Source organism: Cornus florida, unplaced genomic scaffold, assembly GCF_030987335.1.
Source record: "Cornus florida cultivar Cherokee Brave unplaced genomic scaffold, ASM3098733v1 CherokeeBrave_3.0.0_Hap2_Chr10, whole genome shotgun sequence".
Taxonomy (NCBI): domain Eukaryota; kingdom Viridiplantae; phylum Streptophyta; class Magnoliopsida; order Cornales; family Cornaceae; genus Cornus; species Cornus florida.
Window position 1 is genome coordinate 78,178,379 of NW_026775580.1, and position 62,744 is coordinate 78,241,122.

Here is a 62,744-nt window from a genome sequence, read left to right on the forward strand (position 1 = left end):
GAGATATCAGTATAAAGAGAGAATGAAACGATATACTGGAAGAATTTGATTAATTTTATTGTGGGCCTACAATAACATTCTATATCATGCTCTATAGATAGAGAATCATTTAGACAATACTTCACAATTTTTTTTTTTTCTTTTGTTTAAAGCAAAGGGCAACTTCAACGGAAATAAAACAAAAGGCAACTTCAACGGAAAAAAACAAAAGAATGCTCCAATGGTCAATTACATTCAAACGGTAAATTACTTTCAAACGGTAATAAAACAGCTATATTATTAGCCTATAAAAATTAATTTCATCTTCAATAATTATCATATTCAATAATTCTCTTTCTCAATATTTTTTTTAACATTCATCTGAATCTGATGAATTCAATGGAGAAATAAACTCAGAGATGGGTATATCTCGTGACGATGAAGCCATTATTTTTTTGTATAAGAAATATGAAGACTTAAAGAATAGAGAATGAGCTTGAGAATGCAAAGAAAAAGACTTGATAATTGAAAGAAGATAGAATTGAAAAAAGATAAAATGAGTGCTTTATATAGAAATTGAAAGAACAAATAATGGACTTGAGAATACAAATAAGTGGATTTCATAATTGAAAGAAAATAGAATGAGTGGTTTATATAGAAATTGAAATATAGCCGTTGGAATATAGCCGTTGAGAAAAAGACAAAAAAATATTAAATTCAAATTCAAATTTTTATTTTATTTTTAAATTAAATCAATAAAATAATAAATAAAGAATAAGATAATTGGGTTTCACACCATGAAACATATGCATAAAAAAAAGTAGAGTACCACAACATCACCTTTTAGCTTACGTGGCACTCTACTTTTTCAAAAGTAGATAGATAACTTGTGTTGCCCACACCGCTCTCAAATACTCTAAATTTTTAGTCTTAAAAAATATACGTATATTTTAACTTTTTCCTAATGATTAGATGTCATGTATTAGAATTTTTATTATGTAATAAAAATGATGAAATTATAATATTTTTCAATCAAATATATCTTTTTAAATTATTTAAAAAGTTAGGGTTGATTTTATACATTATTTATTATGAATTAAAAAAAAAATAAACAAAACAATTTAAAATAATAGCTAAGATTGAGTGATAGGAGTTGGGAAATAGGTTTTTTAATTTGTTTTAGGCCAAAATTATTATTATTATTATTATTATTATTTTTTTTTGGGACAAGCAAATAAGCAATGCTTAAACAATGTATTTTTATTTGATAAATTTTACTTTATTTAAAAATAAAAAATAAAAACATGCTCAAAATAATCCATTTTGATATTTTTTTCAAAAAGTTATGCCAAACAGTGCCTTAAGGCGCGATTACGGAGTGCTACTGTTAGATTTTAAAAAAAAAAATGGTAACGTATTCAATAAAACCTAAAATTTTATTTTAAAATACTTATACATTGAGTGGCTAAAGTATTTTTTTTAAAATGACACTCAACCTAGTTGGATTGAGGGTTTCCTTGTCTAGTTACAAGGTGACAAAATTAAGAAGAAAATTATTTGGTTTCTAATTCTGAGAATAGTTTTTTATTATTAAAAAAACTAAAAATTGTATAAAAAAATAAAAATAAAAATTCTACTTGATTTAATTTTTAAAAAAAATATATTTTTCGTTTTTTATTATTTTCTAAAAATTATTTAATATTCTCTGGTTCTTAAAAATTATTTTCAAAATTACAAACTAATAAAGTTCATAATTATTTCAATTTCTAAAACATAGAATAAAAATAATTCATTAATACATCGATTCATTTAATCCTAATAAATGATCAAAATCAAAGGCTCAAATTTTAAATTAAAATAATAATAATAAAGGAGTGTGCGCACGCACGTGCGACGTCAGACATCGGAGTTGAGGGCGAAACAGCAGCAGGAACGAAATACGTGAGGGACCCACCTGGGACAGTTTTGTCGTTTAGTCACAGTCTCCTCTTTTTGTATTGACTTCTTATACTGTGTACCACAACCAGATGTATCAACAATGTGTGCACCAATTCTGGAGCCTCATTTAATATCCCCCACTAACCGCCAACCAAGCTACCAGATATTAGGCTTGAAATTTAACGTGATGGTAAAAATTCCCGCTCGGAACCAGCTTTTTTTTTTTTAAACGATTTTGAAGAATCAATTATGTAAATAAGCACTGATTTAAAAAAAATTCAGCAAATGTTGGAGTGATTTTGCAGAAGTTGTCCCGCCCCGCCCGAATATACTATAAATATATTAAATTATTCTTACATATTGTAATACATTACTACTATGTATTGAAAAAGTTAAATTTATATATACACACAATAGAAAATTCTATCTCTTATTTTGTTTCATATCTTAAGTCTTAAAAAAATTTGTACAGAGATGGAATTGCTTTGAAAAATCAGACTTTTGTTTTGTGACTTATAAAAAAATGATACTCCCTAAATAAACACCAAATCACGAGATTAGAGGACCTATCAAAATTTAAAACAAATTGAGTCCAACTTGATTGTGATGGAGGCTTTCATAAATTTGTATGGTTACACTTGCATGCGTTTGGATGGATCCACTCAGCCAGAGGAGAGGCAAACAAAAAAAAAAAGGTAAGTATATTCATCTTGGTACATTGATTTTAAAAACATTTATTGATATACCAAAAGGGTTTTCTCGAATTCACCAAACTTTAATAGATTTCTGAGAATTGTGAATTTTGAGATAGTTATGGATGTGTAACAATTAAATAAAAATGGAGAATGTAATTAACGCCCCAAACCACCTTATTACCATCCCTAATTTTACCATTGATCATATGTCCACCCAATCATTTTCAAAATTAAAATTTTATGCGCTTTACAGATCTTTATAAATTATACAAAACCTTTCCAACTTCTTCCGCACTACCCTATCTCTACACAAATTGGAAAGTTGTATAAGTCTACCCTATTCATATAATCTTCTCCGTACAAATGTGAAAGATTATAGTCTTAGAACTTAACTACACTCACACCCTGCATAGCCTTTCTCGAGGCCACAACTAATTCAAGGATCCAACTTTTAAAGTGCACTAGGATGCAATCTATACGATATAAGATAGCAGAAAGATGGTCTCTCTGTGTCCCTTTAAATTTTAGTCGCGATTTTTGGACCAACAGAATTTCAAACAGATTATTAGTATAACGTACACCCCACTAACAACATTAATTTTCACAGAATTCTGCTACTAAAAGTTGCAACAACTATAGGTTTTTCCGAACCTGGTCGGACACCAAAAATTAACAAAATTTGCACAAGCCCTAGTGGCCCTAACCTGTACAATAAATACAAAAAGAGAAATGGAACTAATGAACTATTCATATCATTTGGGATTGATACAAACATGTGTGTGTGACTGTGTGAGAGAAGGTGTATGTGTTTACGTACGGATCATGGGGGTATCAACTTCAGTGACAGAGGATTGTGAGTGGACGCTGGTAGAACACCTCAAGAAACACAGCTCAGTAGTCTCATCTTCGTTTTCATTCTCCTCCAATGATCTCCCCATTGTTTCACGAGTGAAGAAATAAGTGGTGATCATTCCCGCTACACAAACTCCGCCTAATATCACCAATGAGGCAGTCATTCCAATGGCTTTGGGATAACCGTCCTCTCTCTTATTATGTGAAGCCCACAAAAACCCAACCGACCCGATGATCGCCCCCACCTTCCCGGCAGCCCCGGAAATGCCGTGGCACGTCGATCTGAACCTCGCCGGAAAAAGCTCCGCCGGAACTATGAAGGTGGTTGTGTTAGGTCCAAAATTTGAGAAGAAGAATGTGAGGCCGTAAAGGAACATGAAGCCTATGTTTGTGTGGTTAGCCCAATACGCATAATAAGGTATTCCTATTGCAAACAAGCCAATGGCCATGAAAAAGAAGCCCATGATTTGGATCTTGACCCTCCCAATGCTGTCGATGAAGTAAACGGTGGCGAAGTATCCCGGAATTGTTGAGCAAATGGCGATGATGGCCTGTAGTCTGGCGACATGATATGCTTCCTGGTAGACATTGAGTTTGTCCTGGGGAGGGAGATAGTGGTCGTATATCTGAGACTGAAAAAGGTTGCTGCTGTAGAACACAATGTCGACCTGAAACCATGCGGTGGCACAAGAGAAGAGGTCGCGGCCATGGCGGCGGAAAAATTCATTGGAGAGAAGGGGGTAAGATGGTGGATTTGGGCGGGGTTCTACTTGGTCCTCTGCTATCTGTCTCATTGAAACGTCTAGCACTTTCTCCATGTCCATGGCTGCTTGTAGATAGTTTTGCTCTACCAAGGCTGTGTATCTGTCATATATCCATCAATATGCATCAATATCATCATCAAAATAAGAAACATATTTTGATTAATCAAGCAACTTTCTAAAATCTAGCTTGAATTACACATAAACACGATTTTTTGTACGTCTCATTTCGTGTGAAAAAAAATGTTGTGAGAATGTTTCCTATATGTGTAATAGAGATTTGAAAACAATGAATAGAGACCATGCATGCGCAACGCGAACAATATCTAAATAGTACATGTAAGTCGAATTGTTTGAATTTAATTCATTATTACTTGTCAATCTACTATACAGTTTTGAGTTAAATTTGATAGTGATTGAGTTCAGTTCATCATTTATTAATAGATTGAATCTAGTAGTTTGAGCTAATCAAATTCAAATTTGAGATTTTATTTTAACTTGTTTACTTAACAAAAATGTTATGCAGCTCAAATTATTCATGACATTCTGTATATACATAGCTAGCTGGTGCCTGGATTCGGAAATAAGTTACCCCTGTTGAGAAGATAAAAGAAACTCCAATCCAATTCTATCTTTAAAAAAAAAAAAAAAAGCAAGCATGACTACGTTTTATTGTCAAAATAAAAAATAAAAGGTCAACGAGGCATGAAATACCGACCACGACATTGACGAATGAAGTCAACAAATCATAATACCTGGCAGTTTCAGGCATCATCATACGCCAGTAATAGGTCAAAGCCGCCGGAACAGCACCGATCATCAAGATCAGCCGCCACACGATATCAGCCTCTCCCGGCGTGTGATTCTTCTGTGGGTCCGAAGCACGATTAAAGATGGCGCAAACCAACATCGTCCCCGTCGAACTCATCAGTATCCCAAATCCCTGCATCGAGAAAACAGCGGCTATGAACGCTCCACGTGTCCTCTTGTTGGCAAACTCCGACATGATCGTCGCCGACAGCGGATAATCCCCTCCGATCCCAATCCCCAGCACAAACCGAAAAAACCCTAGACTCAACAGCACACACTTCTTCGTCCTGCCTATAGAGAATCCACATCCGATAGAGCTCACCACCATCAGCATCAAAGCGAGGCCGTACACTCGCCGTCTACCGATCCGATCACCGAGTCGTCCGAACACCAGTTGACCGATCACCGTCCCAAGCAGTGCCACCGCCACCATCGTCGATGTAACGCCGGGCGGAACTTGGTACCGCTTTGACTCGTCGTCGACGTCCTCGTAGTATATTCGTCCGATCAACCTCATAATCGGCGGCAAGCAGAAGAGGTCGTACGAGTCGGTGAACAATCCCATCCCGGCAACTATTATCGCTTTGAAGTGGTAGTACTGCGTTCTCGCACTGTCCAACGCCGAAAGCACTTTCAACGCCATTGCCAATGCTTCAGCCAGGACTGGTACGTTTTTTCTTCTCCAACTTGTGTGTGTGTTAGTGTGTGTATATATAGAGAGAGAAGTAGTAAAATTCAACGGAACTTCGTTGAGTCCGAAAACAGTACACTTTTGACTATGAGGGAATTCATGATTCCGTGAAAGATGCGAATCAAACTGTATCATCTTGGTTAATTTAATGCCAATGTCTCGTTTTCTTGTGACTGAAAATGACTTGCGAAGTTGATGATTGGAGATTGGTGAATTTTTCTTTCGATGAGCTTTAAGAAATAGGTTTTGTTTGTGCATGCTCAACCTTTCTTCTTCGTCCTATTATAGGGTCCTATTCTTATAATTAGCTCACTAGGAAATATCTTAGTATGTCTCTGATCTGGTTCTAGGGTTTTAAAATTCAATATAGTTCAAACCAAAATGAGAATGATATCTCAATTTCTACTCTACATACAATTGGCCTTTCTTCATAATTTGGTCAATTAGTCAAATTGACTGTTGTCATGTTACTCCACAAAAATCATATAACACAATATATATATATATATACACACACAGACATAGCGACACATGCAGATACATATATAATAGTCACTGTTCAAGCCTTCAAGGCCAACTCCAGCCAAAAAAAATTTAAAAATAAAAAATTACAATGGCACTATGTTCGGACACGTGTTTAGATTATTACAAAAAATATATGGAGATTAAAGCAATGAATTATAACAGTTGTTGTTTCAATAAAAGCTGTCAATGGGAATCTCTAATGTGAGTTTGCACTTAAACGGTTGGATAAAAGGTCATGGAGATCATCACAACCAACTGTCTCAGAATGCGACCTATTACGGTAGAAGTGACATGGTAATAAATTTACTTTGTTGACTTTATGTAAACAATTAAATGGTGAGGGTTAAATGGCGTGGGTTCTAATCTCATAAGGTGGGTGTGTGATTTTATTTTTTATTTTTATTTTTTTGTGAACAATTAATAATGCCTTGCTTAGTCTACGAAGGTTGAAACTGTCAAAACCTATTTATTTGTGCAGCTGTATAGACCCTTCAATTGATTCACGATGACCAAGGCCTCTGGTCTAATAAAATTTAGAGGGTTCCAGTCTTCCAAATGCCGCATGTGAGTTAATTATTAGCATACACAAAAATAAATAAATAAATAAAAATTAATTTGTCTTCAGGACTTGGTGACGGTGGTAAGGTAAATTACTGTGTTCTAATATTTTTTTATTCCGCATGTCAACACTTTCTTTATAACTTCTTATTTAACCGGTATTATCGTTATGAGATTGATTGCAGCACCTTCGATTTATAACTTAGGATTAATTCAAAAGTTTCTATCCAAAAGAATTCTAAATTCTAAATTCTAAAAATAAAAATAATAATAAAAAATTTGTTTCACAATGGAAATTATTTGGACTATTGTCCATCACTATCAGTTGTTGATTGCGGCATCAAATTGTGATCCTTCTAATATATTCTTAAGGCTTCGCTGGTTAGCGCGGAATAAAGGAATTTTTTTTTTTTTTTTTTTTTTTTTTTTTTTTAAGAGTTTGGTTAGATAGAGAAGGAAATTTTTATATGTTAGTTTTCTATTCTACCTAATTTAAAGGTACTGTTTAGGCGTTAAGTATCAGATCAAAACTGTATTTCAAATGAATGACACCCACAAAAAATCAAATACTTAATCATTTCTAAGCTTATAAATTAATATTGAGCAAGAGCAATAATCTACATATAACAATCCTCAGTTCATGATCATTGAACTTGAAACCACGACGAAAAACTAAAAATAATTATTAATTACATAATTAATAATTCATATTTTATTATTTATTTGCTAAAATAAACCATTAAATATAAAGAGTATTTATATAGCATAAATTTATTTATTTAGCTTACCTTTTAACCAAAAATAAAACAAAATAAAATAAATTTATTTATTTTATTAGTATTTGAAATCAAAAAGGTATTTTGGTGAGTAGAATTTTTTTTTTTTCTTTTCATTTTATTCAAACTAATAAAATAATATTTTTTCCCAATTTTTTAAAAAAAAATTCTTACTAACCAAACCAAACCCTAATAAAAAAGAGTAATAGTATGAGAATCTCACTAGAATTCTTTTTATTAATAGATATATTAAAATACTAATTTAAATTTTAATATATTCCCTCCGTTTCAATTTAATGTCTTCGTTGAGAATTGTGACTCACATTTTATCTTTTCTCACTACCTAGAATTTACTAGTATTTATTAACGGTTAAATTGAGAGAGATATTAAAATACTAATTTAAATCTTCATATATCTCAAAAACTGCTCTCTTCCTAATACATACAAAAGAGTTCTACGTTTAGCATTGAAATGTTTAAAATAAAAAAAAATAAAAAAATAAAGACAAGACTTTGGAGAAAGAAACCATTTTCTACTGATATTGGGTCCTAGGAATTGAAATCTATTGGCAATTCCAATCAAACTTTGACCAAATTTTCCTCCATATTTCGGTCCTCATGAAATGATTTACACATTCATCATTTTCTCAAACTTGTTTGGACTGTGGAATAATGTCCAAGAATGGATGCAGAAAATTTGGCCTGACTAATTAGAGTTTATTAGACTCAATAATGGCTTATTAGTTCGTATAGGGTATCAGAAATTGGGCTTGGGCCTTTACTATTGGTCGTATGTGTCCAAGCCCAATCATTTTCAAAGGTAATGTAGCAATGTGAAGATGATAAGAGTGAACGACCTTCCAGACCAACTCATCACAAAGTATGGTGTTTTGACATCTTCGTCCCTAAACCCCGAGACTCTCGGTGCAAAGCCAAAAGCGAATCCCAAGTACGAGTCCTAGCAATTATAAAAGTGAATAATGTTTGACTTATTTACTACTACATTTACCTTTAAAAAAAAAATTATATAGTGCTTAATAACTAATGTTAAATATCAATTTAATTCCATTCAACGTATTATTTATGTTGTTATTTAAATTTAAATTTTACTAAAAAAAAACTATATAAAAACTGAAAAGACACTTATTCTAAAATTAAAATCACCTACATTAACTTTAGATAACAAATAAAATACTGGAATATTCCCAAAATAATGAAAAGAGCCACCACAATTTTTTTTTTTCAAGTATTAAAAAAGCATATCTTTAGTTATTATTTAAATGTGAACTATGAAGTTATTTGATAGAGTTTATGTTATTTTCGTACTATTAAGTTATCAAAACGAAACTTGAAAAAAATTTGGTATTAATTGTCTAAACACTCGCTCACTCACCATACTTGCCCTCAAAAGAAGATATTCACCACCGTACCAAATAATAATTCAATTCAACATATTATTTATATTATTATTTGAGGTTGAAGGTAGTGAGTGAACAAATGACAATTACTAATTTTTATCATGATTTTTTCGGTAATACGTTGGTTCAAAAGTAACAGAAACTCTGTAAAAATTATATTGAAGAACTCCATGGTTCATTTTTTGATAATAACTAAATGTCAATGAATTATAAATTTGTTGAAAGGAATTTGATGTAAGAGGTGGCGTTGGTCTTTATGAACCGTGTGCTTGGACCTCTAGAAGTTCAAACAGAGGTAATTTTTGAGCAGTCGCGAGTGGTCCTGTTCCGAAAGCGGAGAACAAATCATCTTGTCTCCGGTTGTGATACAGGTGTTCTTCCATCAAATTTTCACATTTTTTAGTAAATCTAACTATTTGACTGTGTCAAACGAAACATGTTTCTGGATTTGAGAGACCAAAGTGTATGAACTAGTACGCCGTTATTGAGTCTAAACTATAATTTGTCAAAGTAAAATTTCTCTATCCATTCTTGAACATTTTTTCCATGGTCCAAAAAAGTTAAAATGACCAATGTGTAAATCATTGTATGACAAAATATGGTGTAAATTCTGGTCAAAGTTTGACTGGAAAAAAATTGCCAATAGAATTCAATTGCTTGGCACATCTCACTATATGCTACTAGTCCTGCGTAAAAATGGTTTCTTCCAGTCTGTTTTACCATTTCAATGCTAAATTAAAGATGAAAAACATTTCCCCAGAACATACAACTCTTTTATGTGTATTAAGAAGGAGAAAACATCTTTGCACCTTTAATTCTTCGATATCTGTATTATTAATCAATTATATCAGTTCGCATAAATAAAAACATTTTATTTTAATAAATCTTATCAATACGTGATAGTATATCACGTCACTAATACAACGGACGCAATTAAATTTTTTTCATTAAAAAGAGTGATCATACTCTCTCCATTTGAAAATCAAATCAGTATTTTAACCTCTCTCTCAATTCAATGGTATATAAAAAATGCTCATCAAGTCTTGTCGTGATTGATGATACCATTAGACATAGACGCATCAGAAATTGATGAAGCAATAAACAGCTACTAACAGCCAAAAATGTTGATGAAAATCAGTCAAAATAATTTCCATGGGGAATTAATTGAAGGGTCCAATATAGCTTGCTGCACGGATGGATGAATTTGACCATCAAGAACTCCCGTACACTAAGCATAGTTCGCTAGAGTAGGGTTTTTTTTTTTTATTTTTTTCTTAGGAAGGGCACTTTTACTGTGTTAGCTCGTGTTCTATATCTACGATTTTTACATGCATGTGTGAGTCTATATCAATGATTTTTGTGAACTAACCTCACAAACAGTCAATTCAAGATGGGAAACATTCTCCTCACAACATACAAATGCTTAATGTTGTATTAAGTACTCTCCCAAAATTTTATATCAAGAACAGAACTGATGATACGAACTCCAAAGTCGAACAACTCCAAGTGATATAATGTGAATCCTACTTGAAATGATTCCTAAAAATAAATACTCCATGACATAGAATCATCCCAATTTATTGCAGTCAACATTGGTGGTGAACATTAGTCTAAATAATTTCCATCCTGAATTAATTGGAGGGTCCATACAGCTGGACATAGGGATAGATTTGACCGTCAGGACTTGGATCTCCCATGGACTGTGCAGAGAGTAAGTTTAAGTTCACGTTTTCAACTGTTGAATTAATTATAGCTTAGAATAAGTTTATTATGCTTACGTTTTAAACCGTTGGATAAACGATAGCTTTTCTTAAGCCAACAACAACTGATAATTCATTGCTCTAATCTCCATCTATTTCTGTAATATTCCAAACACGTGTCCGAACAGAGTTTCATTGTTTTTCTTTTAGCTAGAGTTTGCAACCTGTATATATGTATGTATATGTGCGTCTATATGTATATATATATATATATATATATATATATATATATTGTATTCTATGATTTTTGCAAAGTAACATCACGACGGTCAATTTCAGAAATTGACCAGATTATGAAGAAAAGCCAAGTGTATGTACAACTTGAGATATGAATCTGATTTTGGGTTATAACTAGATTGAATTAGCACCCAGTCCAAATGCTGACAGACAAATTTTAAAACCCTAGAACCAGGTAAGACACATAAAGACTTTTCTTGGTCATGAACTAATAATAACAGGCTGTTAATTGTGAATTTTAAAATCTTTATTACACAACCAGCCAAACAGAACCCCAATTTTCAAATAATAGGACGAAGAAGATAGGTTGAAGACAATCAATCAACTACCAAGTAAACCTAATTCTATAAAAATAAAATTAAATAAATCAAAGTCTCCATTCATCTCCAACATCTATTCCAAAAGTCATTATCAGTCACAGGAAAACGACACATCTCATTAAATTAACGGAAAATGAAACCGTTCATTCGCATCTTTCACGGAATCATGGACTCCCCTCCCAGTCAAAAGTCTACGCTTTTCCTACTCAACGAAGCTCCTTCGAATTTTCTGCTCTCTCTCTCTATATATACATATATATATTTACACAAACAAACACACACAAAAATTGGGGAAGAAAAAACGTACCGGTCTTAGCTGAAGCATTGGCAATGGCTTTGAAAGTGCTTTCGGCTTTGGACAGTGCGAGAACGCAGTACTACCACTTCAAAGCGATAATAGTCGCCGGGATGGGATTGTTCACCGACGCGTACGACCTGTTCTGTATAATTCCGATCATGAAGCTGATCGGAAGGGTATACTACGAGGACGTCGACGTTGTGTCAAACCGGTACCAAGTTCCGGCCGTCGTTATATCGACGATGCTGGCGGTGGCTCTGCTCGGGACGGTGATCGGTCAACTGGTGTTCGGACGACTCGGTGATCGCATCGGAAGGAAGCGAGTGTACGGACTCGCATTGATGCTGATGGTGATGAGCTCTATTGGATGTGGATTCTCTATAGGCAGGTCGAAGACGTGTGTGCTGTTGAGTCTAGGGTTTTTTCGGTTTGTGCTGGGGATTGGGATCGGAGGGGATTATCCGCTGTCGGCGACGATCATGTCGGAGTTTGCGAACAAGAGGACACGTGGCGCGTTCATAGCTGCTGTTTTCTCGATGCAGGGGTTTGGGATACTGGCGGGTTCGACGGTCACGATGGTGGTTTGCGCCATCTTTGATCGCGCGTCGGACCCACATAAGGATCACACGCCGGGGGAGGCTGATATCGCGTGGCGGCTGATCTTGATGATCGGTGCTGTTCCGGCGGCTTTGACCTATTACTGGCGTATGATGATGCCGGAAACTGCCAGGTATTGTATTTTGTTGACTCCATTCGTCAATTTCTCTACGTCATCATCAGATGTGGTCGAATATTTCATACCTTAGCTGACTTTTCTTTTTTTTTTTTTTTTTTTTTTATGACAAAAAAAGTAGTCAGGCTTTTTGCGCCATTACCTAACAACATTTATTTGACATCATAATTTGATTATAATTTTTTTTTATTATTCTCCTACCTCGTCTCACCACTAATGTGTCGGCGCGTGTGAATTTTATATTTAAAATACCTAGTATATATATATATATATTTGATCATTTTTGTGTCATATCAAAAATAGGAGGAAAGTATTTATCTTTATTTATTATTGTGTATTAAGTTAAAATGTTTTAGATGGATGTTTTTTCCAAGCACAACTATAAAGTGGGATATTTTTTATTGGCACGCATATTTTTTGTCTTCCATCTTAATAAACTGTGAAATCTTATAAGTTAAAAGCATTCATGCGAATGGTTGGCTAGTGATTTTAGACTATTAATTCATGTGCAATTGGTATTAAGCATTTTACCTCCTAGTATTGCTAGTGGCCAAGTGACAAAAACTGTTCAATTCACTTTTAAAAAAATAAAGAAAGAAAAATCAACATAATTAAAACGTATTTCACTGCATCTGTTGAAATCTAGATTCCTAACTTGTGTTATAGTTCTTTCAGAATTTTCATTCTTATTTTGATGATGTTTATTGATGGATATATGACAGATACACAGCCTTGGTAGAGCAAAACCATCTACAAGCAGCCATGGACATGGAGAAAGTGCTAGACGTTTCAATGAGTCAGATAGCAGAGGACCAAGTAGAACCCCGCCCAAATCCACCATCTTACCCCATTCTCTCCAATGAATTCTTCCGCCGCCATGGCCGCGACCTCTTCGCTTGTGCCACCGCATGGTTTCTGGTCGACATTGTGTTCTACAGCAGCAACCTTTTTCAGTCTCAGATATACGACCACTATCTCCCTCCCAAGGACAAACTCAATGTCTACCAGGAAGCATATCATGTCGCCAGGCTTCAGGCCATCATCGCCATTTGCTCAACAATTCCGGGATACTTCGCCACCGTTTACTTCATCGACAGCATTGGGAGGGTCAAGATCCAAATCATGGGCTTCTTTTTCATGGCCATTGGCTTGTTTGCAATAGGAATACCTTATTATGCGTATTGGGCTAACCACACAAACATAGGCTTCATGTTCCTTTACGGCCTCACATTTTTCTTCTCAAATTTTGGACCTAACACAACCACCTTCATAGTTCCGGCGGAGCTTTTTCCGGCGAGGTTCAGAACGACATGCCATGGCATTTCTGGGGCTGCTGGGAAGGTTGGGGCCATCATTGGGTCAGTTGGGTTTTTGTGGGCTTCACATAATACGAGAAAGGATGGTTATCCCAAAGCCATTGGAATGACGGCTTCTTTGGTGATATTGGGTGGAGTTTGTATAGTGGGAATGATCACCACTTATTTTTTCACTCGTGAAACAATGGGGAGATCATTGGAGGAGAATGAGAACGAAGATGAGACCACTGAGCTTTGTTTCTTGAGGTGTTTTACCCATTCTTGCGTTCACCCACAATCTTCTGTTGCTGAAGTTGATGCCCCATGATTTATACTCACCCCGAAAAATGAAAAATGATACGGAGTACAATGATCTGACTGTTTTATGTGAATGAAATTAACATCATGATAGACTTCAATCGGGAGAGTTAATTCCACCAACATAAAATCAACAGTCAATGGACCGAACTCCGCCACGTTCTCTCTCTCACACACGTATATATCAATCCTTGAAGCAGGAATAGTTGATTAGTTCCCCTTCTCTTCTATTAATGTACAGGTTAGTGCCACTAGCTAGGTTTGTGCAAGTTTTGTAAATTTTTGGTGTCGAATCTGTAGTTGTTCGAAAACTTTTACCTTTTTTTCTTTTTCTTTTTTGTAAACTATTTTAGTAAGTAGTTGTTGTTCGAACTACGGAGTTCGATTAGCAAATTTTATGTTACCATTCTGTAAATTAAGGTTGAAAGAGTATCTATGGGTGGTGTATTGTAGCATTTATATATATATATATATATATGTAAGAGTGAAATGGATGAGCCTATTTATTTTCCTTGTCTCAGATTTTCTTTGTAAGTAAATGGATACTGTTACTCGGGTTGGTAAATGAGAACATCAAGTAGAGAATAAACGTCACGTATATTGTTAGTACTGTTTTAGCCTGTTTAGGCATATGTCAAATGATATCAAGAAGTGATACCTAAAATTGAAATATATAATATGATAATCATGTGTATTGACAAATATATAATATGATAATTATGTGGATTGTAGTGCATGATAAGTTATATTCTTTATCCATAAAAATTAAATAAGTGTATCATTATATTCTTTAAGGAAATATATATTTATTACTATTGTAGTTTGGTTTGGTATTTTTGGATCTCAAACAAATAATGGCACCGATGATTTTAAAATTAAATAATGATTTTCCAAAACCGGATACATTTATTGAATTATGTTTGTGAAAAATAATATCATCACAACACCATTAAAAATGATGATATCATCGTAATTTTATTCCTATTCTCCGATTGTCGGACTCTCTATTATTACTTTTTAAATTTTTTGAATTAGAATCAGGAGCAAATCATACAATTTAATATGATTTACCAATTTTAAATTCAGAAAGTATTTTATGCACGGTATTTATACATTTTTTAAAAGCAGCTACCTTATCTTTTTTTTTTTTTCTTTTTCTTTTTCTTTTTTTTTTCCCTGTACCTCACTTTTTACTCCAGTTTCTCTTTCACTAGATTGATCAAGTGAGGGGTAAAAAAGATATATGCATATAACTTACGTATAAATATACCTATTATTTAATGGATTGACTTTGACTTCGTGGGTCTCATTTGGTTGAAATTTGAATGTCCCAAAAGAAAGAACGAAAACTCTAACAAATAACAAGAACCCAGAAAACAACCCAGAATAGAAGAAGAATTACAGAAAAACAATACATATATAAATATATATATATATATATATATATATTATATTTGCTAATTTTGCTTGATTTTCTTGGCACATATTGTGTATATATAAGGAGAGAGAGAGAGAGGTGGAAATAGTTTATAGTGCAAAAATTAAAGTTGAATTGGATCTATTTTTGAGATAGGTGTATATTTAATCATAATAACTCATAATTATATAATTTGTTCTTCTTTATCAATTTGTTTGAGTAGCATGTTCTGTATATATATTTTAATTTTTGTAGAATTGTTTTCAAATTTAAAGTAAGGCTATTTTGCTTTTTAATTTCAGTCAAAAAATAAAGTTAAATGGTATAATAATATACTTTGTATAATATATTGTATAACGTATAGAGTAGTTGTTGTACATATGATAAAATAAAAGTAAATTTCTTTCTTTACTTGCTACTTGGTGCTAACAAAGCTGTGTTGAAGAGTTGACGTAATTAATCATCACCCTTAGATGCTCACCGGACGTCAACGTCAAATAAGAGAGTAACTAGAGATGATTTTTTCCGATTTTATAGAGTGGTGATCACTGATTCGCTATCACTTTATGGGTTTGAGGAAAGTTTGATTTCGAATTTCAAATCATTTTTTTTTATTTCACTTATTAAAAAAATTAGGTGTGAATATCACATGTCCAAATCATTTTTATTTTATTATTATTATTATATAAATGATTCTTAGGTCCATTACTTAAAGTGATTTGTTTGACCTATAAATTTTGATTGATTATGCATGTAAAATATAAGAGCATCTCCGATTCAATGCTAAAAGGGCTGTCATTTCTAAAATATAGCAAGGAGACTTCAAAAGGGGCTCTCCAATGGAATGCTAAAAGGGCTGCCAATTTTAAGTTTGCCAAATATTTTGCCAATTGTAGCACAAGAAATAGCTGCTGCTATTTCACATAGAGAGAGAGAGGCGGGGGTTCTCAGATTTGGCATATATATATATATATATATATATATTTTAAAAAGATCATAAAAAATTTCACCAAATAGGATTTAGTTTGCAAAACAAGAATTACAGACCTTAATTAAAAAAAGTAGACAAAAATCGAACCTCTTTCTCAATGGGTTTGGTGAAGAGTTTCTCGGCCTTTGATGTCAAGAAGGAAGAGAGCAGAGGTTGCCCCTGCCATGGATTAGTTGATTTAGAAAAAAATTACAAAGAATTACCGAGCTTGATTAGTTGATTTAGAAAAAAAATTAAATCAAAATCCATACATACAAGCTAGCAGTTGCAGAGAGAGAGAGGGGGGCAAGCTTGAGAGTTGAGAGCCAACAACTAAAGCTTGCGAACGGCAAACCTGAACTGAAACAGCGAGGGGGCAATTTCAGAGCTGATAACGAGAATAGAGATGGAGGCGATTGGGGAAGTTGAAATGATTTGCCCTATATATATATATATATATATATATATATATATATATAAGAAATAAAAAAAATTATATAATAATATAATCAAATATATAAATTTATATAATAATATAATCAAATATATAAATTTATACATACATATATATATATATATATATATATATATTTGGGTTCTTTTTGACCAGATATTTTAGATTTTTTATTCTTTTTAATTAAGTTTAATTTTAGTTTCTTTTTAATATTTACAACTTGACTTGGAATGTGCCTAATATTAAAATTACTGATGCAATTATGAATGGTGGGAATGGTAGTTGAAAAAGAATAGTGGTTGTGTCAAAAGATAGTTTTTTGCATAAAATGCATCATTGGAACAAAATTGATAAAATGTATCATTTTGACACTGTATCACTGTCAAAATAAAGATTTGCCACCTGAATTTGACATTTTAACATTGGAGATGTTCTAAAGGAGTGAGAGTGAGAGTGAGAGTGTGAGACCCTCCATTTTTTTTATACTCCATGTTTGATAAAGATTACTGATCAACTGTAAGTGGAGCAACACTTTGATACATCAGTCCAAGTAACACTATTATTTCTTTTTATCGTTATAAAATATTTTGCCTCATTTAAAAAGTCAAAGCAAAATAAATACAATTTTTTTTATAATTATTCTTCTCGATTTCAAAAATCTCTAAATTTAATAATATATATAAGTTAAACTTAAATTAAAAACTTAGACAATTTTAATATGAGACAATACATTAATTGAGTATAACCTTAAAAAGTTATAAGAATAATGTTCCTAAGAGGAACATTTCATAAAAAGAATAATGAGTTCTCCTTATTTAATAATTAGATTAAATAATTTTTTTTAAACTCGTAAAAATTTAAATCAATTATTTAATGTATTTAAATTAAAAAATAAGAAAACTCAGGACTCTTCCTATGAAATGGAGAGTATTACTCAATCAAAAAATCTAAAATATTTAATAATATATATTTTAAACTTAAAAGACAATAATACAATAATTGAAGGTCTCCTTAAGAAGTTACTCGGTATAATACTAAAATTTTCAAAATGAGATTACCTTTCTAGAAAAGGAAAAATAAAATAAAAATCGAATACAAATTGGACCACTTTTACGAAGTATAAAATTTGTCTAGTCTCTGTGGGAAGGTACTGAGTTGGTTCCCATAAATTTCGTGGGACGGAGGGAACGATTGTTTGTTTGTGCGGGAAGGAAGGGAAGGGAAGGGAATCGGAGAGAGGGAAGAGGATGCATTTGAGCGAGAACGAGGGAATAGAAGGCAACACCTTCGTGGTCACCGGAGGTCTCGGCTTCGTAGGCTCTGCTCTCTGTTTCGAGCTCGCAAGAAGAGGAGCTCGTCAGGTTCGGGCCTTTGACCTCCGAACTACCTCTCCATGGTCCCACCCTCTCCACACTCATGGCGTAAACTGCATACAAGGTACTAAATCTTCACTCTCCTTTCTCTCTCTAACCATCAGACTTCAGTTAAAACCTAGATATTCGATCTGTTTGTTTTTTCAATCTTTCGAAAATGATTTGTTTTCTTCTTCAAATCAATTAGGGCAAATGAACTGAAATATACTTGAACATTTCTGATCGAATGGCTTCATTCATTAATTAATCAATTTTATGCATTTGGTTGCTTCCGAATATATGATGATCTCATTTTAGTTAAAATGCAATAATAACATTATGTACATTCTATTGAAAGTTGTTTTATTATTGCCTCTGGTAAATTATCTGAATCTGTTACCGCAGGAATTTTGAGCTGTGTATACATTTGTTTGACTGTTGAATTAGGGTAAAGGAACTGAAATATACTTGGAGATTGTTGGTCGAATGACTTCAATTATCAACCAATTTTATGCATATTCTGGAATATCCATCCAATCGGGAAGTCACTAACCTCTTGTAACGCATTTTGTTGGTTCCGAAAATATGATAATCTCATCTTAATCATGGAAATTGTGGTATTAATGGCGCTGGTAAATTATCTGAATCTGTTAATGCAGGAATTTTGAGCTGTATGCCTGTATTTCCGATTCCGATACAATACATTTGTTTCAGTTGTAGCACATCTCATGTTTCTATTTAACTATAATGTATGAACCAATTACATTTGATGACAACAATTTTTTACTTTTTTGTTTTGTTTTTTTCTTTTCTTCTTTTTATTTTTCTTTTTCCAATTATGTGTATTTTTGTGCAAGAACACCTCTAAAGCTAATGGTTAAGTTTCCACTTGCCCATTCTATTGTCTAAACTGAGAATGAAGCTGTAGTTGTGTAGTTTGAATAGTTTCTCAATTATGATTTTTCACGATTCATAATCTGAATATACCTTAATACATTAAATGTATTGCATATATGTGATCGTGCTGTTATTAACTGCCATGGAGACTTATCTTGCTGCGACTCACTTGGCTAAATTCTTATACTTACAGGGGATGTCAACAACAAAAAAAATGTTGAAAGAGCTTTACGTGGTGCAGATTGTGTTTTCCATCTTGCTTCCTATGGCATGTCCGGGAAAGAAATGCTCCAATATGGCCGTGTCGATGAGGTGAACATAAATGGAACCTGCCATGTCTTGGATGCTTGCCTTGAGCATGGGATCAAGAGGCTTGTCTATGTCAGCACATACAATGTTGTCTTTGGGGGAAAGGAGATCATCAATGGCAATGAAACCTTACCTTATTTCCCTTTGGATGACCATGTTGATCCATATGGCCGCAGCAAATCTATAGCTGAACAGCTTGTTCTAAAAAATAATGGCCGTCCTTTCAAGTAAGTTTATAGGTCTGTCTTTTTGGATGTCTTGTGTTATGGGTGTAATTCTTAGTTCTATACTTTGGTTATTGATATAACTCCGCTCTTACAAATCGTAAACGGTCCAAACCTTTTGTTCACAAGAGAAGAAAAGGGGAAAAAAGGAGAGAAGAGAAGGAGGGGTGTAACAAGAGACTTCCATGCCTCTCATATACAATAGGAGATATAGATGGACAGATAAGAGAAGGGAAGAGAACAGTGTGCTGATTACCAGCCCCACAAGATCCCCCACCCGAAAAAAATAAAAAAAACACCAAAGATGGGAGGGGAGGGAGTTACCTTCTAAAATTGACCCTTCTCAACATAGTAATAATCTAAGACCTAAGTATTATTTTTAAATCCCCAAAAATAAAAATAAAAAGAAAATGCCACAAATATTATCAGAAAAAGACTCCTAACCCTAACATATATGATATATATACAGCAATTTTATTTTCTCTGGTCCTATGTCACTATTCGCTTCAAGGATTATATCTATATGGTAGAGTCCAATGTAATCAAAAGGCATACCGTGGTGCATCGGTTCTGAATAGTTTGGTGTTCCAACTTTAAAACTGATATGTATACAGCATATGGGTTTATACACATGAGGGCGGGGTCCTATCACAATGGTAAGGTTGCTCCATTGTGACCGAGTGGTTCCAGATTCAAAACAAGAAACTACCTTTCTACATATAGAATTAAGGTTGTGTACATAAAAGCCTTCCCAGACCCCGTGGTAGGAACCTCGTGCACTGGTCTGTCCTTTTATATTAGTTGATATGGATCAACTAATATGAATGTAAAATATTTTGTATAATATATTCTCCTACTAGCATGACTGCAAGTAACATAAGACAAAATTTTAATACTTCAAACAGCTTCAAATTATATACATAATAAGTTGTGATGAATCTTAAAAAACCTTAAATGAAAATGTGAAAACAATACTTCAAAAGTGGCGTAGTGATTCAGCTTTGGTGATGAGTAGTGTCGCAATACCTCTGCTGGACCTTGGAGGCGCTCTTGTTGGTTTAAAAAAGTCATTAACCTTTCTCATGAGTTATTGGGTTCTCTTCTCCCCATCAGCTGATGCAAATGTTGACAATTTGAGTAGAGAGTAGGCATGGGTCACTATAAGTATAATGGCATGGTTTTTTGTGGCATATATTTGACAATTGAGTGTTGAGAACTTACCTTGGTTGGTACATTGCTTTATTCTTATTTGTTATTGAGTAGCTCGTCTTTTTTTTGTGCATTCTCACTTTTCATAAATGTGTCTCTTATGCAAGAATAATTAGAGAAATTCAATATGCAGCCATAAAAAGATTTTCTGCTTAAAGGTCGCATTGAATATCATGACTCATGAGCCGCGTTCTGTATAAAATTATACAATAGGTTTCGGATCTGCAGTGATGGCAGTTCTGATTCTCTGAAGCCTTGTTCAGAATTTGTAGACTTCTCTCATTTCCTTTTTTCGGTTTGGAAGAGGTTGTACCCTTGTGTATAATGAATGGTTATGTTTCTCTCTGACCAAGTAAATTAGTAATTGTTTTCTGCTGGCTGGTAATACATATGCCAAGTGCACTCTCTCTCTGTCTCTCTGTCCGAGACAAGCACACAGGTCTTAGAACTATCTGTCTGCTCTTTCCTTTCTATATTGCTAATGGTGCTCACCTTCTGCTTTGTATTTTTACTAATCAAATAGTGTTTTACATACATATATGTAGATGGAGAGAAAGCCTATCTACAGAACAACTTTTCTTTTTTATCTTTTTTTCTTTCTTTTTTTTTGTGACTTTAGGAACTCGTCTAGTTTATAAGACCATGATTTGTATAGGATGTTTCTGTGTTATGTAGAAAGAAGAATGGGAAATGTCTCTATACCTGTGCAGTCCGTCCAGCAGCGATCTATGGACCTGGTGAAGAGAGGCACCTCCCTAGGATCATATATCTTGCGAAGTTAGGTCTGATGCCATTCAAAATTGGTGAAGCAAATGTGAGGAATGACTGGGTTTACGTGGATAACCTTGTTCTGGCCCTAATATTGGCTAGCATGGGACTTTTGGATGACATTCCTGGGAACAAAGGACATCCGATTGCTGCTGGTCAACCATACTTCATCTCAGATGGTAACATTCATCCATTGCTTAGAAATTTTTATATTTCTTCTTGTGGGATCTAGAAGTGTAAAGAAATAAATATCGAATCTTTGATTCTCTGGGACTACTTAAAAGCAAATGAAATTCCGACTGGAGGGATAATCTATACCTCTTTTTAAGATCTAATTGTTTGCCAAAAGCAATACATTATCGTCTGACTTAATGATTACTCTCCCATTTACAGGGTCTCCAGTCAACAGTTTTGAATTCATCCGCCCACTGCTCAGAAGCCTGGAATATGACCTGCCAAAGGCGTCCTTAGCTGTGCCTCATGCTCTTTTTCTGGGTAGAATTTTCTGGGCTGTTTACACCGTCTTATATCCATGGTTGAGTCGATGGTGGCTTCCTCAACCACTGATCCTTCCTGCAGAAGTATACAAGGTGTATTTTCATATTTCCTTGGTCTACTAGTTAAATATAATACATTGGTTTCTTAGTGCACCTTAAAATTTATCTGGAAAGAAACCAAAAGGGAAAGGGTTTAATAATATAAGAAAAATCTTGGTCAGCTAAAAAAAAAACACAATCAGACTTATAGTTTGCGTAAATGTGGTCCCATATAATTCTATCCCTCCTTTTTGTTCCCTTGTGAGGAAGATCATGCCTGAGACCAGAAGGCTTCAGAATCATTTCCTACTTAGATCTTAGGTTGGATTATCTTCTTTTAATTCTTTTATCTTGACAGGTTGGTGTTACACATTACTTCTCTTTCCTAAAAGCAAAGGAGGAGCTTGGCTACGTCCCAATGGTGAGTCCTCGAGAGGGCATGGCTTCAACTATATCATACTGGCAGGAGAAGAAAAGGAGAAGTCTTGATGGTCCTACAATATATGCGTGGCTGTTTTGTGTAATTGGAATGACTTTACTATTCGGTGCTGCATACTTGCCAGATTTCAGACCCATGCCGCTGGTGAGAGCAATCGCTCTTTTCTTCTTCCGGTCAGTGGGGGCAATAAAGCTAGTCTTCTGTTTGGCTGTTGCAGCTCATATTGGGGAAGCCATATATGCATGGAACCTGGCAAAAAAGGTGGATCTTGCAAATTCAAGAGGCTGGTTTTGGCAGACTCTTATTCTAGGCATGTTTTCATTGCGCTGTCTGTTGAAGAGAGCCAGGAAGTAAGTTGGAAATCTTTTTGTGTGATTTACTCTATAGTGTATGTACAACTGTATCATAGCAGTTCTCTTGCGGGGAATAAAATAGAATTTGGATAAAAGTATTGTCCAAAAATGTCATGAGAAAGTAATTGTATTTTGTGAAGAATCAGTTTATGGCATGGCCATATAAGAGGCTGAGATAATGTGAAATCACCTGTTTTGGAAAGCATTGTTAGATTTCTCTGCTACAAATTGAAAGCCAAGGATTTCAATTTGGTCTCTAGATGGCTTTAGTTCAAAGATTGGGTCCCCAAGAAATAATTGAATGGTGTCTGCATTGTTTATCGATCCAACTGCCAACGTTCTCACATAAAAAACGGAGTTTTGAGTTTAGTGTTCTTGACAGATGAACTAGTGTGTTTTTTAGTATAGATTTATGTTCTAAATCAACGCTGGCGTGTGTAGCGGGGTGAGCCACACCCAGAAAAGAAAGACGAGAATCCGTTTCTGGAAAATAAGCTTTGATCTCTTTTAATAGAATGCCCTAGTGTAAATACAAGCTGCATATTTGATTTCTGGGAATGGTTCTGAGGAGCATTTTGGCCAGCCCTGTGACTCGTAATTCAATGGTTGCAAGCTAAACCGAAGCCATTTCCAGGAGCCTGGAATCAAAAGCTTGAGCTGGTAGGGTGCGTCATCAAAGGAAGTCGACTCCCCTTGATCTGGACAGATTACTTATCTAATCGCAAGCCAATTGACGTCACCATTCAACGTAAAAACAAGCACATGCAACTTATAAAACTAGCAGAATGAATTTCAAAATGAGAACTGTGCAGAATGAAGCAAGGGGTTGATGTTCCATTGTTAACTCAGTTTAACATGAAAATTGAAACATTTATACTTGCCAAATCATCATCCTCGCATTACTTGATTTATGGTGTCCACTGCATTATACATGGAAGACTACAGTGGTAGGTAAAAGTGCAAGTGTCACTGAACTTCTGCCCAACAACTCTATTAAATTGGACCACTTTGATGCAATTTCTGCAATTGTCTTTATTTATTTATGCTCCTTTCAATACTTTCAGTTCAATATTTCTATTAAGATTAATTAATTCAAGTTATCAATTAAGTCCTGGACTTTTCCATTCTTTTACTTTCATCACTTGCCTTTCAATACTTTCATTTTGGTCCACCAAGTCCAATGGGTCTCGCAGAACCCATTTACTGCAAGTTCCAAGGTGAATTCAGTGACCCAATCAGGTCCAATGGGGGTTGCCAAAATTTGGGTTGCGGAATGGGTCGCCAAATCCAGCGACCCAGCTGGCGATTACGGGTCTGTATATGCAGGCCGGCAAGCTAATTTTTATTTTTTTTTTTTAAAAAAAGGCCCAAAACACTGTTGCTGATGTAAGCCCCAAAAAAAAATACTGTAGTTTTTTCCTTAAAATTGTTTTTTTTTTTTTTTTTACTGTTCTTTTCACTTCTAAAAGTACATCAACCCATAATGGATACTCTATTATATTGTTTAATTTTTTAAAAAAAATTTAATTTATCAATTTGAATGTTTTGAAAATATATCCGTTTGGTTGAAGAATTAAGGTGATTTACCCTTAGCGCTCAAGCGGATTCATTGGTAGAACGGCAGGCACAGTAAATTTATTTACAAACGGATAGATTTGCAAATTTTTTATTTACCAAACTGATATTTTTGCCAAAAAAAAAAAAAAAGTACCAATTTGAATGTAGACCGGCACACAGTAATAAATACTAAATCGACCTCTTTTTTATAAATCAAGTTAATGACTTTCAAATAATTCCCGAGATTCGGAACTACCTGTTTTTAGAGATCAAGTTATTGAATAATTCCCGAAATTCGAAACTACCTGTTTTCAGAGATCACGTTGGCAATGTTGTTTAACTCAGAAACCATGTCGCTTGTTATTTATTTTGGAACTTTTCTCACTTCTTTTGTAGGTTGGAAACCATTGTTTGATTCGTCTGCTAGAAATAGTAAAAGCCAAAAATTTCAATTTGATCTCTAGATGGATTTAGGTCAAGAAATAATTGAATTGTGTCTGCATTGGTATAGTCCAGGCGGCTTTTTTTTTCCCGACCGAAATATGTATTCTTAATGGATTTTGACTTGTAGTGTGCTTGATGGATGAACAAGTTTTTTTAGTATAGTTGATATCAGCCTCGCATTTTGCTCTTGGATTCATCAGTTTGTATCTTCCCAAGCTCACTGTAGATTTTCAACTCATATTTCCAAGTAGGGATCATTGCTTGATGAAAATAGATGAGTAGGTTAAGGCCTTTATGATGTTCTGATTCCACAGATTTTTTTTGTAGGTAAGCCACATCCAGAAAACAAGTATGAGAATTCTTCTGGAAAATAAAGCTTTGATTTCTTGAATACAATTTCAAGGTAAACACAAGCTGCATATTTGATTTCTTGGAATGGGTTTGAGGAGCATTTTAGCCAGCTGGTTGGCCCCGTTCAGCACCTTGCCTTCTAGCTCATTTGCGCGGGCTTTCACGGCCAGTTTAGTTCAAGGAGCCTGGAATCAAGCTTGAGCAGTAGCATTGCATCACTGAAGATTGTGCAAAACCTTGCCAACAAACCGTCCAAGGAACGTGTCTCCCCTTCAATCTGACCATATTGCTCATCTAATCTCGCAAGCATATTGACATCACCATTTAACAAAAATTTGTACAAAACCACCGGAATGAATTGCAAAATGAGAACCATGCATAATGAAGCAGAGGTTATCGCTTGGATTCTCCACTCCCTACCCTCCACTGGGCCAAACCCATGGGATCTTTTTAGACCAACTCATTACACGTTTGCTGACGTGCAAACCCGGAGAACTATCTCATAGGGTGAAGGCTGATAATAACATCCTTGTTACAGAATGGAAAACTTAAAACCTACCAGAATACGGGGGTTAAAATCAAATTGGAGGTCATAATACAATGATCACGGAGAATCGTAGAGAATAATTCAATACTGAGATACGAGCAACAACAGACGTTACAGACTACAACAGCCACAAGAAGGGCAAACTAGATAACAACTGTGTTACAAGACATCCTACAAGTACAATGCTAATTTTTAATGTTCGACACACAAGGGGTGATGGGCACCTGTCACTACTGCAAGGTTGGCTATTTCCAGCAACACTAAGGCCAAGCTGGAAAGTCGCCTGTGGTCCTTATTCTGCACAGCTAAAGTTACACAGAGGGCTTAAATTACAAATGGTAAATATTCAAGGCTTGAAGAAATTAGCTAATAAACAACAGGCGCCCATGCCTCCAGAAATTAGTGAGAATATCAAGCCGCAAAAGGATCACTTCCATGGCATACTCGACATGCCTTGGGGGTTACTGTTATTGCAGGTTCCCGTGCTCTGGTTGAGTGGGCTACTGGGCCCACCAGAGGATTCACTGAGTCTCCCACGTGAAGATGGGCTGCTAGCACCACCACCTGGGATGAGCTTTGATGGAGCAGATAAGGGATCAATTTGGTTTATTGGCTTTGATTCCTTGCGACCATCTGCAATGAAACTGCCAACAATTACCTGCAACAGAAAAGGAAGATATATAATGCCTGCATTGTAATAGAACCAATTCACAAAAATGTGATAGCCATTTAGCAGTGCTATCGGAACATATCAACAACAAAGAGGTAAACATCACAATTTAAAGTCAAGTCATTTGCCATCCTGTTCTATATGACATCAATCAAACGCGTTTCCGAACGATTTGTGAATCTGAATGTTAACCAACATAAGCCGACCAGAGCTTCTGGTTTCTCAAAAGCCACCGCTAATATTTTTCTCATATAAACCGACAAAATCCCCTTTCTATTAAAAAAAAAAGAAATCTGTTATCTTGACAAAAATAGGAACTAATTCACAATAGAATGTAATGTACTAAAATGCATAAACCTCAAATTAGCAAGGTAATAAATACCGAAAAGGATTTGAGGCATCTCTGGTAACTTAAATAGAAAGAGTCAAACTGGTAGTTGTATGATACTGCATAGAAGAATTGACATTTAAAAACTATTTGTGTTTTAGCAACCAAAACAAACAGGCCATTCTTCTAAACAATCGAATGACAAACAGTCAATCTGATGTATGATGCAATAAAATATGCTTCAATGGTACAACATCATCCCTCAAATGCAAGCAGTCAAGGAATAAAAATAACACTAAAGTGTGCTGACTGCTGATCAGTCATATACCAACATTTAGCATCTAGATAAATATGTCACTGCAATCGTTGTGCTTGATGGTAGATCAACGATAGGTTAGTAGGAAGACTTCAAAATAAAACCGAGCAGATAAAGAAGAGAAGAATGATAAATAAGAGAATCTGACCACAGCCCAGCCACAACCAAGAATATAGCATGAGCTCTCTACTAAATCAAATTCAATAAACGTAAGCAATCAGGTACAGCACATCAGCTACTCAAAGTTTGAATAAGCAAATTCGAAATAGTTGCAAGTTTTGGTTAACCCTTTGACCGATGCTGACGTATTCAAAAATTTTGTAAGAAAATAAATTTAAAACCAAGAAACCAATTTTATTTATATACTGTGAAAAATTGATCGCAAACCAAACCAACCTGAACAGGGGATGCTGCAGTTAGAAGACCTGCCACACAACCACCTAAAACACGTCCATCTGGTCCAGCTAATGAGACACTTAATCCCCCTGTTCTGCTCCGCTGACCACCAACCTCCGATAGCAGAAATGAACCAGAAAGTGACAGAATATCAAACCGACCCTGCATAAGGGAAGTCAAGTAAAATCATATTCCACCTCTACATGTACACAAAAATTATAGTAAAATGTCTCAAGAATAATAAATGATGACAGATGGGCCATGCAAGCCTGATACAAAATGATGACATTTATATAATATATATATATATATATGATACAAAAATCAAACATTAGAAGTATGCCACAACAGGTATCAAACACCAGAACACAACAGGTGTCAAACACCAGAACAAATAAATCAGTTATCATAGCAAATGGTAAAGTAGACTCACCTAATAATGGAACAAATGAATAGAGAAACAATAAATAACAATTGCCTGCTAGTTCTAGAATCAGCTATTGTTTCTATTTGCATGTGTTAGCCCATCAAGTTGGATTTTTTCAACAAAAAAGCAATGGCAACAGCCAACAGATAATAAAACATTTGTGATTCAGCAATATCTTCCTTCAGTAACCACTTGAACATGGGGTATTAATTTTTGGAACTTGTAGCACAACATAGTCAACATATTCAAGATCCAATGCGCTTTAATTGCAAGGCAGAGGTACAAAAGTGATTAATAATAAGACAAACCTCATATGTCGCAGTTCCACCAGATGTTGCAGCTTGGCGGAGGGTCACATTAGATATGGCACCATTTGCAGATAAGATGCAAACAGCCCTTGGACCATGCTGAGAGAAGGACATTATTTTTGACGATACATCCTAAAAGTCAAAATAATTGAAAAACTAATTATGTTTCATTGTTAACTCAATTTAACATGAAAATTGAAACATTTATGGGAACATGAGCAGCAGAATAAGAACCCAAATGAAGAAAGGATTCCAATATAACTAAAGGAATATGATATTACAAATTAAAGTATGCACCGTCTGGTTGGTTCATCAGAACCTATATAACACAAAAACTTGGTTATACTTGCCAAATAATCATCCTCGCATTACTTGATTTATCACTACAATATACATCGAAGACTATAGTAGGTAAAAGTGCAAGTGTCATGAAACTTTGCCCAAGCTCAATGCCAATGAAAACTACATCCACAAAGAAGATCAACTCTAGAAATAAAGGATATTAAAACAAGATGAATTCTTAAATAAAAGCAATAAAATCTATCATTAAACCAAACAAAAGATCCGCAGAATCGATCTAAATAGAGAGTACCAAACCAGCAAACCTAAAACCAACTTCAGTTGGATACAATAATCAATACCCAATAGTGAAAATCCAGAAAGAAATGTGTATGACACAATACACGAACTCCACTAGAACATAGAGATTGTAGGATACGCAAACTCCACTAGAATAGAGAGATTATAATAAATAAAAACTTTAAGACCACCAAGAAGGTATCCCCATAAACCCAAGTGAAAGATAACCAAATCCCAAGCCCTGTTTTTGCAAAAGTAATGATACCCAAAGGTAAATACAAACAAGATATGCATAACTTTTAGCTACTTGAAGAATCCAAAGTCAAGTAGAAGATTACTCCAGAATTCTCTAACCAAGACTTGCTCCAACGAGGGAAGATCTAGGAAGAAAATAACTCCAAATTTCTCTAACAAAAAAGTGTTCACCATAAGGAATGACCCCTCGTTAACTCAAATCCATATAGGACCGAGTCCTAGGACAAGAAATAAAGAATTTGTCAATTTTTCCTTCTCCCACAAGAAAACTCTAAATAACGAACTCCGCCAAAACTAGAAATTTGAAATGAAAACTCCATAACAAATATACCAAGACATTTTTTACATTTTGTAGGCAATAAAATTATTAGAATAATTTATTATAACAAGAAGTTAGAATAAGGGAAAGTTAACTAAATAATTTATAACTCACCCCAATGCTTGTTACATCAAGGAATGTGATCAATCAGAATTAATCATTTTTCTTTTACAAGAATTAAACTTAAAATCAATTAGAAAACTTGACGTGAGGGCCACGACAACAATCATACTGTACATCCTCCACACACAATTTGATTGGATGACCTAATCATCAATTAAGATTAGACCAAATATCGTTGGACTTTTAGTTATAGTTGTCTTAATATAGACCAAGTTAATTTGCAATCATCATATTTAATAGTAATCTTAGAAAATATTACACTGTTGCAAAGCAATTTCTCCCCATAATAGTGGTATTTATATTTAAAGTTTGCAAGTTCATAATACAACATGAACAAAATTACACAATGCTATGTGTGTGTTAGGCTATAAATATGTCCTGCTCATTATTTTTTTTTTCCCCCATATCCATTGGTTTACAAGGTCATCCTGACACCCCGCAAGTGGTAGACACGTGATTTTTCCCTTGGAGTTCAGAAGATTATATTAAAAGAAAGGAAAGAGTAAATAATTTTTCAATACAAAAGAAAATTTTTATAAAAAAAAAAATTTATGGATATTAGACTAACTTCTTTATATCAGACGTTGTACATTAAAGAATTAACTATTACAAAATTATTATTTTTATAATCAGTCGGATGACAATAAAAATAATAATAGTAGTAAGAACTTTTTTTTGTTATGACTTTCATTAAAGAAGCGCCCAAGAAACAAAGTACACAAAAAATAATAGCTATACTTTCAAGCTATCTAATAGTAAGAACACTAAAACCGAGGAAAGGACTAAGGATTTTATTATAATCATACGATATATATTATCGACAATGACGATACTGATGAGTTTTTTTATTATTATTATTAAGGAAGAAGAAAACTCTAGCCAAATTGCTGATATTGGGAGTAGGAAACCAATTGGTTCAATCTGGGAATAAGGTTGGGATGGAATAACAGAAAATTGAAAAGATCATGAGGCAAAGAATAATACAACAGGACCAAGATGCAGTAAAGGGAAAACAATTGTGAGTCCGCAAAAAGATATCTGAACATGGGATTGATAAAGCAAAATTAATATGGGTCAGGATTTTTTTTTTTTTTTTTTTTCTTTTGGGGGGGGGGGACACTTCAAACAAAAAACAAAAATATACAGGCGTAGTGCCTCTACATGCCCGCTTCTGCACCCAGAGGCTAAGAATACCCACAAGTATTTACCCTCAATGAAAATCACTATATCGTTCCAGCGTACAAAATCAAGAATGAGACAAGGGGCATATGTTGCATACACATCTACATTAGGAGAAGCACTATATTCAATTTCCAGCACAACAGTCTTCATCACAAAACCAGCATATATTGAGATATTGTACCAATTTGGTCACTTTTTAAAAATATTATGATATGATTACTTGAAATTTTCAATAGAAGATAAAAAGTTTACTAAGCCATTTTGAAAATACCAATGACGACAACAACAATAACAAAAAGAGTATCAAACGAATATATTGGGTGCCTCTCTGAAAATGTATCTTTCAAGCAACCAACCCGTTCCATAAGATGGGTCGAATAAAATCACCTCCATGACCATATGAATTTTATCAAACACGTAATTTCAGTTCAACACTCATAAGTGCTCAACTGAACTCAGACCTTTTTCCAAACTATTAGGGATTGGCTACCTGAATCCTAATTCTTCATTCTGCTCTAAGGCCATAATCCCAATCATACCACGTGGTATTATATTTTCCCTTACTATGATAGTTTGGTGTCCACCCCTTTCTCTAGCATTTCCATTTAAAATTCTGAAGCCCTCTAAAGTAAAATGACCACAAGAAGCTCTACATAATCAACACCCTGGTGTAATGTCTATGAAGCCCATGAAAGGCCCTAAAGGAGCCTTTCTCACCTACACCAATTGCATCAACTAGATTCTGCCAACTCAGACATCTAGTACTGCATGCCTCCTTTTTCTCTCTCTCTGTTCTCTCTCCTCTAGCTACAGCACTACTGTCAAGTGTCATCCGGCCACCACTGGACTACGCACCAGCAAAATTCCCACTATCACAAGCCCAACATCATAGTCTATTGCTGTTATTTCTTCCTCATTGTTTATATATACATCTATATAAACCCAAACATATACACATATATATCATCTCTTATTCTTCGAAGTCTATATACCATAGTTATATAATTGTGGTTTCTTATATCAGTAGTTTTTGTTAGCATGTGAAGATTTCTTCGCTAACGTTTAGTGGAGCTTCACTTTGAATGTTCTCTGGTAATTTCTTTCATTTGTTATGGTGGAGGAGAGATGGTGTGAAGGGATTAGGTCTGACAGAGACTTTTGAGCAAGGGATGCAGATGATAAAGATGGTAATATATAAGGAAAGGAGGAGACAAGTGAAGGTGGTTTGAAAGAGAGAGAGAGACTTGTGAGCAAGGGATGCAGAAGGGGGTTAGCATTTCTTTTGTGAATAATTGAGCCTAAATAAAGAAAATGTTCATACACATCAAATAGTCAAAAAGGTATATACATAAGATATGCATATGCAAACACACCAATAAGTTACTTTTACTCACTTAAATTTTATTTTTATTTTCTTTTTTCAACATGGAAGAAGAACCAAATGACAATACTTGTAAAACGTCCATAAATTTCAAAAAGTAAACTAACTAATTTCGACCCAAAAATTACAATTTTAATAATGATACAAATATTTCACCACTAGTGTTTCATCATGGTGAGACTTCTTTCATTTTAAAGAAGTCTAAAAATTCTATGTATTAGTAGCTGTTTTTTATTTTTTTTCACAACAGGATACTCGAGAAAACAGAACTTTTTCCCTACTGGGAACTTCTTAACTGCACTACTCTAAAGAACATAGGAATGCATATGGACCAACTCATGAAACCCATCTGATATACTTACATCTGACAGCACCTTTCTCTTAACCTTAATCAATCTAATGGATGGTAACACGAGCCACTTGAAATGGTATGATAAAAAAGTAACTGCAGGGTGCAGACTGCAGACTACTCATCAGGAATCCACACAAGAAAGCAGTTGCACAAGTGTACAACTTAAACATATGCACAGAGATCAAAAAGATGCACTAAAATTAAAAACACACACCATAAATAAAATATTTTAGTCATATAAATTTGGCTAATGAAGTTTATTTCAAAGATAAAAACAGATAGTATATTAGATTTGAAGATAAAAACAAATATTTGACTACTGAAGTTTATTTCACACAAAAACGTCTCAATTGTAGAAAAAATCAATAGTATATTAGATTAATAGATGCTCTTTTTATAAAAAATAAAAATAAAATAAATAAATAAATAAATAAAAAAAATCATAAATTTCTAAAAGCCTATAAGTTAATTAGTCATGTTTTTGGCATCAGCAAATCCATAGCAAATGCATTTATCAACATTGTATACTTCTTAATTAGGTGAAGCAACTGAGTTTTTATAATCACCAAATTAGATTCCCTATAACTTATAAAAAAAAAAATTAATAAAAATAAAATAAAAAAAAGACAGATTTCCTATGTTATAATTAACCAGTCATTCTCAAACACATGTTAAGCCAAAATCAAGTAATGTTATTGTTATACTTTAACAAACTTATACTTGTTTATCAATAAAATCCAGGAGTAAAACAAAGAACTCATGCATTCATGAACATTCCTAAAAGTGCATAGTTCATATTGACATAAAGATGTAATTTTAATTACAATGTGGGTACATGATAGATAAAAGGCTGAGAATCATTAAAGGATCTCGTAACTAAAAAATAACAAAGACGTGCAGATAAACTCATAAAACATAACAATCCAAAACTAGGATCTTATTCCTACATAAAGGTTCTAGACTTCTTCCATATAACATAACAATCTAAAAAAACATTGAAATGACAAAATAAGTAAACTGCACTACCTAATGTGATCACTGATCAACAAACTGCAATGGAAAGAGAATAAACAAAAACAAGAAAAAACTAGGAAAATTTATTAGATTTTTTTCCATTTTCTTTTATCCCACTCACATGTAAATATTTAACTATATTGCCATAACTGGTAAGCAAAACAATCAGGACAGAAAGCCAGCTAGCAGGTGACAAGTTTCTCAGTTAAAACCCAATAAAATGGGGAAAAAAAAATATATATAGCCATTTAACTCCGTATCCATATACAGCTGCTACTCCAAGGAAACACTATAAAATTTACAGAGTATAGACATTATTAAAGCAGAAATGAAGCTATTCAAATATTATATTTATGTATTTGTTATAGGCTCCTAGATACTAAAATCAATAAATAATTGTTTAGCAAAATTTAACGCATGAGGCACCCAAAAAAAAAACTCATGACAAGAAAATAAAACGGTTTCCTATTGCATTAATCAACCAGAAAAGAGAAAAGAAACCTCTCCAGCCTTCACACTGATAACATGCGGCGTAAAACCAAACCCTGCTGATCCTACAAACAGAAAATTCTTTCAGGAATTTATAGTTAAAATAAATAAATACAACAACAAAGGTGCAAAATGATACTTGAATCTCAAATTAGAAAAGCAAAAATAGAGAAGTTTGAGTGTAGCCTATTTACGCGCATAAAAACATAATAGGATTGTAAATAACCAAATTATAGCAAGATTCCAATCTAAGGATAACAAAGACTCTATGCAAGTACTGAAATTAACAAGTACTTTCAAAAGAAAATTATTCCAAAGAAACTCCCTGAGAAATATAACGAAACTTAGTTGAAACTCCACAGAATATCACAAAACGTGAATAATGATATACTACAAATTTTAAAATCACCAGCGCATGTCCCAACTACCCGGGATGCCGGAAGGAGAAGACTAGAGATAGATCTAACATTTGTTATTAATTTGCACAATTAATGCTCTGAGAGTCGAACCTGTGTCCTCACAGTTACAAGTTCAAGTATTTACAATTGCACCAAGCAAAGGACCAGAAATTTTAAACTTAATAAAAAGTTCCCCCAAAATATGATCCTTTATCAAAGCAAAGAATACCACCACACAGTAACAGGCACAATCCACTTCAACAATGACCACAACATATAATACTGTCTGTCAGTCCTTTGTTTACTGGTGGAAAAGAAAAGAAAAGAAAATAATATTGAACTACAATAATAATTCAGAATTCAATTTTACAATAGCAACTTGTTTGTTACCCTGAATTGAAATATATGTTATCTTTACCCTATTTGCATGGGTGTAGCAACACATAAAAAGAAATAATAAGCCAGCAGAGACAAACAGCACAACATACAAAGGGTACATAGGTAATTTATGATATAAGAATCTGGAGTCATAACAAGCAATACCAGCTTCCAATATAACCATATTGCCTACTTGTTCCAATTTATACAGTCATCAACTCATAAATATATTCTGTATCCCCTTTAGACATATATCATGTTTACAACCTCGTATAAATTACCAACAACCAATTCATTCCATATTAGAAATCAAAATAATAAACCACCTTTTAACATAAAAACTATGTAAAAACCCAGACAATCAACCCATAAGAACAGGTCAAACCAACTATTTGCCCAAAGACCCAGTAAGCACCATAAACATTCCATATTCCACCACGTGATAGAGAGATATAGTACACAATAAGGATCAAACATCACTATCAATCCAACACACACAACCCATATAGAAAGAAATACAGGACCTATAAGTTACCTAGAGCTTCCATCTGTTGCTTCTTGCTTGAACCAGGCGGTCGACCTCTGGCCTTCTTAAATGAAGACGGCGAGGTTGATCCTCCTGGAGGAGTAGCTCCAGGAGCATGCGGCGGAGGAGAGAAGGCCCCACCGGACTGAGTGACTGCGACAGCAGGGATTGCAGGCGTTAGAGCCAATGACATGGTGCCATCTGGCCCGTACTTCCGGGGCCTCCCTCTCTTCCTCTTCATAGGTTCGCCCATATTCATGTTTAAGTTATGCGGTACCATGGTGCCGCCGGGACTTTCGCCGCCACTGGCTGGTGACGACTGGTACGGAGGAGAAGTTCCAGTGACCGGTTTGTATACAGCTGTTCCATCGGCACTGTATGCTAACCGCATGTTCTGAATTGCCGGCTGTGACGGCACCGGAGACTTCATGCCGACGGTGAACGATTCTCTACTCGTCACCACTCCTGTCTCAGATCCCGACATCTTTGATGGGGCTTCTAGCATCACCCCCAAAAATCTTTCAAATTCCCTGGAAATACGAAAAAAAAAAAATTACAACTTTCAGATCACCTTCAACACCAGAACAAACATTAACGAGCTCTAAAACCCCAGTGAAAAAAATAAAATAAAAATGAACTCTTACTGAGTTGTAATTCGTTTTCGAAAAAAATACGACCTTTAACAGCATGTTGACTGAAGATATCGACAGAAAATCGAAAACTTTTTGCATATTTAAACCCTGAGCAAGCTCAGCTAAGGAATTCCTAAACCCTAACCCTAAAAAACCTGAACTTTGCCCAAAATATCGTTGCAAAATCTAACTATAATCTAGTGGAAAGCAAACAAAAACCCTAATAACTGTGAACGAAGCACGAACTTTGTTTAAACCCCAAAAAATTGCTGATATTTTCAAATTTTTGAACAGATCAGGTAGAAAATAACAAATATAGCCCGAAAATTAGCATCACACAAAGACAATCAATTTCTAAAATTTTTGTTTTTCGAATTTTACAGTTCACAAAAATACCCAAAAAAGAAAAAAGAAAAATCACAGCGAAAATAAGAAAACCCAGAAAAAATCGAAAAAATGTCAATATTCTTACCAATAAATAGGGAAATTTTTGAAATTCCGCAGAGGAATACAAGATATTGAAAAGATGCAAGAGAAGGAATTTTTAGGGTTTCCGAATGAAGACGGAAAAGGCCATAGGCTTTTTCTAAAGAAATGTTGAGAAATGCAAATATTTGGTTAATATTTTATTTTCTCTCTTACTATTTTTTTAAATTTCGAAGTTTCACTTTTTTCATGCCTTCTCTCTTTTGGCCTCTTTCAATTAAAACCAAAAATAAAATAAAAAATAAAAAATAAAAATAAAAATAAAGCAGGCCGAAATTGCTTTTCGTACAATATAAAAAAATTACTTTAATAAATTAAAAATGCATTAATTATAACGCCTTCCTTTTTCCGAGAAATAAAATTATACACTCTCGTGTACATATTTAAGATACTCGCTCTCTTTTGACTTAAAAGGATGTTGGATAACGAAGTTGTTGGGCAACAAATAACAGGTGTCAACTTGATTATGGCAAGTAAATTGGATTTTGTAATTATGACATGTATTGGGAGGTTTTAGGTCTATTTTTCTATTTGTCCCATTGTTGTTCTCTTTTCATTTTCCTTTCTAAGTAATCTTCATTACAAGTCTAAAAATAATGATTAGTAGTTGGCTATTTGTGCAGTTGAATCACATTATTATTATTATAGACAGTAGACACCACCTTAATTATGTTTATATTCATAATAGCAAAGAAACACTTTCTACAAATTAAGATTAAAAAAACATGGTTGGTGAATGGTAGTTGGTCCATGCAATGCCAAGCATAGTACTATTAGCTACTTAATGGTGAATATATATATATATCTTATTCATTTAATCTGAAACATGGAATCTCTTATCAGTAAAAGAAATGGGTACTATTTTTTTTAGATAACTAAAAATCAAAAAATTGTATAAAAATTCTGTTTGATTCAATTCTTTCTTACAAACTCATAAACTCGGTTAAAAAAAGGCATGGGCGTGTTTGGTTTAGTTTTTTATTTATTAATAATTAAAAATTTGTACAAAAATTTACTCGATTAACAATTTCTAAAAATTACTTTTTGAAAATTCAATTAAAAAAGTTATGTGCGTTCTTGGTTTGTAATTTTTAATATAATTTTTAAGAATTCAAAAAATAAAAAACTCTTTTCAAAGAACAATCTTTTATAATTTTTTTTTAAATATACATTTTTATAACTAAGTTTTTATAAAATATTTTTCAAACCATAATTTTTTATACAATTTTTTGATAAACAGAAATATTTTTCATAGTTACAAGCAGGCCTATATTTTTTAAATAAACAAATTTTAATATAAATAAGAAGTAGGTGCTTTTTAGCTGAAAATAATAATTCGCAAACATATAATGATACTAATGAAGTCATTATTTAAAGCATGCTTGGGCAAAAATAGTAATGCATCGTGATCTCGTAATCTTACTGTAATATATATGTATACAGGGTGGAGCAAAATTTTAATTCGGGGCAGTGTGAAAAAAAAAAAAAAAAAAAAAAAGAAAAAGAAAAAAGAAAAAGTGATAATTTAGATAAGAAGAACAAATATATATATATTACAGGCTATGTATATTATTCTTAAATGCAAAAAAAGAAGAATTTTAATAAGTAGAAACCAAAAAAAATTAACCTTTTAAAAAAAATCAAAGAAATATTAAGAGCAAAAGAAAAATGAAAGAAAATTTTAGAAAATAACTTTAAAAATTAAAATTTTTAGAAGGAATTATATAGAAATTTTCTTATGAATATAAAAATAAATTAAAAAATTATTATATTTTATACTAGACGGGACACGCCGGGAGACACGTGCCCCTAGATATACAAAGACTCTGCCCTATATATATATATATAATTTCAAAATATTGTAAAATAAAAATTATATAATACGGTGATATATAATAATTTAGTTTGGTCAAATAAAATCAAAAGATTTAAAAAATAATAATAATAATAAAATCAAAAGTAATATAATGCAAAAAGTTCATTTGATTTGTACCAGTTACAGGTATATATATATATATTAGTATAAATTATTAACTTTATAATTATTGTACAATCATTTTTCAAATAGTTAGGCTTGCACTCAATATTTTTGTATGGAAAATGATATTTCAACTGAAGTATTTGACCGATTACTTTGGCAGAAACTGAGTTGTCCAGCTAGGCCACTTTCATCTCTTTCTCTCTCATCTCCTCTCTCCTTTCTTTATTTTTCTCATTATATTTCTCTCTCTAATATTTCTTTGAAAATTTTTGTAGACTGTGAACAACAATATAATCAAATAAATAAATACACATATTTACCTTTAAAAAAAAAATTACACATATCATACAATATATATATATATATATATATATATATATATATATGAATATGAATATGATATATGATATGAAGTTGCAACCATATACTTTAAAAATCAAAAGTTCTTTTTTTTTTTTTTTGGTAATTAAAAGTTATTTCTCTCTTCAAGTTAATATGGTAAAAAATATTGCTTGAAGTGACGAAACGAAGAAGAAGAGATTTGATAACTAATCAAAAGATAAGAACTTAACTTAGAACTTGATAGATTGGAAAAGATGAATTTGCGGAAGCGTATATTATTTCTCTTTTTATTATTATTATTTTTTTTAATGGTTAAAGTTGCTTACCTAGATTGTCATGTGTATTCTACCAAACTAATTTGTCAAAATCATTGGTCCATCTATCACTACCTTTTTTTATTAGAATTTGTGAAAAAAATTATAAAGTAGATCGGATAATAGCATTACTCAATTTATGAACAGGATTAGAGTAAACCCAATAAACCCATATTGAGTTTAAGTAGTCTGTTGACGACCCGTGTCAAATTTTATCGGATCAAATACTTTTAGTACGCTGATTTGCTAAGATTAATTTGGTCATTTTAACAATAAAGGCAACTTGAATATGGTAAAAGAGTCAAATCCAAGTTTGACGTAATTTATGGAAATGACAAACTAATTGGGGAAATTTCTGACACAATTCGATTGTTTCGAACTTCAAGTTCTGGCCTTTATCCGACGGAATAAAGCATTGCATGCCTGGACATCAGTTTCTAATAGGATAATTCCACTTAGCTTTTCTTAAGTTAGGCGAAATTATAGGTAGTAGCTTTTACGATTTAAAAGTTACACCATCATCCTTCAAGATTTGCTCTGTCATAGTATTTTGTCTCCTGCAGTCAAAGTCAACACCGGTCAATGATGATTTCTGATGACATTAGCTATTTTTAACCATGTAATATCATATTTGCCCTTACTATATTTGCAAAGACTATCTTTGTATTGAAAATTACTTACATACCTTTAAAACAATCACAACTTATTGTTTATTTTTCTATATACATCTTCTCTCTCTAAAACCTATTATAAGAACGGCTCTCTTATATACATAATATATATCTATTGGTATATACACACACACACACATTGGTTCATTATAGATCTACATATATATACATAGCTGCAAATTGTCGCTGCCACAGCAGATCGCAGCTGAAATCGATGGAGCCCCTTGCCGCCAGAATATATGGAAACCCCTCCGCCGACAGAGCAGCTCTCCTCCTCAGCTCCACCGTACTCGGCTGCACCTTAATCCAAAAACCCCCCATAGATCAAGATCTATTCAAGTTCTTCATTGATCTGAACTTCGCAATCAACCTAATCAGTAACATCGTCTTCTGCAAAAGCATTATCCCTACGACGACGACCAAGATGAACTCAATGAGTACTAGAAGAGCGACTACTTTAGCGTCGTCAAATCGTCGTCATTTCACAAGTCTCGCAACTCTTAGCTGATCGGCAACTCAAACCGCTTCACCAGCGAGAATTGGTCAAGCTCGCTACGGTTTCTGAATTCGGATTTGCATCCAATTCAGAGTTTCGCCAGCTGCGACTTCGCCAGTGAATATTATGGTAATCACGTCCATGTCGGTGAAGTCGAGGCAGCAGATGTTCATGTTCGGATCAGTGAATTTATGCCGGAGATAGTAGCTCTACTCTGCCCTACTCATACATCTATATATCTATACATAAGTTTGACCAATTGAAACATTTTTTTTCTAAAAATTTCTTGGATCCACCAAGTCTCCTTCTTCCTCAGTCTCCTTATTTTAGGTCGTTACCGTTGGCTTCACCTGTGGATGATAATGCTGTGTTAGTTATCGTTGTGGAAGAGTCCGGCAGTGGAGATGATTATGATGGTGGTGGTTGTGGTCGCGACGCCACCACCGTCACCACCTATGGTAGTTGTCTGTGTATGTATTCATGGTGTGTGTGATATAGAGGGAAAGTTGAGTGGTAATGATTAATGTAATGAATCATCAAAGGAAATGGCTACATCGAATAAAATTGGTCGCTAGAGAAAATGATTTCCTTGGTGGGTGGGGGACGGCGGGCGGTAAGCGGCGAGAGTTTGTACATGTAGGTGTGTATATTGTTTATTACACAAGTATAAATTTATTTTTTGACAACATAGTAATTTCACAGAAAGATTTTATGTCATGTCATATTAATAAAATATTAGAGGGTGTTTTAGTCATTTAACATGGTCAATGGCCGGAATAAAATGTCGATCAGTTTGGAGGGAAGTCAGTGTAATTTTTGAAACGTAAGGGATACTGTCTATAATTACGCCTAACCTCAGAGGAGGTAAGTGAAATTATCACTTTCTAATACGTTTGACATCAAGGCTTTTTTTTAAAAAAAATAATAATAATAAGTGAAATATATATATTTTTTATTTTTTTTGATAGTTGGCAAAAGTCTTGAGGTCGAGTCTATCAGGCGAGGCATGTAAAATAATTTGTCAAAAATTGATGGATTAGTTATTTTTATTAAATTTTAATATTTTTTTTGTTTATAAATATTTTACGATAACCAAACAAAAAAAATAAAAAAATTATTTTTTTAAAAAATATTTTATATCCAAACAAACGGAGTCCAAATGTGCAACCATTGTACAAATATATGTATATTTGTTGCGAGAAAGCTCGAGAATAAAGGGACATATTTTTTCTTCATTTTTTTCTTTTTAGAAAAGAAAAATGTTATCCAACTAATCATTTTACATTTCAATTTTAATTAAGAATTCTCATTGTACATTTGAATTTAAATTAAGGATTCCTCTTACAAGTTGTACAAAAGTGGTCCTTATTGCAAATAAAAATGCTAATTCCCCAATAAGTCCATAAATTGTTAAAGTTTTCATAAAAGATTCCATTTGAAGAGTTTTTCATTTTATTTTTAACTTATCATTCTTTTCTTTTATTTTACTTACCACTTTTCTTACTGTGCGCATATTCTTTTTCTATTTAGTTGAATTTCGATTTTATGGAATAAACACAACCTCTCCCTATTTATGTTTTGAAGTAGAGTATTAATACGAATTCGACAATTAAATAACTATGTCTTTTCATGCGAGTGAGGTTAACGTTAAACTCATTAACAAAATACAATCAAATTGTTTTGGATTTACATCATTTTCCTTCCCGTAATGATTCTTCTGCCATCTGAGTACCGGGTTAGATTCATGATGAATCTTCTACATATGATTTAAAATTTAAACCCATACCTTATGATAATGGAGTTTTGACTGCTTCTCCGGAAACATATATATATATACCCCGTATTACTTTGATTCTAACTAATTTATAGCCAATGACACTAGTTTTTAAAGACTAATTTAAGATTAGAGGTCATTTTCAAAATAAAAATAAAAATAAAATAATAACCATTTTTTATTTATTTAATATTGGAGGTTTATGCACATGTTAATTAATATTGATATTTTGTTTTTTTACTCATTTTATATTTTCTCCATTAAAATGCATTGATTTTGATGATCATAAATTCTCTTGCACTGTCAAATTGTGACATGTTGGTCTGCTTAAAATTGTTGCTAAGAAGAAATATGATGTTGACTAGATAGAATGGCTTTTTAATGAGATTTCTTATCTTTTAATTGCATAAAAAAAATAAAAATTAAACAATTTTTATTAGATCTTCATATGCTTTAGTTTTACTCCTTGGTATGTTGATGCAGAGTTTAATGCTCATAATAATATAAGAATAATAGAACTTGAGAGTAAACAAATATATAATGGAAAATTTGAGCTTGTTTGGTTTATCACCCACAAAACAGGTTTTTAAAATTCAAAAAATATTAATTTGTCACATAAAAAACAGTTCTCAAATAACTCGAAAAGTAGAAAACTATTATCTAGATAACCATAAAACACAATTCTTTGAAGGGTTAAGTGCAAAAAAAACCCTATACTATTTTTTTATAATAGTATATATTATAAATTGAGATACATATTTTCAAAAAGAAAAAACTATTTATGAACAAAACGCGGGGGTTTAAAAACATGAATAGAGTCATATAATGAATGTCGTGTTTCGATAAGGTGGACCAAGCGGATGAAATTTAGTGAGTCAGGTAGACATGATATCAACCGCATAAACTAATAGTGTATCCCAGTGAGGGAAAGATATGGCGCCTCTTTCGTCTTTGCACTGTCCTCAACTCTCCCACTTCTTCACCGCACTGTCATCCCAAAAAGGTCATCCTTCGTCGTCTCCAAAACCCCTACTCTACATCCATATATATATATATATATTGGCATTTGATACTGTTCACGGAACAGAGTTATTGAATTCATTCGTTAAATTTCTTCAGGTTTAAAAAAATACAAGAAACTACAACTCATTTGCTGCGGGAACAACGAAGTAGATCAAAATTTATGGTAATTCTTCATCAAATTCATGATTTTCTTCTGTTAATTCTGTTTAGCTGCTTATATGTTTGATGATGTTTGATATTTGTTCTGTACATTACTGATTTATTGCTCTGATACTGTAGTTTTGTAATTCGGGATCAATTCAGAATTAAAAGGAGAGAGGCATTGATTCAGACGGCCTTTACTGGATTGTCTTTTCCTGCAATTGTTTCCGTTGCATTGGCAGATGAAGGTGACTCCCTCTCTCTCAAAACGGATGGAATTGTCTACTTTCATTTTTGTAATCGACTTTGTGTTATTTTCCTATAACATTTTTGAGTTTCAGATGTAGCAGATGATTTTCGCGTTTACTTGGACGATGTCAACAAGTTCAAAATAATAATTCCCCGAGGTGAAATCTTTGTTAACCATGTTTTTTTCATTACATCCAATTATTTCCAACAACCAAATGGAAGATTAGTGATTTTAAAATATATAATTAAGAATAGGTAGAAATGTTCTTGTTGAGATGGATGTACAGTAAGACTAGAAGGGATTGAATTAGAACTGATCACATTCGGGAGATGGTTGGAGCAGAACCAATTGGAGATAAAATGAAAGAAAATAGGTTAAGATGGTTTGGACATGTGCAAAGAGGACCTTTATGTACGCCGGTTTGGAAAAGTGACATAATTCAGGGGAATAGGAAGATCAAAGTCAACGTGGGTAGAGTTAGTAAAGAAAGATATGATAGCATGTGGATTGACTGACGTTATAGCCTTAAGTAGAGAAGAATGGAAACATGGGGGATTTATGTAAGCCACTCCAAATGATTGGGATAAGGCTTGGTTGTTTTTTTTGTATAATTTAGAATAGGGAAAATGCCATTCACACTCCACTTCCTCTTTTCTTTTTTAAGGAGTGATAGCATTGTCTTTTTAAAACACTCTCAAACTATGGGATTATTTACCCTGTTCTCCACTTTTGAATGTTGAACAATTTGATTGCCAAGTTTTATGATCTATGATTTGGTAGTTTCGTTAGTCTTTTAGCATGTTTCCATATCTATAGTTTATGGTGTGTGTTCATGAGTTATATATATGCCCACACTGTGCTGGCATGTAGAGTACAATCAATTGTGGTAACAGTTGGTACATTTTCCTGTAGATTGGCAAGTTGGTGCAGGAGAATCTAATGGAATCAAATCGGTAACTGCATTTTTCCCAGGCGAATCTTCTAGTTCAAATGGTATACATGAGGTTTCTGGTCGATCTATCCCTTTAGTTGTTGAATCATGAATTTGAAAATCGCTTAATGGTTGTTTCAGTCAGCATAGTCATCACGGGGCTTGGTGCAGATTTTACTAGATTGGAATCTTTTGGCAAAGTTGATGCTTTTGCCGATACTCTGGTGGTTTCTTCTTCTCCCTTTTTTTTTTTTTTCATTTAAGTTCTACAGTTTTTACTAAAAAAAGAAGAAGAAGAAAAAGGATATTACCCGGTGTAAGTGCTGCCTAGGTGGGGGGTTGGGAGGGGAAGAGTGGAGACAGATCCAACTGTTTGCATTATTTTACACAAAATGGCCATCCTAAGCCCTGGACCTGTGTCTCATGCTTGTCATTGAGCTTTTACCATTGCACCATTCAGCGACTTCCCCCAACACCTTACACAGGCGAGGCATACACCAGAAGCTTGCTCAGCTTATATGTTTATTTCATGCATTATATCTGCCTTCACCAGGTTAGTGGACTGGATAGAAGCTGGCAAAGACCTCCGGGTGTGGCAGCAAAACTGATAGACTGTAAAGCTGCCAATGGTAATTCCTCTACTTTTGGGTCATTTGGATGATATTTTGGGCCAAAAGGGTGATGCAACACATTTCAGTTACTGGTGTCGTGTGGATTGAGGATAGTATTTATGAAATGCATAAAAAAAAACCTGACAAATTCAGATTTTAACACTACATATTTGTGTCCACTCTAAACTAATTCTGGATTCGACTACAGTTGTGTCCAAAATCGGTATCTATAAGCTGTCAAAATTCGAAGAAAGTATAGTTTGATGCAGCCACACTCATGTCCAAGCAAGTCTTGGGCTGGATACGAAGTTGCAGCTGTGCAGTTATTTTTCTAGAACTATTTTGAATTGTATTTACCACAGTTTGGGCACATCCACAATTGCATTTTGCACAAAAATGTCTTGGATGTATCTATCAATGCCTATTAAGTATGGTCATGGACAGAGGATTAGGATGGGACATGTCATGAACACGTTGATATGACTAATCTTAGGACAATAATTTTTTTATTTATTTAAAATGTCACTTTAAATACGATGAATAGTACTTCATGACAACTAAATCCAATATTGTATGACTAAATGAAATTTATAACTCATAAATTATATAACTATATCACCCTTTTCACATAGAGTAAGTCATAGAAAGGACAAAACTCGTGGATGTGCATCTTCGATGCTTGTTGGTAGTTCTGCACATTTGTATGCACATACATTTTTTAACTCCTGTATCCTCTCCTACTCTCACACTCACTCCTTTAGTAAGGTATTTATACATCTTTTCTTTTTAATATGATGATTTTTTTTTTTTTTTAAAGACCTTTTTTTCTTGCAATTGTTCTTTAATTAAAGGAAGTTTTACCTGATGTATAAAGTTCATTTAGTCAAATGTTGGTGAGCATCTGATAAGTGTTGGTATTGTATCCACAATTAAGAAAATTATTTTTAAATACTAAAATCTGCTGTGTCCACAAAGTGGTGTCTAAAATGTATCTGACATACATATTACTCATTTTTAGAAGTGTCCATACTTGTCAGATTAATGCATACTGCCGGTGCAAATCTGTACAGACAATGATCTTTACTCAGACTCGTTAATACAACTGCTTGATGAAGGACTGCTATTTATGCAACTGGGGATGTGTCTAGGGCTTGCTATGCCTGAACACATCTAAAGCCACATCTAGACTGGAGAATTTACTTTCTATTTTTTAACTTGACACTGACCGGACTTGTGATGCGGTAAAATAGAGTCTGTTTGTTTGCGAATCTGACTTTGCTACCATTCAATTGTAGACAAAAAATCTGGTGTCTACTTGTATGTGTATGGTTGTATTCCATTCACTGAAGTTTTGAGTTTGTCGTGGCCATATCTACTGATCATAGAAAACTATAAGGAAGATGTTACAAGCTTTAGAAAATTTAACTTTAAATTTAAGAATTCATATTCATATTTTCTATAATGATTGGCCAGGGTTGTACTACATTGAGTACACATTGCAAAAACCCGGTGAAAGTCGCAGACATTTATTTTCAGTGCTTGGAATGGCAAACAATGGTTGGTACAACAGACTATATACAGTCACTGGACAGGTCAGTTCAGTTATGACAGACTATGTTTATTAGAGTGCTTCGGAGTTGTAGCGTTTGTATTTCCTACATCAGTGCCTTGTTGGTGCCTAACCTAAATTCCATTCATGTCAATTCTATATTTTACTGCAGTTTGTTGAGGAGGATTTAGAGAAATACAGTTCCCAAATTGAGAAGGTGAGCTTAAACAAACATAGTATTGACCAAACTGTTATTATTTATCAATCACAAAGCTTTATATATCAATTTTGATCTTCTTTTTTGACTTTGGTATACATGGAAGATTGACGTTTCAACTGATTTTGGCTTAATATTCATAAATTATTTGTAATTCAGATACATTTACATAAAAAAAATACACAATTTTCGGCCCTATGTTAGTCTGATATTGACAATAGAACAAACATGAATTTTTTTTGTTAAATATATGATACTTGATTGGATTATTAGAAGATTGTATTGACATTTTGACCTTGCTGGACCATGGCTTTTCATTTGAATTTTTTTAATCTAATAGGCCTCTGTATGGTCTAAGCTAATTTACTTGACTGTATGGTCTAAGCTAATTTTTTTTCATATGGGCAATAAATATCTCTTCCCTCCTTACTAGACACATTCATATGACCATGATATGGTCATGAGACCAATGCTGATTTTTGTCAATCAAGGAGATTGGGAGAGATGAACCTCAGTAAAGACCTAATTTCATCATCATCCTTGCCTTGAATATGATTAGAGTCTGCCACATGAATCCTTCTTTTCCATTCTTTTCTATTACACATCATTTCTCCTATTATATATATATATATATATATATATATATATATATATATATATATATTATAATTCATTTCACGTTAATATTGGTCACCCTCTCCGTTTCTTACCCTCTATGGGAACTAATCTTCCTCTTCTTGCTGGCACAACTATATGTTGTCCTTGTATGTGTCCATGCCATCTAAATCTACTCTCTTATTCTCTCACTAATGTGCTCATACCATCTATAAATCGTCCTTGTAAGTGTTCATACCATATAACTCAGTACAAACCTAATGTTTGGCATTATTTGTACAAAGTGTGATTGTTCTCACATTTGAAGTGGAGATCTTACCCTTAGGTGGTTATCAATGTTTGTGGACAAGTGAGCCATTTGTGCATAATTCCCAAAGCAAGTGGTTTCTCCATGGTATTTTGTGCGGCTAAAGGTGGAATTTTTTAAATTAGTCAGATTCATATTCTGAGGTTTTATCCTTTCCTTGGTCTTTTCAGGCTGTTGCCTCTTTCCGGCTAATCTGACGTAATGGCGTATGTTCTTGGAGTTCTGATTCACTAGCTTGGTAAGTGGCATGTGTACTTTGTTCTTCATGAGTAGATTCTTTTATCCGTTCATTTAAGCAGTTGGTGAATTCTACAGGCGAGCTGATTTCACTACAATAGAAACACCGAAACTTGTTCATTCCTCTAGTGAAAACCGAGCTTGTTTTTGTGCATAATTCTAGAGGTGCACTTGTTACACACCGATTGCAGCTACTAGATTCCACAAGTCATGGTGTTTTGATGAATTTTACAAATATTTTTAAGTGAATTAATTCTAACTTGTTTTGCCTGCACTGATAAATTTTCCCAGACTTTGTATTGTGATGAATGCACACATCTTATTGAATCAGGCTTTCTTTCTGGGGAATTACACATATCCACACTGAATTGATGGGTAGATTTTTTCAATTTCAAATGCAAAGATCACGCTGTCTCCTTCATTTGTGTACTTTGTATCTGATAATGTGTCCTAACAACATTGTTTGGACCAAATCAGAATATTATTCGTATATGCAATGACATGTTTAGTACGAGCATCTATTTTATCTTTTTAACACCACTATTTTTTCAAACCAATTGGGACATTTTGAAGTCAGACCTTGTCAAAGGTTTCAATTCATTCCTCCATTATGGCCACTTACTAAAGGCCACATTTTGTGTAGGAATCTTATTAGCCTTGTATTGCCGCGATGATTGAAAGAAAGAAAGGTGATCTCTGGGGCAGCTTCAGTTTGGAGGTGCATACATGAAGGACAGAGAGAGTTGCAATGGGTTTTTTTTTTTGGTGCTCAGGTATGCTTATAGCCAATGTGCTTCCTCTAGATCAACCAGCAACCTACAATAGTTGAATGTCTTATTGTTGATATCATTTCAATACTAATCCAATCTTTTATTGCCTTGATTGTTTGCTTGATTGGAGCACCAAAATTTAGTTCAAAAGTTGTAATATTAAGTTGGTGATAGTTCTTTCACCGAATATTTTTTGGCTTGTACATCGTTCAAGGTTTTGAATCTCGAATTCTTAATAAATCATTTTAACAGATCTTTACTTCAGCTAAGCTAGTACCTTTATGGTTTTTTTTTTTTTTTTTTAATTAAGGTTAGCCCAACTAAACTGAACTTTTTATTTGTCAAACTTCACCCTTTCTCTTCTGTTTTTGATATTATTTGTTACTTTTCTTCTGTCGTTGCAGGTCCTTGCACCCTGCTGGTTAATTCAATAATTGGTTTAATAACTTGTGGCTTGGAATACCAAGCCTTGTAAGCAGCACCTAGGATACACCCTGTTAGCTATAATATGTTGATTTGAGCGATAAGTCCGTGTGAAGAATGTTTTATGTAGCACATTGTATAACGATGAATTAATTATTCTACACCAGAGTAAATGATGGGTCTACCATTATTTAATACAATAATAACATTTTGAATATATTTCTATGATCAGACTGTTGTAGTGGTACAAGGGATCGAGTTTGTCTTATGGTCAAAAGACTTTTGGCGGAGTTTTTGTTTGAATTTCCACAAATTGGCGCCATCTCAATATCAACATTTGACCGAAGCAAAGTTTGATATTGAGTCGCTCTGTAAAGCGGCTGATATGATGAGGCGGGAACGGAAAAACGTCTGAAAGATTCTTCTCATTTTTTATCTTTTGCATGGTCGGGTTTTACAACTAAAGCAAGCACCAGATTTCTTGTAATTGACCAAGTTGCCCACATAAGGATTCATAGCAATGGAATATAGATTTTATATGCTTTTACTTCAGATTCACCTCGGCGTGAAATGGAACACATTGAACGGCAAATTGTTCTTACTAAGAAGCTTCTACTTCTCCATATGCTGATGCATTCAGGATATTAAAACTTATGAAATCATGCGAACAATATTACTAATATCGACGATAAGCAAATGCCGCAGTGACCTGGGCAAATGGTGCCAACTTCTTGTTATATACATGCTTTGTTTCGGGCGTATGGTTGTGGCTATGGTTAATGAGTGAATTTAATATTTAACTACACAGGAATAGTTGACAACATGGTAACTTTCTCAACTTGCCCATCTCCTCCTGGCCTTCTAATCGAACACATCAAATAATATTTAAAGAGAAAGGGTAAAAAAAAAAAAAAAAACGAGAAACTTATAAATTTGGGGACTTTCCCATGCTTTGAAGTCCGGATATAATAGAAATTACACAATGAGTTTCCGATGAGACACCAACAATTGTTATGCACAAAACAAGGAACATATAAAAAATGCAATGCAAGACCCACCAACAAAGACACCAGAGAATATCTACACACGCTGCGGGGACTAGACAGTAAGAGAATCATATTTTGATTCTAACATGATTTTTCGCTGAGGTTTTATTCCTACATGATAGCCAGAAACCGATTCCAGCATCAATTAATCCACGACTCTCTACCAGTCATTAGGAGCACTGGTGGTATGTGAGAGTTCACAAACACAAATGGTGAATGCAGTGTGGTTCTTAAATCATATTTTGATTCTAACATGGTTTTTCACAGTGGTTTTATTCCAACATGATAGCCAGAAACCGATTCCAGCATCAATTAATCCACAACCCTCTTACCAGTCGTTTAGAGCACTGGTGGTATATGAGAGTTCAGGGACACAATGGTGAATGCAGTGCAGTTTGCAATCATATTTTGATTCCAACATGGTTTTTTCACAGTGGTTTTATTCCAACATGATAGCCAGAAACCGATTCCAGCATCAATTAATCCACGACCCTCTACCAGTCGTTTAGAGCACTGGTGGTATAAGAGAGTTCAGAAACACAATGGTGAATGCAGTGCAGTTCGCATCTTCCATGTTCCTTTCTCCACCATCTGGAGCAACAACTCAAGACATGATTTCTCTGGTGAGCATGACTTTGTATGACCTGCATAACATACACATTGTGTTATTTAAATGCTTGAAATTGAAGAAAAAGCAAACTGTTAGATATCAATAAAGTTGAGTGGTAACATAAGGGCACTATGTTGTAATCCCAACTCTGAAATGGGCTGTAGGAAACCAATCCAAGACCAACTATAGACAGACCACAACTGCATATTGAAGCTAAGCATCACCCCCACATCGCACAGAAGCTGACAAATATATGCTCACTTTAATTACGTTCCTTGGTTATAAATCTTACCCAATTAATTTTAGGCCATTAAGATGTTACAGGAAGAAGGATGGGGCTCCTGCACATGACTATTAGTTGCTAATTCAAGACAGTACAAAAAAATACTCTCATGATCTAATAGATTATATGGTCCTAGATAGATCATAATGGTGAGGAGATTCAATTAAATCTAACATGTTTGCTGCTGGCTCTGCTGAGAGCAACCCTTCTCATGCCTTTGGATTTGCTTTGTTGAGATTAAAGCCAACACAATGCAGATGGAGGTCTGAGCCAATATGATCTCTATTCTGTTAGGAAGGCAAACTTCACCTGTTTCAACCTATTGATGCAGTTATTTATAAATTATAATCAAGGGTATCCATTGACTATGAAAATTTATATTGAACTCATAAACTAGATGGTCTACAGACTACCTAAAATGTTCTTTTAGCTACGTGCCTACATTACCTCCCCCTCCTTTTCTTTCATTCATTCTAAAGTATTTAAAGCATGAATGAAGTCACTAATCCACCACCACCATCATATTATAGGAGTTCAACGTCATGGTTTAAGATTTTCAAGCATTCTCATGAAAACATATGAAATATTAATTTTTTTATGAAATTGAGAGAAAATGTCGGGGTTTTTATAAGTTCATTGATTAATTAACTGTAACATAGATACTTGTGTGCTATTAACAAGGGCATCTCTGATTGGCGATTTCCTATTAATACTTCAAAACAGTGGATGTTTTTATGATGCACTGGTTGCAGAAATAAGCATATTCAAGCCAACAAATTTTTCATAGGTGTCGTCTTTCCTCGCTATTAATTCGTTCTTCTTTTTTTTTTTTTTTTTTTTTTTGGTAATTTTAAATCATACTTAGCCACGATTAAGCATGGACATTGAAGAACTAGATGTACTGCATCAACAAACCTGGACTCCATACCCACAGAGCAGCATGTCTAGATTCTAGATATTGTCTCTGACCTTATAAAACAATCTAAGTGTGTATTAAGACAATTTTTAATATCATGTTATATTTAGCTTTGTGGTATTCAACTCAATTTATTCTCTTTGTGCTTGACTTTCCATTAACATTGGACTTTCCCGTGTACACATACACATAATGATGACATGTAATTATGATATTCATGGTCATATTTCCTATGCCCTTGCATTCTACAATTTCTTGACATATGTTAGTCTCAGTGTTACTTAAATTCAATGTGCAATGGGCAAAAAGTGGATTGTGTACCTCTAGAATGCAAAATGAATAATGGGCAAGGCTAGATTGGGAGCCTGCCACTCAAGTAGCAGTACCGCTGCTCGTAGTCCTGCTGCAATCTAAGGATACCTGCAATCAACATTAAACCAAAAACATCTCCCAAAGATCATACCGGTGGCAAGCTTAGGCAAAATAAAATAAAGAACTTAATGCCCAGACATGCAACTAACACCACTCACCTTGATCAATCCCTCACGCAGCTGACTGGTCAGAATTGCTACCTTGCACGGATTGAGGAGAATGAGCAGGAACAATAAAATGGGATTGTGCAGGAACAGATGTTGCCACACCTGATAAAGCCAAGCCACTTGCTTTGTTATAGATCAATCTATTTTGATATTTACCTAAATATAACATCTAAAGGGTCTTTTAATTTTTTCCGAGTTATTCATAATCCTTTTGTTATAGTTATTGGTCTGTAGGTGTATTAAGAAGTTTTTTAGATCTCAAAAAATTGCCTCATCATGGGTTAAAAAACATGTTCTCCTGAAGCCAATATAATTAATATAAATATGTACACGCACATGTATGCAAGTGGTTCGAGCTTTATGCTCCGACTTTCATAAGGAACAAGCGATGGTATTAAAGAAAGAAAACTTTGCCTGTAGCACATGGTGCTTGAATTGTGGGAATATGTGAAGCTGTTATTGTATTGACACTGGGTCCACCGAATTGGACAATCTGATGACCTGGCATTGCATAGCCCTGCACTGTTGTATAACCATGACCAACAGGAATAGTTTGACCCAATTGGCTATAGGGATACGTAGCTGTGCTAATTGTTCCAGGTGTTCCATATATATGATAGTACTGCTGACCCATGTAGGGGTTGTAAACACCCTATCATAAAGATGAGAACATGCATACATTGGGAGCAAGTCAGAATTGTAAACAAAAACACAGTATTCATACACTCTATCTATACTAATAAAAAAGTGAACTTCATTTGCAGTTGCCATTTTAGAGCGCTAATGACCTGCGGGTAGACGTATTCAGGACCATATGTTGCATACCTGCATGAACAAAAACGATTGGATATTTTGAGAAGTTTAGCACCAGGATGTAGAATGAGCATGTCCCCCAGATGCATAATATTGAAAGAGAAACAACATATGCAAATCACAAGTTCAAATGTTAAGAATCCCAGATTTCCATACTAAGCCAATAACTAGTCTGCTCATTACTCCGACAATGAGCCATACCCTGTTTAGCATGTATACAGGAGAGGATGATGTGCTTAACAGCTCAATTGATGGGTTTCTTTATTTTTCTTTATTTATTTATTTTTTATAATTTTTTTTCTTTCGTTCTTTTCAAGTACCGTACTCCTATGAGTATTATCAGACTTGTCAGTTTAACACGTGCATAGATGGTCAACTCAGAAAGGTGATGAGCTTAAAACCCAGTTGATAGGCCGTTCCTACTCTTTTCTATCTGAGTGGTACGATACTATTCAGACAGGAGGCATACCATGCCTATCATGTGCATGAAAAAATTTATCTCCTCAATCAGACCACTGGTTGTTAATTTTTGCCTATTTAAAGCAGATGATTAAGGTGGGCACATATTTCATGCAACTACCACTTTATGTGTTCCTACAGTACCAAATTCACGTGTCACATAACTGTACTTTGGAGTAAAAGAACGTTGAACTTTACGGGGAATGACTACCACTCCCATGTCATGTTGCATGTTGTGATTGGTACTCATAAGAATCGCCATAAATGGCAGTGTTCTATAAGTTTTGGACTTCTGATTTTAGTCAAAGTAGTTGCTAAGTGAAAAAAGAACTGAAGAATAGGTTTGCTGTACCTGCATCTAAGATGGCACAGGGAGTAATGCTAGAATGCATATAAAGTGAAATTATTAAGGTAATGTATTTTGGGTGGTTTTATTGGATATTAGTTATAACTCTTGAAAATGTTTATGATTGTTTACAAGTTCTGAAAGACATTAGAACTTTTCTTTATTTTAGAGGCAACCGAAAGAATGGACTTGATATTATTAAGTTGAATATTATGAAGATCAAAAGTTGGTGCAAGAAAGGAACTGTGGGTTAAAAAGAAATAATTGGAATAGGTTAAACAAAAAATTCTAAAGATGCATAAGTGGGATCTGTTATTTAAATAATTCCCACAATTCCCCAACTCACATAATAAAACTTAGAAGTGTTTTGTGATCCTATCATACGTGGAAGGAAATGGATGAGGCAATAACAAATGGATTCCTATTTTTCCCTTTCCACACGCATTGTAAAACTTTCTGTTCTTTATTTTATCATGACTACCCTTTCCAAACAAGATGAAAGGTATACCACTATCCTTTCATTTCTTTTACTTTACTAGTTATCAAAACAAGAAGAGGGGTTGACATTCACTTTATTTTTCCATCTCATCTAACTAATATTGTCACTCCTTTTCCTTCCACTCCTGTTTATCCAAATGAACTATAAACCTTCTTACTGTGAGACCAAAAGTACGCTGATATTAGTAAAAGTCTGAATTAGTATAGAAAAGAATCGAAGATTTGATGTGAAATATGGCAAGCACCTTACCATTAGGCAACATGATTATGTCGCATAAGCAAAATTACACCACTATATCCACACATTGTTACAATATAATTTTAAATTCCACAAGCACCTACTATTTATATCTATTTTCAACATATCTTACTATTCATGATTCAATACAATTTGTGTTTCACAATATCAAACCCAATTTGACTATTATAGAGATATACAAATGTATGTGTGTATTAGCATGTATATACAAATGTATGTGTGTATTAGCTTACACTCACAGTTGCATGTCTGCTAATATGCTTGTATAAAAAATCCTCGCAAAGCCAACAAGAACTAATAAAACAGAATAATTATAGCTGATGGGATATGAAAAGACAACACTAATAGGTGCCCAATAATTCCACCTTTTCCTTTTTATTGATAGGTATATAGTCAAAGTTCACATACAATTTCACTATCATTTCAATCAACCGGAAGGGACAAAAAAACAATTTTTTTATAGGAAAAACGACAAAGAATGTAAATAATGGCATGTCAGTAAAGCATTGATTTAAATGTTTCAGCTACATGCAAAGCACCAAGAAGGAAAGCTCCAATTTTAGGATGCATCAGTAGCTTAAATTTCTGAAAAACTAAACAAGGGAAGAAAGGGAGGGGGGAGGGGGGAATATCACAACATACAGCACTTCACACGTCAGGATTCTGGACAGAGAAGATCCAGCGGAACTAATCTAGCCCTGTGAAGATTTTTAATGTAGGTCATAAACTATTTGCTCTGGAACTACTCACCCATATGGAGGATAAACAAATCCTTGTTGGATGTTATATGGAACTGGTTGCTGATAGCCAGAACTCCCAATGTAGGCCCCCCGACCGGCTGGTACACTTCCAATGAAAGGGGCTGGTGATCTAAGACGCCCTACAAGCAACAGAAACAAAGATCAGAATGTAAATGTATATTAATTAATTGGAAAACTGACAAATAATGTCTTCATTGAGGGAAGATTCTGTTTTCTATTATTTCTTTGAAACTCAACCTAACAAAGCCCTCTTTCAACCATTTAAAGTTGGTAAATAGTCAAAAGTTAAACAGCCGTGTTTCACGAGCCCCTTGTTAAGTCCTTTATATACGCTCTGCAAATGACTCGGTTAGGCATTGGGTTTCGGACGACCCCAAATAAATAAAAAAATTAATTGAACTTTCCCAGTCCAATTATAATTTATAAGATCCTCTTCCCATAATTTCAGCCTAACCAAAACCATTACCAGATCTTGAGCAAAAAATAGCTCATATAAATATATAAAATATAGTTATTTTAATAAGAATGAGTATAAATATGAGTCCATTTACTTTATACAAATAGCAAGGGGAAGCAGCTGATTGCAGTCCCAAAACCAAGCATGTAGACATAATAGATAATCTGCTCACATACAAAGAAGGAAAGGAAAGAGAGAATAAAAGTAAATGAAGTAGACTGAAATGTACTTTGAGATTTTATAATTTAACAACAACATGGATGGACCCTCATCTAGGTGCTTGAGCACAAAAAATGCAAAAGAACGCTACCAGAGACTTTGATCATTAAAATTTATATATATATATATATATATATATATGCAGAAAATGGAGCACCAGATAACATACCAAAAGGCAGAGAAGGCCGAGGTCGTCCAAGTGAAGCCAAATTACAATTTGCCTGTCTACCATCAATAATTGGAGTTGGATCAGTGCAGGCTTTTCTCGCAGACTCAGGGTCCCGGAAAGTCACCTAAAACCTCCACACAAACACCAAAAAAAACCAAGTCATTCAATTATTCATCCCAATGATAAGTGAAAAAATTAAGACGAAACATGAACTGATAAAAGATCAAACATTTATTTTTGCTCAAGCAATGAGCAGTAACCTTAATAATTTACCAGTCATTTGCCAGAACTGATCAAATGCACCATACTTGTCTAAGTTTTAAATTTTAAGTTAATGGAGTTGCTATCTGCACTCAATTTCGGGCCCTCACTCCCCCATAGAAAGAAACCACTAAAGCACCCTTCCTCTTCAAAACCCTCTCTCTGAATGATACTGAACCACAGTAAAGCATCTGACAACAAACAGAGAGAAAAAGGAACAAGATCGTTTTAAAACATCCATCTAAATCTCACATTGTAATTTGTAGTTACTACAAGTAACCAAGATATCTTCCATGCACAGCAAGCTCCTTCAGATAAGAAGAGGGGGAAAAAAAATGATTCAAGCTCAAACCAAATTTGAGAGAGAGAAGGCATTTGTCCGATTCATCATGCCTCTAGTGCTATTCATCTTTAATGCTCTAATCAATCATATTCAATTCCTCTTCTTGGACAATTCCGTGCTCCATACAGAAGTTCCCATCATCACCTTCCCTTTCGTCAGAAAAAGGATACCCACCTCTAAGAACCATGAACCTTATCTTAAAGCTTGCTTTTGATTTTTTCACACGCACATATCAAGAGAGAGAACACATAAACCAAAACCGTGAACCCCAAAAAAGTCAAAAAAAAAAAAAAAAAGAAATCCAATCTGTAGAGTGAGCAAGCAGAAAAAGGCAGGAACCAAATGTGGGGTCTGTTATCCAATTTCAAAACTTTCAACAAACTGCAATTGATTACCGATTCAAATCTATTAATGTACTTCGAATTACCTTCTCCATATACCATCTAATTATCGTTTCTTCATCTCATACTATACTACTCTCCACAACAGGGAGAAACTGCAAAGATGAGGATCAGAACAAGGTCCTAATGGCTATCAGAGAGACAGAGATTGGAGTGCCAAAAAGGCCTCCCTAAAATAGTAGGGACTTAGTCGAATCAAACAACATATCACTCATTCAGTTCCTTTATATCAGTAAAATGAAAAATAAAAATAAATTTTTTTTTTAAAAAAACAATTATATATTTTCACCACTGTGGCTTAAGATCATAGGAATTAAGAACAATTGGAAGAATGAAAAGCAACACTACTCACAAAACCATAGCCTTTGGATCGGCCCGTGTTCTTATCGGTGATCACCACAGCCTCTAAGATCTCACCGAACTGCTCGAAATAGCGGCGCAAGGTCTCACTCCGAGTCCCCCAAGCGAGCCCTCCAACAAAGACCTTGGTGTAAGTCGTATCTCCAAAAGAGGAATTCAGGAATTGATACCCAGAACTGGAACTCGAACCCGAACTCGGACCAGGAATCGATGGCTGATAAGCCATGAATAACAACACGAACCTTTGGCAACACGGAGAATGAACTTAAGAAAAAAACGGAAGATTATTCACAAGATAAAAACGAACTAAAAAATCGGAATTGATTCAAGTTATACAGCAGAAGAAAAACCCTAGATAAACCTTTAAAAGTTGCCAAATTTCGATGAAAGCGAGTGACAATCAATGAATTACAGCTAGATGAAGTTGGAAGAACAGAGATGGCAGTTTCTGAATGGAAAGCGAGAAACAGACAGGAGAGCGATGGAGACAAGAGAGGCGAGGATGAACTGAAAAAAGAACAAAGTGAGAAAAAGGAACCCTAGAATGGAAGTGGGAAAGGGAGGAGGTCAAAAGGGAGGTCGGTGGAGCAACTGACTGTACAACAGAGGATGGTACTGGTGTGGGGGATAGATTATGTGGAAAAAAGGTGAAGTTCAGAGAGAATCTTTGCTACAACGAAGGAAAAGGGAGGGGATTTATTTTATTTCGTTGGAGATAAATTATTAGGGCAAGGGAATGGAGGGGAAAGGAAGGGAAGGGCGTCATGATCTTCCACAGAACAAAAACAGCACGCAAGAAGGGAAAAGAGGTATGGAAACGGGTTCCGTCGACGGGGCAGATGTGGGCCCCCGTTCATCCACTCCTACTTTTGTTCTTTTTATGTTTTATTTAACGGAATTTACAATATTTATATCTGCAAACTGTTTGTTTCTATTGAGTTTTGGTTTGTTTGGATGAAATATTTTTTCTTTTCTTTTTTAGTAAAATCTTTTATATAATGTTTTTCTATTCTTTGTTGGTGTTTGGTTTATATTTTGAAAATAATTTTTTTATTTATTTAGAAAGATATCAAAAGCAAAAATATATAACAACAAAGAAAAAAGCAAAATAATAATAATAATAATAATAAAATAGAACAATAGGGATCATTTGGTAAAAGTTTTTGTTTGGAACAATTGTATGAAGTAAAATACGAACGCATGTTTAGTAATATTTGTTATGATTAAAATATTACTAAAATGATTCTGAAAAAGAGATCAAAATCATATTCACGAGATTGGTGTTTCTAGCTTATTCCACACTGTAGCAAAAACATTGTGATGATGAATAATACTAAAAAAAAATCTTAAATTATCTTTTTAACTAGTTAATTTATTTTTCAAACTAGCATCTCTTTTTTAACAAATATATTTTCATATTTTTGTTTTCAAAAATTTTACAACAATATAAAGTTGCTAAACATAATTTTCATTACTATTGAACACACTTCAAATTTCGATAGTTATTTCTTTTTCAGATCAAAACAAAAATATGAGTGAAAATAGTTGCCACACAACACATTCCTATTTATTCCTTACATACTCCTCCGTCCCAAAAATAAAAAAATGTCATGTTTGGGACGGAGGGAATAATAGTATATGTATATATTTTGTATAATTTTCTTTTGTTTGGTACAAGTATTATGAGAGAGGTGAGTTCGTTGATGGGGGACTTGCAGAGAGATTGATGATGAGGAGAGGACACTCAATGCTTGGCAGCATCGAGATTGTTCTCGTAGACGAGATCATTTTGAGCACGACACCATGATTTGTGGTTCAGGGTCAAGAGATCGTGGAGACATTTGGGGATAGAGGTGAGGGAGGTTAGATTCTTGAAATTATATAAATGGCCATTTTTTTTTTTTTTTTTTAATGAAGGGTAGATTATGACTGGTTGTTTTTGTTAAAAAAAATATGTTAACCTTTCCACCTGTTTGCTCTTTCACTGAAAATATCATATATTGTACTTTCAGTGAAAATATCATATGAAAGTGTACAGTGGTATCAAACACTTAAAAAAAAATTACAACCAATACTAGTTTAAACAAATAAGAATTTATAGAGTAACTTTTTTATTTTTATTTTTTATAACAATATTATTACTTCCTAACATAACAGAGTTTAAACTAGGGGTGCATACGGTCTGATTTGAACAGTATTAAAAATATTTTGGGACCAAACTATTTATAATGGTTTTACTATTTTTGAAACCAAACTAAATACTCCATCTTCTCTTTTAGAAAAAGAGATGGGACCTATAAGTTGGCAAGTAACTCTCTCTCTCTCATCTCCTAATCTTCTAAATTGTATGAAAAAAACACGTTTATTTGAATGTAAAATATTTTTTAAAAAATATATTTTTTATTTTTTAGTGTATGGTACCTATAAGTTGGCAATTAACTCTCTCTCGCTCATCTCCTAATCTTCTAAATTGTATAAAAAAAGAATATTTATTTGGATGTAAAATATTTTTTAAAAAATATATATTTTATTTTTTAGTGTTTGGTACCTATAAGTTGGCAAGTAACTCTCTCTCTCTCATCTCCTAATCTTCTAAATTGTATGAAAAAAGCACGTTTATTTGGATGTAAAATATTTTTTAAAAAATATATTTTTTACTTTTTAGTGTTTGGCTGTTATAAAATATTTTCGAAGAAAAAAAATATTAAAAACTAATAAAAACTCATCAAATTTTAACAAGTTATTTTATATATTTGGCCTGACAGATTAGACTTTAATCTTGACTTAGACTTCTGTCAAACACCGAATAAGTAAAAATATATATATATATTTTTTAAAAAAATATTTTATGTCGAAATAAATATAGTAATTTTTGTTAAAAATAGTTTAAAGCATTTTACAAGTGAAATCCATTTTATTTAATTCTTAAAAATTATAATAATAATAAAACATTTTAGGAGCCTAATGTTTTTTTTTCGATAATTATAATCTATTAGATTTGATTGATTTCGTTTGCATTATGGTAAGTAGAGTAGACAAACCTCATGAAGTTGTCAACGTAATCTTGAAAGGGACATCCGCATTGGATGATGGAGGTTCTGACATGCACCATTCATTATATATATATATATATATATATATATATATATATATTATGTGTGCCATAGGTGTAGTCGCGTGACCCATTTATTCCCAAGTCGCAATGTAGAGACTGGGAGTCACATGAGTTAGTTTTATGCTCTAAGCACAAAAAGACTACTCGATTATACAATTAATTGCACCCATGTAAGAAGTTGAGAAGCATCTAATATATACAAATCTGACTGAATTTGAAAAGACATATGCATCTAAGTGTGTATAATTAGTCAGAATTCTTTTAATTATAAAGAACAAAAGAGTCATATTCAGTACTTTGGTGGATATACATTTTTTAAGCCATTTTGATTCTTGAAGCTACTGGCTGGGGTTACGTCTTGTGGGGTCCAAATACACATGTTCTGGCCTGGGCCACCCTTAACAGCTCAGCATTGTGATGAATGGGACCACTGTGCATCTAGGTTTTTGGTGGTTCTAAAGAATCAGTTGCTCTGGAAAGGCACGAGAAAATCAGAGAAAGGTCTATCTTTCTTTTTCTTTTTCTTTTTCTCTTCTTTAAGGTCCAACAATTTATTATTTATTTATTTAATTTTTTTATTTCAGTGAAATGGCATTTAGTAGGATTAAGATTTTCCGATTTTTATATATTTTTCGGTTCTATGATTTCTATCCAATGAATTTACATGTCAATTACACCATATTGAGTGGGATGAAAAATTATATATCACACCAAAATTTAAAAGGTTTTGATAATCAAAGTTTCCACAATAATATATGGATAACACAAGATTTCATAATTCATAGTATTTATATGGTTAATGACTATGTATAAATTGATTTAATTTTTCTCAAATTAAAAACTATCTTCCACTTGTGCCTCATTTATGCATTATGCATAAGAGAGATTGTCTGTAACATTTTATATTGTCCCGAGAAAAAAGTTTGATGACAATTGTATGTGAATATTCTTAAATATGTAAAAGCATTCCGAATAAAATCATAAAAATAATACAAAGAAAAGAGTGTGTAAAATGGATAGTAACACCATTTAGTAGGTGGATTGTGACATTATCTCGTATAATATTTACAGTATTTACAGAGGGTGAGTGGGTGGTGACATTATGAGGGACATGTTTAGCAAATTCAGTCTTTTTATAAGAGAAAGATAAAAGAAGAGCAAATTCAGAAACATAAAAGAGCAGCAGAATGCAGCAGTATGGACTGCCTTACAGATAGGCCCATTAAGCATCTGCCAGAAGCATAAGCAAAGGTCAAACTGTGCAGCACATATTGGCTTGTCACTAGACTTCCCTTGGGTGGTAATATTTGACAATATCTGACACGATAAGAAGACACGCACAATAAAAGATGATACGGTAGAAGATGATTTGGGTTTGAACAAATTATATTGGTGCTGTAATCGTGTCGTAATCGTGTCGACACAGAATAATTCGCCGATTAATTAAATGTGTCAGATAAATGTGTCGTATTCGTCAAAAAAATGATTCATTTAATTAAATGTGTAGAATAAATGTGTCATATTCATATAAAAATGACTTAAATATGTCTTTTCGTATCGTGTTAAGTTTTAATACATTTATTAAACGGATTACGTGTATCGTGTTTCGCTTTGTTCATGTTAAATGTCTTGACATGATTAATAATCGTGTCGTATTCATATCGACTCTAATCGTGCCTGTATCGTAATCGTGTGAACACACCAACACGAGTTGCCACCCTCCCCACTACTTTCAACTGCTTAAAAGTAATTTATTAAAAATAATTATGTTTGCGCATATTTGGTAACCATGTTACCAAATTTAAGTAGTTGAAAAGTAGTGTCAAAACTCAAAAGTGGTTACCAACAGACCATTCTCTTCAAAATTCCTTATAGTGTCAAAAGTGG

General features: G+C 33.8%; 6 protein-coding genes across 10 annotated transcripts; 3 read left to right on the forward strand and 3 right to left on the reverse strand.

Moving 5' to 3' along the window:
• Positions 1 to 3,160: 3,160 nt before the first annotated feature.
• Positions 3,161 to 5,864, reverse strand: LOC132279666 (probable inorganic phosphate transporter 1-9). Its single transcript, XM_059781703.1, has 2 exons — positions 4,981 to 5,864; positions 3,161 to 4,328 (listed from the first exon to the last, which is right to left on the reverse strand). Exons 1-2 carry the CDS (start codon positions 5,859 to 5,861, stop codon positions 3,422 to 3,424), a joined length of 1,788 nt encoding a protein of 595 aa, XP_059637686.1. The 5' UTR covers positions 5,862 to 5,864; the 3' UTR covers positions 3,161 to 3,421.
• Positions 5,865 to 11,498: 5,634 nt separating this feature from the next.
• LOC132278968 (probable inorganic phosphate transporter 1-9) lies at positions 11,499 to 14,398 on the forward strand. Its single transcript, XM_059780876.1, has 2 exons — positions 11,499 to 12,348; positions 13,074 to 14,398. The coding sequence occupies exons 1-2, from the start codon at positions 11,651 to 11,653 to the stop codon at positions 13,972 to 13,974; spliced, it is 1,599 nt and encodes a 532-aa protein (XP_059636859.1). The 5' UTR covers positions 11,499 to 11,650; the 3' UTR covers positions 13,975 to 14,398.
• Positions 14,399 to 17,938: 3,540 nt separating this feature from the next.
• LOC132278593 (uncharacterized) lies at positions 17,939 to 23,120 on the forward strand. The gene is made up of 5 exons (XM_059780420.1): positions 17,939 to 18,242; positions 19,248 to 19,590; positions 21,472 to 21,743; positions 21,958 to 22,154; positions 22,459 to 23,120. The coding sequence occupies exons 1-5, from the start codon at positions 18,053 to 18,055 to the stop codon at positions 22,891 to 22,893; spliced, it is 1,437 nt and encodes a 478-aa protein (XP_059636403.1). The 5' UTR covers positions 17,939 to 18,052; the 3' UTR covers positions 22,894 to 23,120.
• Positions 23,121 to 25,816: 2,696 nt separating this feature from the next.
• LOC132278479 (AT-hook motif nuclear-localized protein 10) lies at positions 25,817 to 36,511 on the reverse strand. Of its 3 annotated transcripts, none has more exons than XM_059780268.1 (6): positions 36,337 to 36,511; positions 35,242 to 35,762; positions 33,943 to 33,995; positions 28,237 to 28,368; positions 27,502 to 27,663; positions 25,817 to 26,449 (listed from the first exon to the last, which is right to left on the reverse strand). In XM_059780268.1, exons 2-6 carry the CDS (start codon positions 35,735 to 35,737, stop codon positions 26,219 to 26,221), a joined length of 1,074 nt encoding a protein of 357 aa, XP_059636251.1. In that variant the 5' UTR covers positions 35,738 to 35,762; positions 36,337 to 36,511; the 3' UTR covers positions 25,817 to 26,218. The 3 variants fall into 3 exon arrangements, with proteins under 3 accessions (XP_059636251.1, XP_059636253.1, XP_059636252.1); XM_059780270.1 differs by lacking the exon at positions 36,337 to 36,511 and adding an exon at positions 35,910 to 36,160; XM_059780269.1 differs by lacking the exon at positions 36,337 to 36,511 and adding an exon at positions 35,877 to 36,160.
• Positions 36,512 to 42,802: 6,291 nt separating this feature from the next.
• LOC132278492 (psbP domain-containing protein 3, chloroplastic) lies at positions 42,803 to 49,233 on the forward strand. Of its 3 annotated transcripts, XR_009471049.1 has the most exons (12): positions 42,803 to 42,931; positions 43,048 to 43,114; positions 43,231 to 43,340; positions 43,434 to 43,499; positions 44,255 to 44,335; positions 44,415 to 44,497; positions 44,827 to 44,902; positions 46,358 to 46,476; positions 46,606 to 46,650; positions 47,743 to 47,810; positions 48,453 to 48,582; positions 48,984 to 49,233. XR_009471049.1 is itself a non-coding variant. In XM_059780284.1 (11 exons), exons 1-10 carry the CDS (start codon positions 42,862 to 42,864, stop codon positions 47,767 to 47,769), a joined length of 744 nt encoding a protein of 247 aa, XP_059636267.1. In that variant the 5' UTR covers positions 42,803 to 42,861; the 3' UTR covers positions 47,770 to 47,810; positions 48,453 to 48,843. The 3 variants fall into 3 exon arrangements, 2 of the variants coding, with proteins under 2 accessions (XP_059636267.1, XP_059636268.1); XM_059780284.1 differs by lacking the exon at positions 48,984 to 49,233 and having other exon boundaries at positions 48,453 to 48,843; XM_059780285.1 differs by lacking the exon at positions 48,984 to 49,233 and having other exon boundaries at positions 43,443 to 43,499; positions 48,453 to 48,843.
• Positions 48,981 to 58,533, reverse strand: LOC132278491 (uncharacterized). The gene is made up of 8 exons (XM_059780283.1): positions 57,735 to 58,533; positions 56,378 to 56,501; positions 55,522 to 55,651; positions 53,185 to 53,221; positions 52,811 to 53,048; positions 52,388 to 52,498; positions 52,179 to 52,277; positions 48,981 to 50,692 (listed from the first exon to the last, which is right to left on the reverse strand). Exons 1-6 carry the CDS (start codon positions 57,966 to 57,968, stop codon positions 52,401 to 52,403), a joined length of 861 nt encoding a protein of 286 aa, XP_059636266.1. The 5' UTR covers positions 57,969 to 58,533; the 3' UTR covers positions 48,981 to 50,692; positions 52,179 to 52,277; positions 52,388 to 52,400.
• Between the last annotated feature and the right edge of the window lie 4,211 nt (positions 58,534 to 62,744).

What these genes read in the sequence shown, in the direction of transcription:
- LOC132279666 (XM_059781703.1), bottom strand. Translation starts at nt 5,861, where the DNA reads ATGATACAGTTTGATTCGCATCTTTCACGGAATCATGAATTCCCTCAT. An exon ending in ATGATGCCTGAAACTGCCAG is followed by an intron (nt 4,329 to 4,980) that starts GTATTATGATTT and finishes GATATATGACAG; the next exon opens with ATACACAGCCTTGGTAGAGC.
- LOC132278968 (XM_059780876.1), top strand. Translation starts at nt 11,651, where the DNA reads ATGGCTTTGAAAGTGCTTTCGGCTTTGGACAGTGCGAGAACGCAGTAC. An exon ending in ATGATGCCGGAAACTGCCAG is followed by an intron (nt 12,349 to 13,073) that starts GTATTGTATTTT and finishes GATATATGACAG; the next exon opens with ATACACAGCCTTGGTAGAGC.
- LOC132278593 (XM_059780420.1), top strand. Translation starts at nt 18,053, where the DNA reads ATGCATTTGAGCGAGAACGAGGGAATAGAAGGCAACACCTTCGTGGTC. An exon ending in TGGCGTAAACTGCATACAAG is followed by an intron (nt 18,243 to 19,247) that starts GTACTAAATCTT and finishes TTATACTTACAG; the next exon opens with GGGATGTCAACAACAAAAAA. An exon ending in ACCATACTTCATCTCAGATG is followed by an intron (nt 21,744 to 21,957) that starts GTAACATTCATC and finishes TCCCATTTACAG; the next exon opens with GGTCTCCAGTCAACAGTTTT.
- LOC132278479 (XM_059780268.1), bottom strand. Translation starts at nt 35,737, where the DNA reads ATGCTAGAAGCCCCATCAAAGATGTCGGGATCTGAGACAGGAGTGGTG. An exon ending in TCAGTGTGAAGGCTGGAGAG is followed by an intron (nt 28,369 to 33,942) that starts GTTTCTTTTCTC and finishes TTTGACTTTTAG; the next exon opens with GATGTATCGTCAAAAATAAT. An exon ending in GTGGAACTGCGACATATGAG is followed by an intron (nt 27,664 to 28,236) that starts GTTTGTCTTATT and finishes TCCCTTATGCAG; the next exon opens with GGTCGGTTTGATATTCTGTC.
- LOC132278492 (XM_059780284.1), top strand. Translation starts at nt 42,862, where the DNA reads ATGGCGCCTCTTTCGTCTTTGCACTGTCCTCAACTCTCCCACTTCTTC. An exon ending in GAAGTAGATCAAAATTTATG is followed by an intron (nt 43,115 to 43,230) that starts GTAATTCTTCAT and finishes CTGATACTGTAG; the next exon opens with TTTTGTAATTCGGGATCAAT. An exon ending in TATATACAGTCACTGGACAG is followed by an intron (nt 46,477 to 46,605) that starts GTCAGTTCAGTT and finishes ATTTTACTGCAG; the next exon opens with TTTGTTGAGGAGGATTTAGA.
- LOC132278491 (XM_059780283.1), bottom strand. Translation starts at nt 57,968, where the DNA reads ATGGCTTATCAGCCATCGATTCCTGGTCCGAGTTCGGGTTCGAGTTCC. An exon ending in TCGGCCTTCTCTGCCTTTTG is followed by an intron (nt 55,652 to 56,377) that starts GTATGTTATCTG and finishes TGTTGCTTGTAG; the next exon opens with GGCGTCTTAGATCACCAGCC. An exon ending in TTTGTTTATCCTCCATATGG is followed by an intron (nt 53,222 to 55,521) that starts GTGAGTAGTTCC and finishes TTGTTCATGCAG; the next exon opens with GTATGCAACATATGGTCCTG.